Source organism: Trifolium pratense, linkage group LG3, assembly GCF_020283565.1.
Source record: "Trifolium pratense cultivar HEN17-A07 linkage group LG3, ARS_RC_1.1, whole genome shotgun sequence".
NCBI lineage: Eukaryota > Viridiplantae > Streptophyta > Magnoliopsida > Fabales > Fabaceae > Trifolium > Trifolium pratense.
The window spans coordinates 7323879-7381876 of record NC_060061.1 but is presented as its reverse complement, the minus strand read 5'-3'; the positions used below and the strand labels follow the sequence as shown (position 1 = coordinate 7381876).

General features: G+C 32.6%; 6 protein-coding genes and 1 long non-coding RNA gene across 16 annotated transcripts; 1 reads left to right on the top strand and 6 right to left on the bottom strand.

The window, feature by feature from the left end:
- Window positions 1-493: 493 nt before the first annotated feature.
- Window positions 494-3263, bottom strand: LOC123916089. Of its 2 annotated transcripts, none has more exons than XR_006812054.1 (3): window positions 3125-3263; window positions 2174-2270; window positions 494-1898 (listed from the first exon to the last, which is right to left on the bottom strand). It is a non-coding gene; the product is annotated as an uncharacterized LOC123916089 (long non-coding RNA). The 2 variants fall into 2 exon arrangements; XR_006812055.1 differs by having other exon boundaries at window positions 494-1887; window positions 3125-3260.
- A 1692-nt stretch (window positions 3264-4955) lies between these two features.
- On the bottom strand, window positions 4956-5602 carry LOC123916088 (auxin-responsive protein SAUR32-like). The gene has a single exon (XM_045967445.1). It carries the CDS (start codon window positions 5448-5450, stop codon window positions 5121-5123), a length of 330 nt encoding a protein of 109 aa, XP_045823401.1. The 5' UTR covers window positions 5451-5602; the 3' UTR covers window positions 4956-5120.
- A 9487-nt stretch (window positions 5603-15089) lies between these two features.
- On the bottom strand, window positions 15090-22304 carry LOC123916086 (probable LRR receptor-like serine/threonine-protein kinase At5g63710). 8 transcript variants are annotated; one of them, XM_045967443.1, is made up of 12 exons: window positions 21915-22304; window positions 21704-21737; window positions 21348-21498; window positions 20627-20759; window positions 20452-20523; window positions 17391-17534; window positions 17213-17278; window positions 17038-17108; window positions 16771-16914; window positions 16262-16603; window positions 15770-16164; window positions 15090-15678 (listed from the first exon to the last, which is right to left on the bottom strand). In XM_045967443.1, exons 3-12 carry the CDS (start codon window positions 21454-21456, stop codon window positions 15361-15363), a joined length of 1794 nt encoding a protein of 597 aa, XP_045823399.1. In that variant the 5' UTR covers window positions 21457-21498; window positions 21704-21737; window positions 21915-22304; the 3' UTR covers window positions 15090-15360. The 8 variants fall into 8 exon arrangements, with proteins under 8 accessions (XP_045823399.1, XP_045823393.1, XP_045823395.1 ...); XM_045967437.1 differs by having other exon boundaries at window positions 21348-21502; window positions 21704-21734; window positions 21915-22285; XM_045967439.1 differs by having other exon boundaries at window positions 21704-21734; window positions 21915-22123.
- A 2374-nt stretch (window positions 22305-24678) lies between these two features.
- Window positions 24679-29241, bottom strand: LOC123916085 (ammonium transporter 3 member 1-like). The gene is made up of 3 exons (XM_045967435.1): window positions 27755-29241; window positions 26557-26842; window positions 24679-25481 (listed from the first exon to the last, which is right to left on the bottom strand). The coding sequence occupies exons 1-3, from the start codon at window positions 28403-28405 to the stop codon at window positions 24970-24972; spliced, it is 1449 nt and encodes a 482-aa protein (XP_045823391.1). The 5' UTR covers window positions 28406-29241; the 3' UTR covers window positions 24679-24969.
- Window positions 29242-32725: 3484 nt separating this feature from the next.
- Window positions 32726-37231, bottom strand: LOC123916084 (probable magnesium transporter NIPA6). 2 transcript variants are annotated; one of them, XM_045967433.1, is made up of 9 exons: window positions 36647-37231; window positions 36463-36519; window positions 36275-36365; window positions 35951-36111; window positions 35739-35866; window positions 35500-35637; window positions 34888-34980; window positions 34680-34797; window positions 32726-33348 (listed from the first exon to the last, which is right to left on the bottom strand). In XM_045967433.1, the coding sequence occupies exons 1-9, from the start codon at window positions 36765-36767 to the stop codon at window positions 33221-33223; spliced, it is 1035 nt and encodes a 344-aa protein (XP_045823389.1). In that variant the 5' UTR covers window positions 36768-37231; the 3' UTR covers window positions 32726-33220. The 2 variants fall into 2 exon arrangements, with proteins under 2 accessions (XP_045823389.1, XP_045823390.1); XM_045967434.1 differs by lacking the exon at window positions 35500-35637 and having other exon boundaries at window positions 36647-37041.
- A 5789-nt stretch (window positions 37232-43020) lies between these two features.
- Window positions 43021-48805, top strand: LOC123916083 (protein PSK SIMULATOR 1-like). Its single transcript, XM_045967432.1, has 12 exons — window positions 43021-43598; window positions 44272-44597; window positions 44705-44797; window positions 44905-44995; window positions 45175-45268; window positions 45526-45623; window positions 45806-45875; window positions 46000-46103; window positions 46520-46636; window positions 47268-47344; window positions 47573-47617; window positions 47731-48805. The coding sequence occupies exons 1-12, from the start codon at window positions 43299-43301 to the stop codon at window positions 48233-48235; spliced, it is 1920 nt and encodes a 639-aa protein (XP_045823388.1). The 5' UTR covers window positions 43021-43298; the 3' UTR covers window positions 48236-48805.
- Window positions 48806-50543: 1738 nt separating this feature from the next.
- Window positions 50544-56573, bottom strand: LOC123916082 (MACPF domain-containing protein At4g24290-like). Its single transcript, XM_045967431.1, has 7 exons — window positions 56114-56573; window positions 55113-55351; window positions 54372-54561; window positions 53395-53451; window positions 52905-53097; window positions 52038-52204; window positions 50544-51557 (listed from the first exon to the last, which is right to left on the bottom strand). Exons 1-7 carry the CDS (start codon window positions 56363-56365, stop codon window positions 50871-50873), a joined length of 1785 nt encoding a protein of 594 aa, XP_045823387.1. The 5' UTR covers window positions 56366-56573; the 3' UTR covers window positions 50544-50870.
- Window positions 56574-57998: the final 1425 nt, after the last annotated feature.

Sequence of the window (57998 nt, the reverse complement as noted above, 5' to 3'; positions counted from 1 at the left end):
AAGAATGAAATATAGAACAGGTAACCAAGTCCAAGTCCATAGCAATTAAGTATATATAACCTATGGGATACCTAACAGCAAAGCCGAATACCACTTTCTTTTGAAACCATAGCATAAAGCTCTGTGGAACCTAAATCAAAATTCAAAACACTAACTAACTAGGATGAAAAATTTAACAACAATCATCAAATCACCACAAAATTAATTACTTTTCAGGACAAAGAGGTATGTTAGCCACCACATGGAACTTCAGTCTATGAAAGTTTAATAATCAAGGGAAGTTTTGTTGTGTTGATGTTATGAGATGTTAGAAAAAAGGAAGAGAAAATATAATAACTGATCAATATTATTTCTAATAACTTGATACTTGTGATACAAAAGACTAAACCATAACCATATATATAGGGATACAATACAAGACTTTAGTCCTATATATAGAATTAAGAAATAAATTAATATCTAAAAACTAATCCTCCTAAGAGACAATCTAAAATTATAAACAAATCATAGGAAATAAAATATGATATTCTTACACAATATAAAAGATATTACAAACTATTTATAATATTCTAACACTTCCCCTCAAGCTAAAGCTTACTAAGTTTTAAGCTTGTTACAAATATACCCTTGAAAATAGAAAACATAAAAATAGAGGCACCAACCTGAGGTACATGATTCGTAGAAATCTTCAATCTCCGGTCTTCTTCTAGCATACCATGACACTCACTCCAAAAGAATCAAGGTTCAATAACCACAATTTGGGAACAAAACAGAAAACAAGTTTAACCATTAAGTAGAAGAAACTACTCAAAGCTTAAACAATTAACGGAAGCAAAAATGTTTAACCACTACATAAGACAGAAGCTACCAAAGTTTAAGCATCAAAAGCCGAAGGTAAAGGATGAGCCTTAACCACTTAAGACAGAAGAAAAAAATATAAAACATAACAATAAGAAAACCCAAACTGCAACGATATTAGGCTAGTGCCCACTCCAGTAGCTGAAACTACTCAAGCATAACCACTTAAAAGAAGCAAAAGTGTGTAACCATTACAATAGACAGAAGCTACCAAAGTTTAACCATCAAAAGACGAAGGTAAAAGTTGAGCCTTAACCGCGTAAGACAGAAGCAAAAAAATATAAAACCATAACAATAAGAAAACCCAAACTGCAACGGTATTAGGTTAGTGCCCACTCTGGTAGCTGAAGCCTTAATTGAAAGGTGTCTCCATTTCATACAAAACCACAAGAATATTGGACCGGTTCTCACTCCGGCAGCTGAAAACAATATTGAGTCAACACTCTCACTTTGGCGGCTAAAACTCTAATTATAATGGATTATCGAGGCACAGCTTCAATAGAAGCAGTATATGCAGTGATATTTTACCAAAGGCAGCAAAAATATTTGAGGCACACAAACTAGTAGGATGTGCAACTAATTACAGATGCTCACAAAAAAGTCGCAAATGCAGAAACAACCCATAAGCACTAACAACATCGAGCAAAACACCAAAACACAAGACGACGAGCCACAAAACCATATAGGGCAGTAGAAAATTAAGACCCAACAGCCAAAAAACAATACCGTAACAGAAAGAGGAATGGCCGGAGAGAACAATGAAGTCGCTTTTGTAAACGACAACTTGTATGGCAGTGTGTGATCTTCACGCACCGGCAAGAGTTGGTAGATGTAATGGCACATGTGTGTGTGTCATGGCTGTTGCATTAGAAGCATCGGGGTTTTGTATATCAGCAAATTCCAGTCTTGGTGGTGGTGGTTATGCCGAAAAAGGTTGTTGGAAATTTTTTCCAGAGACAACGTCGGTGGGTGGTTGGCAGTAGCAACAATGGCCAGAAGTGACAGCAGAACACTTGTGAGATTAGATGGCTACAAGAAAACTAGAGAAAAATGTTATTTTATTTTTAAGTGGAATCAACAAAGATCTTTCTCGTTAAATTAAATATGCAGGAAAGCAACTCTACCCATCATCTTATTTTATTTTTAAGTGATAAAAAAAAAACTAATTATCTGCATTGATAAATTATATATTTCGCATAGCCTATAGTTCTGGGTCATCTTTCACGATACCATGTGGGTAATATATAAAACAAAGCAGAAAGATAGCAATGAAGCCCAAATATTGGTAAAAGAGAAGAAAGAAATGGAATATAACCTGTTAGTTTTAACTTTTAAAGAATCCTAAAATGCTCAACTCGCAGCCATGACCAGTCTACTTGACCTTCAAATCCTCTCCTGTTGAAGTCTCTCCTCTATCTCGCAAAAATGGAAACAAAAAGCAGATATGTTAAGGATACTCAAAGCGAAATCCAGTGTCATGCATACTGTAAAGAATTTAAAGAGCACCAAACCCCTGATAGGGTTAAACTCATGATCTAAGAAGCTAGGCTTTTGGTTGAAATGACAAAGTAATATAATGAGAGATACAAATTGTCTAGTAATGCATCGTCCTATAAATGATTTAAATTATAAAATTAGATATCTCTAATACAGTGCCCAAAATCAGAGTTTAACATTTACACAAAGCACATGTGACATAATCACTTTGCCTTGCGCTAAAAATTAAATAGAGATAGAAGTAATAAACTATTGGTTACTTAAAAAATGATGAAGAAGAAAATTTGTAGAGATTTTTTCCTTGTTTGCGTGATCCTACCTCTCTGTCTAATTCCAACTTTTTGTCGTTCTATCCGGCTACTAATCATCCATGTAATAGGAATTCGGAATCATTATTCAACGTACATTGGACTTCTCTCATAAAAAAATGATTCCAACTTAGTTTAATGTTCTTCCTCTCAATCTATTTATCAATGTTCCTAACACTCCACCTGATGACATGTCGATAAGCTGTTTTCAACTTATTTTCATAAGCTCTCCATGATATATAGCTTATGAAAACAGCTTATAACTTGTACAAATATAGTTTCACTTGATTTTATCTTTTGTTATAGAAATAGCTTACACATAAGCTGTTTGAAGAAAGTCGAATGCAATTGCACATATAATATTTCAAAGAAAATGAAAGAGTCACTTAACAAATTATTGATCTACTGTTCAAACAAGTAATATAATAGGCAAAGAAAAGGTGAAAAGTTTATGAATGTACCAAGCTGCGTGCGAATTGATGACACCGATAGAACAATTTGCGAACTTCTGAGAAAGAACCCTAAACCCCGGACCAAAGTGGTTCTGAATTTGAAATTCTAAGCCACGTTGCGTTTTGTTACATGGTGGCGCACCACTCTAAACTAAAACAGTTCGGTCGGTTATTATTAATTTGGTTCGGTTCGGTCCGCTGTTTAATGGTTCGGTTCAGTTTAGTCGGTTTTCGTTTTATAATATACGATTTGGTTTGGTTTTTATATATTTTTTCAATTGTACTACTACTAATAATAATATAGTTAAAAAAAATTACTTCAGTTCAGAATAGTAAACTTTAATTTTTTTAAAGTTAGTTATGGTTTGGTTTAAAATCATAAAATTGAATTATTTTAATAATTCAATTTAATTCGGAAGTCAAACAATTTGGTTCAGTTACTATAAATTTTGATAACAATTCGGTTCGGTTTTTCTCCTGAATTGAACCATGCCCACCCCTAATGGATGGTGGCGGTTGCTATTAGTCTGTTAAGCCTGTTACGAAGGGAGTATTATCTTTGAAATGAGGTTAATATTTATAATTAGGAATAGAGGGAGTATTTTTTTTTGTTAAATTGCATTTTTTTTGTCTTCTTAACTTTCACAAACTTGTGAATTTGACCCTTAATTTTCATAATAGCCTTTTTGTCTCGCTAACTTTAACTCTTTTTGCAAAAGATTGATTCTCATTGATTTTAATCAAGTCAACGCACATGTAAACAATGACTCACAAGTAATGTCAGCAAGTCAGCGCACACGTAGACAGTGATTCACATGATAAATTTTTAAAGAGTCGCATCCACTTGTATGCAATCGTTCATAACTAATTTTTTAACTACTATCGATCAACCTGTGACACGCTTCGCCCCGACCAAGTGCTTATATTAGCGGTTATGTCAGTTTTAAGTTGAATCGCGAATTTGTGCTCAATCCTACCCTCCATTCTCTATCACATTCACTCAATTTGATAAACACATTTTAATTTATACTAACTTTGTTATTATTTATAAGATCCTTTTAAAAAAGTAAAAGTAAATAATCTCTAAATATAAAATCATCTATAAATTTTAAGATTTATTTATATCTTTTGGATTAATAGGTCATTAGTTCTTATAAATTGATGACATTTTAAGTGTACTCCTTACTTAATTTCTATTATCCTTTCACCCTTTTTTCTTAAAAATAAATTTGATTTTTCTCTTCATTTTTAGGTCTTTTATTTATTGAAGACGTTGTGCCAAGTGGCTTTGATGATTCCCATGGGAAAAATATCAAAGTCAATGTCGATGGAATCTTCATCAACAATTTTAATAGAAATAATTTCAGTTATATTATACTATTTAATTTTAAAATTATTTTTGAGGTTGAATAGTTTGAAAACAAGATGTAATATCCACCAAACATCATCAAAGTCATAAAATGAGACTAAAATTGATAACACCAAGTAATCATTGCAAGAAAAAATTGGCCCCCATTATTTCTAATTCACACCCATATTCTTGTATTGTTATCATGAATTATTGAAAAAGAAGCATTACACTTCAACACCCCACAAAGAGGTTTCTTCCAACTTTGTGCCATTGTATACAAAGAAGTAATGATATAGCTTAGGTCAGATAAACACACTTGTGGTGCTTCCCAGTCATCCAACATCATTATATATATATATATATATATTCTCGTGTGATGCAAAATTTGGATATATCATTAAGAGACTAGACATAAGTTATAATCCACAAAGAGGTTACTATAATTTGAAGTTTCACCAAAAAAAGTACTATAATTTGAAGATTTGTTTCTAAGCATAGTACTAATATTTCTCTTCTATTTCTATTATTTCAATTAAAATACAAAGTAGAAACATCTCATCTATAAAAATCACACAACGAAAAAAAGACACAGCTAGCAGTACATCAGAACATAGGTTTGTTCCGTGACAGAAAAGTGAGTAATATTATTAACAACTAACAAGAATTGAAAGACAAAGCATGAGGGAGAATATGATGATGGTTGTTGTGATGATGATGATGATGGTGGTGGTGATAAGGTGTAGATTCTTTTTCAATTCGCCATCTGAGGTGAACAAAGTCATCAACAGAACATGGTAGCTTAAGAGGACCATCAGTGTTGTAGCCATAAATCTCATAAGCTTTGTCAAGAAGTCGCTTGAAAAGAGGATGATAAAGATAAGAAATAGGAATCACAAATCTTTGTGAATCATCTACACCACCCTCTTGAGATAGTTCTTCCTCTGAACCAACTTGAACCGCTAGCCAACCCTTCTTCACCTTCATCTTCTTAACTAGTATACTTGTCACTGAATTGCCAAAAAGCAAGATAAGAGTAATATGAATTGACTCAATTGAGCAAAGAAGAGGAGAAGAATAAATGGTATGGTGGAGGAGGCTGGTATAGTTTCCTTTTTAAAAAGAAATCACTAGTAACAAACAACTTTATTAACGGGGTCCATATGATTAAAATAATAAATTCAGTCCGTAGAAACATCACATTATATATGCAGAAAATAAGTGCAAACATAACATATTAATTTTACGAAGTGTGTGCCGCGTGTATAATAGTACTGTATAATGTTTCGTACGTGATATATACGGAATCAATTGCATGGTGGGGTATGCAGGCGGTTAGTGGAGGAGTGACCACTCTTTTCTTTTCTTTTCTGAAAGTGCCGTCCCATTCCGGAATTGAAGGGATTGATTTTTTTAGTCAGATCAGAATCAGATGACTGGAGAAGACAACAACTAGATTTCCAAAATCTAATTCCATTCAATCATTTTACCTTACCTTAATTTTCTCCCAATCTTTACAGTACACCACACAAATCTTTCTTTGGATGCCTCATACATGCAGGACAAGGATATGCTGGCATGTCCGAATGACACTGTTATAAATCTCAATCATTAATTTAAAATCAAACCGTTTAGATTAATAATCTTTGTACAATATATAATTCTCTTATTATTTGTTAATTTAAATTGGACGGGCAAAAGTTGTTTTTTTTTTTTATGTAAAGGCGCTTAAAACATTTCATTAATAATAATGTTATGAATACAAATAGGTGTATCAGTGAAAACACGGAAACTAGCTAGGGATGAGGTTGCCCGTGCTAAAACATGAGCGATCACATTGGCTTGTCTCCTAGTAAACTCGACCTTTGAGTTTTTGAAAAAAGTGTTGTGCAAACGTTGACAATCTTTGATGATTTCCCCGAATTCAGATACATCATCTTTTTTACTATGAAACTTAGTAACAACAGTTTGCGCATCAAGTTCAAAATCAACATCTTCCGGCTGTAAATCTCGAACCCATTTGAAAGCTTACAGAAGCCCTTGAGCTTCACTCATCTCCACGTCACAAACAGGTGAAAACCACTCTGTTTTGGCGACGACAAATCTGTCTTGATGATCATCTCTGATACACATGCCTATGCCAACTCTATTAAGGCCTGAGGAGGGCGAAAGTTGTTACTATGTCACAAAATTACAATAGGAAATCCATTCTTTATATAAGCAGTCAAACACACAAATTAAAAGTAAAATTGTATTTAATTTAAACTTGAACTAAATATATTTTAACTTTTAACTATATTTAAGATAGGTGAAATGAGTTGTCTACTATTATTTCACACACTAGAAAAAGAGTAGTAAATTGGATTCTCTTTTATGTGTGATGTTGATGAGTTTATTTAGCTAAAATATAATGTTTTTTTGTGATTGTGCATTACTTTCACTTTGTTGACTTTTCAAAGAGAGTGTGTACACATCAATGTTATCTTTTCCTATTAGATATTTTCTTTTTAATTCTGGCAGTGGTTTAATGGGCTTAAACACAAATCTTTTTTTTTGAAGAAACTAAAATGATATATATTAACACTTAAACACGAATCTTAATCATTGTAATATGAGGACACCATAGTCCTAATACTATAGGAAACATTTGTCCATTTAGTGTTGTCACTCACCAATCAACATCCTTTCATAATACTCCTTCAAAATAAACTCCTATAAAAAAATATAAATTTTTAATTTATTAAATAATTAATGTATCTAATTTATATAATACATTAATTATTTATATAAGTAGTTTTTTATAATAATTATAATAGAAATTAGATGCAGTATTCTATTTTTATTTTTGAACCCTAACCGTCAGATCAAACAACAATAGTACATAAATTATAGACGGCAATATGTACTATTTAAAAAAATGGTAATATAATTAATGTTTATCTTCATAGTCAAAATATACAAGTACGGATGTCCGGCTATTTCTTCCTCTATCCTAATTGAGCAAACACTACACTAAAAAACAAAACAAAAATCGTATAAAAGATTTGTTTTTATTTTAATAAGGTATCTTGTGCTTACATTACATGGAGGAGTTGTTGAGTGTTTGTCTTCTAAAAATTATTTAAACAATCAGATTAGTTAGGCCAGAAATTTTGACCTATGAAAGAAAAATTAGCCTAATGACCGTTTCAAACCAACCCTTTTTCTTAATTTTTTTATTCGCTACTTTCTTAGTACTGTAATAGGGAAATTAGCTTAATGACCGTTTTAAATTGTGTACCAATTTTGAAAGTGATTCAAAGATTGTGATCGATGCTATTTTATTTAGTGGTATTTCGAGTTTATTGTTTCGCAATTTCAATGTAAAATTTATAAAACGGCAAACGAATATGGTTACTCATACTCTAGTTAGGAAAGCTTATTCTTAGTCTAGTCGCTTTATGTTTAATTTCTCTATGTATTACGAACTATTTGATCAATGAAGTGAGTTGATTTTACTTTTGTGAAAAAGAAAAAAAAATGTACAAATTTATTTGTAACCAATTTTTTCAATGTTGCAACTATAGAGCTTACTGAGAATTCGTATGTATATAAATCAAACCAAAATTTTGATACTACGTTATTGGTGAAATCAAGAGAGTGTCGAAAGCAACAATAACTCAATAATCTAGTACCTCCAAGTTAGAGACCAAAGTTGCCAAATACAACATCCTCGAAGTTGTCTCATATAATTTGAAGATACTATTCTAAATACTTAAAGTTGAACTCTTAATAAATACAAGCGCACAAAATTAAAAAAAGAGTCCTCCTTTATCCAAAAAGAGTCATATTTGTTTCAATAACATCAAAATACAACTTCAATTTTAAAATATTTATTTATGTAGAAACAACCGTCACACAATAATCAATAAAATTTTATATGCAATAATTGCATTAGAAAAATTTAAGGGATTTGTGGTTTGGGCCAAGGTTGTATGAGGCTGGATGCTAACATTTTGTCCTTGGTCATAGTCGAATTTGAACATTCTCATCCAAAGTTACACATCTTCTATATATATATATATATATTTTTTTTTTGTGTTGTAAGTAACTTGTGATCTAAGTTTAGAGTTGATGATCGAATCAAAATTCTCTAACATACTTTTCAAATCCAAATCTAGTGGCTTAATTGTGATTGAAGCTTAATAATAAAGTCTCTTAATGGTTTAATTTTTTTTTAGGGTAAAAAAAGAAATTTTATTCATCTTGAATAGAAGGAATGTTGCCTTTATCTTTTTGAATAACAGGCGAAATACAAACACGGACCAAAAATAGATAAATTGGTAATTGCAGAATACTGTAGCGAATTGAGCGAAAGGCACAAGTGGTGTGTCTCTGTCGGCTAACCGATAGATTACTATGAAGCATGTATCTAATTAGCCATCAGACACGCAAAAGAAGAAGGCACGATAACCACATGTTGTTTTACACTGTGAATTTGTTAAGTGACCCTATCCTATGTATACGATAGAATGGTCCTATGTTTTAGCTACACTTGCCTGAGTGATCATCAATTGTTGGACGGTGCAAGTTCTTGCCCCACTAAATTCCAATCACATACTATTTTTATTTCTTAACTGCAACTTTATAAGTACTTCAAATAATATTAAGACTTGAAGGTTGGTCAATGATATCTAGAGTTGAATTGTATGAACACATATTCTATTTTTTTTTTTTTTTACTAAAACAAACTTAGTGCATTTGATTCATAATAATAATTTCAATACAAGACGAACAATGATCAAAGACCATAAGACTAGTAAAAGAACGAGTTGCCTGGACATGATCATGAACATATCCTATTTACTTTTTGTTCTATGAAAGATTGTTCTAATTGACTATAAATCAATCTTGAATACTCCTCATCGAGAATTTAATTTTAAAGTTGAAAATTTTATTTTTAGTTTAAAAAATTGAAGTATTTCAGATTTTAATTAAAGTAACGATAGCCGAACAAAATAATATTTAAAGTAATGATAAAAAAACACAATTTAATACATCATTAAAGTTCATAAAAAGTTTAGATTAAAAAGAAATACTATTGAATATTAGATAAATCGTCCATTATTTATTTTATTCATTAAATCAATTCTTCATACATATGTTAAGGATTAATTTTTACAATCATTTATCATGAAAAATTCTTCTTTATCATTTTTCATATATTAAATATGATTTTTAAAATCATACATCTGATATGAAAATGAATATTATATATCGTTAAAAGTAAAAAATCATTGTGACTTTTAACGCGTATTAAATTTATGTGTCTGTTATTTATCAAATTAGCAACTTCATCAATTACAACTTTGAACTTATACAAGAAACATCAACATTCATCATTTTCTTAGTCTTTCATTTACCTTCATCTATTTTTAGTTTTTTTTTTGTATATTTTACTTTTTATTTATCTATGTTTTTTTTGCATATATACATAAAAATAAAATTATTATAAGAATATATGAGTACCTTGGTAGAACTAAAATGAAAATTAGTATTTTGTGTTAGGCTTGGCATAGTGCAGTAGGGTGTTGTAATAAGACTTGTAGTCAAAGTATTCCTTGTAATTTGTGTTAGGCTTCTTTGATTAATATAAAAAAAAAAAAAAATATGGGCCTCTCTAAATATTTATACATCTCTTAAAAAAAATTGCGTCACTCTAAATATTTTTATATACTATACATATTATTGAAAAATTAATTTCCCTTACGCATAAAGTATGGGCGGTCATCTCTCCAAACTATATTGAAGGCTACTATTGCATATGTAATAGGATATCTTTGTGTCACATGTCACTACTAAACAAATGTTATTTAGCGACGGAAAGTAGAGAGGGAAACAAATCCCTCCCTAACTGTGACGAAATTAGTGAGGGAAAATTGAAACTTTTAGTCTGTGACGAAATTTGTGATGGATAAATTCGTCACAAATTATTCCTCACAAATTCCGTCACAAGTTTGATGAGATTTAACATAGTGAGGGATGTTGCGACAAAATTTATCCCTCTCTAATTATTTCCTCACAAATTCCATCACAAAAGAGTATGACATTGATTTTGTGAGGAAAAAATTCCCTCTCAAACTATTTTTATAAAAATTATGAATATTAATTTTAATTTTTTAAAATCTTTTTATTTTTATTTATCTTGATTTGATATTTATTTTTTTGATAATATTAATAATCATTCGTAAAAAAAATAAATTAATAATCACTATTTTTATTCAAAATATATATTTAGTTTGTTTTAAAAGAATCAAAATATACTTTTTTTTTTTAATTTAGATTAGACAAAACAAAATATTTGTTGGTATCTATATCTATATTCAAAACTAAATTTTAAGTGAAATATGTATTTATTTAATAATAAAAGTGTGAAACCCTGAAACCCAAAATTGTAAAACCTCTTTACTCACAAACAAGAGGCAAAAGCGCTTTCTCAGCACCTATCACTATTTTCATCGCTTCCAAACACAAAAGCTTTCTCAACGTGAATACTCATCGTGATATTGTAAGCTTCCAAACACAAAACTGCTTTCTCAGCAATCCCTCCTCTCAATCGTAAACTCAGCGATGACCAAAATCACTTCAAATCGGATTTCGTTTCTTCTTATTCTTCGAAGCTAATCACTCTGTCACATTATCACATTTCGTTTATTAGGAGCTAAATCAGATTTCATTTCCTCTTCTTCGAAGCTAAATCGCAATCTCACTATAAGTGAAACATCTCTCTCTCCATTTCGTTTCTTTGAGCTTACATCGATGTGCATTTTGGTGATTTTAGGTCATTGTTGTGTTTGATTAAGTGATTTTTGCAAATGTGATTTCTGATTTTAGGTTATTGTTGGTGAATATTAATTAAGAAATTAGGTTATTGTTGCATTCGGCTCAAGAAAACCACATTTCTTAGGGAGTTATTATTTTGATTTATGAAGAGTTTTTCTCTAGGACTAGTAAATTCTTAGTTATAGTAAATAGTATATTTTTGCTTTGAGAATTTGGTTGTAACCTCTAATTTCAAGAATAATGTTAATACTAATGATGGTTGTTTTGTATTTTGGTGGTGTATATGTTTTTTTTTTGGTGTGATACATGTTAAACTTATGGTTTAAATATAAAAAATGATGTATAAAATTTGTGAGGAAATTGACATAGTTAGTGAGGGAATTTCAAATTTGTCACAAACATTAGTAAGAGAATTTTAAATCTGTCACAAATAATAGTGACGGAATTTCAAATTTCGAATCTGTCATAAATTAGTGATGGAAGTCATATCTGTCACTGATTAGCTACGGAATTCCAAATATAAAAGGTATTTTTGGTTAGTCATCAGCGACGGACTATTATCTTTGTGACACCTAATTTCCGTCGCAATTTGTGATGGATGATAAATTCCCTCACTAATCATTTGCAACGTTGAAAATGCAAACGGAATGTAAGACGTTGCTAAATCCGTCAATAAATGTGTCTGTGACGGAATTTAGCCCTTTAGCGACGGAATTTGTCCATCTCTAATTTTTATTTTTCTAGTAGTGTGTTATAAGATATATGCTTGAGAATTTTAATTATTAAATAATAAAAATAATATGCAAAAATCTAATTTACAAAATTTAGTCGATCAGACAAACAAACAGGCGAGTAATTATAATTCATTAAATTAAATAACTTACCATTAACATACATGTAGGTGAGTCCAGATCCTCTCCATTTATAGGGGAAATGGCAATCTCAATTTTCTTAATATCAAGCTGACACGTGGCAAATAATATATCAATGGTTCAGATTTATTCAACTTAAATAAATTCATTTAAAGTAAAAAAGAATGAATTTTGTTTTAGATCTATGTCCTCTTCCTTCTCATTCATGATGCCCCAGTGCTCACCCAAGTTCCGGCGGAGGCCACTTCTCAAGGTTGTGTCTCGTCCGCCCTCCGTCGGTGCCATAGAAATCAATTGAGCAGTGTTGTTGTTGTTGGCTGGCTTCCCTGTACTACTGTTGATGCTATTGTGTTGCTAATTGCAACTTTGGGAACATAGGCACAGGGGTCGATGAAGTATGAGAAGAAGCTTGTGAAAAATCATGTGTGAAACCCATTTTTTCCTTTGTTATGGTCTCTCTATGTTCTCTCCCTCTCTCAATTTTCTCTATTTTATCTCTTGTGTTCCTCCTTAGAATTGGTTCTAATAATGAAGGGAGGGGTAAAAACGATGAACTCTGTATTTTTTTAGATGGCCTTTTGAATTTGATATGGCTTCCCTTTTCACTAGGTTCTTTTCTTTCATTGATAGAAACCCATTTTTGTAATACAGTATGTCCTTTAAAAATAAATATTAAAATATGAAAACAAAGATTAAGAGAAACCGATGGCAACCGACGAAGGTGCGGCGGTGCTTGCGGCGACGAAAATTTTGGGACAATGATGAGTGAGAATGTGAGATAAGCAAAATTGAAGAATGTGTGCGTCTTTTCATTTCATTTTTTTTGTTGACAATTAAATATTAAATCTGAGCCCTTCATATTCTTTTTGCCCACGTGTCAGTTTGTTATGTAAAGAAATTGAGATTGCCATTTCTTCTGGAAATGGAGAGGATCTGGACTCCATGTAGACTTTTCAACTTTTGGTGGATTTTCTTAAAAAAAAAAAAAATCATGTGAATTTATTTTAACATATGGATGATCGAAGGTGAATCTATCATGCATGTCAACAGTCATTCTTGAAATGATCAACAAGATATGAAATGTCACCAATCATAGAGAACTCAGATCCAGCATCGTGACAATTGTATTGACAAACAATTTTCTCATGTTTAAGCTTAACATAGTAAGGATATATATCATCATAACCTAAGCTCAAAATATAATACAACTTTCGCGGAAAATATTATGAACTTCAATGTTACAAGTTCAACATATTGTTTCATATACATAATTATATAAAATTTTATTGTTTCATATTGGTTTTGAAATCCTTTAGACATCATTTTAATGCTAAAAATACAGAGATATTGGATTTAACGGAAAACAATCTAAATCTAAATATTTTCTTTATAAAGATTTTATCGTGCAAATCACATTTTGTTCCAACTTATATCTTACATCATTTTCGAAGCATGGTGTATTCATACTTCATAGGATTGAATTATTTTATATTAATTTAGATAATTAACTATGTTTTAACTTATTGAAAAATCAATTCAAATTTTCAAATAAATGAAGATGAGTGAAAATTTTAATAAGTACATTTATGAGGTGGATGGATATATCTCAAGACTTGGAAAATCTCACAACTAAAAGAGAGATGGCAAGTAATGTCATACATGATGAGAATCATATATTCCTCTCATGTATATATATATTTGTAATATATTTTAATTCTTTTTTAAACCTCCTGGTATGAATTGTTTGGATTAAGATATGTTTATCTTAAATATTTGTTTTATATTTACTTTAATAACTCAAAAATTAAACTAATTTTGATTCTTGAATTTTTTAAAACCCAAAAAAGAAAGTCATTGCGATTTTTGATAATTTCCAAATAGAAAATCTTTTCGAACGAGGAAAATTTTTAGTCTCAGATATGTAAAATGCAAATATTAAAAACTTGATGTTGGTAATTACAACATCTTAAACATAATGTTTTCCAATTTATAGACCTCCAAAAATATCACCTAAGAATGAGTATTTTCTTAAAGGAGTATTTTCAAGAGAGAATGAGAACCTAAACACTAGGGGGTGGGGGCAAACAAAGTCTAATGGTTAGTAATGACTAATGCCATGGAAAATTTCTCATCCCACCTACTCACTTTCTCACCACACTCCTGGAAATTCCATTTTTGCCCTTGGTCAAAAAATTCGGAACGTGTTTTCCGAATTTTTTTTGCCTTTAAAAACAAATTCGGAATGTGTTTTCCGAAATTTTTCCAAATTTGAACTAAAAAAATTCGGAAAACGCGTTCCGAATTTTTTGACCAAGGGCAAAAATGGAATTTCCAGGGTGTGGTGAGAAAGTGGGTAGTGGGATGAGAAATTTTCAATGCCATTGGGATTTATTCCTATCAAAATAAAATTGGAGACTTAATGGGCCGTTGATGAGAAAACAATTGGGCTGAAATAGATGTCCATTGTCAAAAGGTTTAAAAGTTGCTCTTTAGACCTTTTAATATGCTCATAGACCTCTCACTATTATTGTGGTAGTGTGGTTAGAGACTTAGAGCAATTTAGGAGGACCTGTAAATATAGAGGGACTTAAAGAGTAATTTTAAGGATTTCTTTTACGTCTTCTAAAGTGAATATAGAATCATAGGTATGAAATCATTCCAATGTATAAATACGGAGGGAGGTAGTATAATCCAACAATTAGTTTGTAGGATACTAAAAAAACTGACTAAATTGTTTAATAATATTTGAAAATTATAAATAAAATAAACTTTTAAGTTAAAATCGATTTATTTTTTCTTGTAACATCGAAAAGATTATATATAACATCATATTTAATTTAGGTATGTAAATTGATTTTCACTATTTCGCGGTTTGTCTCTGAAAAAATAAAAAAGTTCAAGAAAGAGAAGAAAAAAAAAAGGACAAACATAATTTTGATACACATATATATGATATATTGCAACCTGAATCTTCACCTCTATTCAAATACAACATATTATCTGTATCAAACCCCCTCTCTTTCCTTTCTTTTACATTCTACACTGTATATGAATACATATAAGATATTCATCACTATATATAACAGACTTTAATTAAGGTACATATGCCCTTTTTCTTTAGAGCATAATGAAAGTACATATATATATTCTATGATAACAAGCACCAACATTTTCAAAATTGACTTCAGTAGTTTATGTTGTACCTATCTTGCTCTTGAAAGTTGTATAGCTTCTTGATCAAGAGTAGATTCATCACTCCAAGGAAATTGGTGAGTCATGAGTGATAATTCTATTTCTTCATTTCTAGTTTCTTCAAGTTGCTTCCAGTCGGCCCATCTATCTGCTAATCCGACTCCTAGCAACATTTTTACCACTTCTGACATTGTCGGACGATCCTCTGGATAGGCTTGTGTGCAAAGTAATGCAACTTGAAGAATGGTTTCAACTTCTTTAGGATCAAAAGTCTCCAAATTGCTGTCCACTATGTCCTCCACTCTATTTTCTCTTAGTAGATTTTTTACCTGTTTCATACAAGATTCTTAATCGAGTAAACAATACTTATGTTATATACTAATCAAGTAATTAGTGGATGAAGAAGATAGAATATGTTACATGATCAATGAGAAGAACATCTTCCTCCTCTTCAAGCCGAGAGAGGTCAATTGCGCGTTGACCGGTGATAAGTTCTAGAAGTGTTATGCCATATCCAAAAACATCTGTCTTCTCTGATGATTTTCCAGTTGACAAATATTCCGGGGCAATGTGACCCATTGTACCTCGCACTTGAGTGGTAACATGACTCATCCTTACATCGACTAGCTTGGCTAGTCCAAAATCACCTAAAACAGGTTCAAACTCGTCATCTAAAAGGATATTTGCAGCCTTTAGATCACGGTGAATTATCTTCGGATTGCATTGCTCGTGTAGATATTCCAAACCATGCGCTGTACCGAAAGCCACACGCTTCCTTGTTGGCCAATCCAAGCCTTTGTCATCGGATTTCAAATCTAAAAACAGCATAGAGAAATCAATAATATTAGGCAATGATTACAAAGATCAGAATGAAATGGATCAAAAAAGGGAAGAAGTTATCAGTTGGTTTACCTCTTAATCGATATGCTACACTTAGATTTTCCATGAAAGGATATACAAGGATTCTTTCAGTTGAGGTTGTACAGAACCCAATTAGTCTTAGGAGGTTTCTATGAACCGCGACACTAATGAGATGAACTTCTCTCTCGAACGCAGCCTCGCCACCAGGATTATGATAATCGGTGAGGCGTTTCACAGCAACTTTTGTGTTATCTGAGAGCAGTCCTCTATACACTTTTCCAAAACCACCTTGGCCAATTACATTGCTTTCACTGAAATTTTTAGTTGCAAGTTGGAGTTCGCGCAAAGAAAACTTTCTTAGTTGGCCAAAAGAAATTTTGGTCTCATCTTCACCTGTAGAAATTTATCATATAATGCTAACTTTTTAAACAAGTTTTAGAAAAAAAATTCTATGTTTATATAAAACAGAAGAAAATTATTTCCTACTAGGCATTATTATGCTACTAGGCATTATTATGTTATGATTAGACAAAGTAATTTGACAAAAAATGAAAAATTACCTAAAACATCAACAAAGACATCACTTTTGTATCTTTGCTTTTGATAGTGTCTATATGTAAAGATGGCCCCAAGAATCAAAAGTGCAAATGCACCATAACTCGCATAACGCACGGCTTTTGCCACTTTCGATTTTTTGGTTGAAACTGCATCAGGGAGAGGTAAAATTTAGGTAGCTGCTATCTAACTGTTTTCTATTAGTTCATAATCTTCAAGGTTAATTATATTTTCCTTCATATGTACCAAAAATAATCATATAATCATCAAACCTGGATGATCAGATTTAGAACTACAAGGCTGCTTGAAGCTAGAGCCGCAACCAAGGTGCGTATCTGAAAAGCTGAAAGTAATAATGCAAAAAACAAAAAATACATAAATTAAGAGAATACAGTATTATTATCTATTACTAAATCAAAATACTCATAGATATATAAGTATTAATACTTAAACATTGGAACTGAAAAGAGTTGTGTTGGGATAGTTCCAGTAAGACCATTAGATGACAGATCCCTGTCAAAATAAAAAGCACAAATCACTTATAGCATTCTTGTGAAACACTCACACACGCGCGCACACACACACCATAGAAGAAGCATCTAAGAAATGGAAAGTGAAGCCTTACACATTCTTGAGACTGGATAGTTGACTCCATATAAGTGGTACAGAACCATTAAAATTATTATTAGCCAGATTTAGATATTGTAGGTATGTCAAGTTGGCAATGTAATCAGGTAAAGGGCCGGAAATATTGTTGTTCTGCAATTCCCTGCATGAAAATTATAAATGATGATAGTTACTTCATTAGCTAGATAAGCTAAAAATCTTCTTAGCTATAAAGTGTCGACACAGACACTCACAACATTGACACTGGTAATAATTTGAGAAAACGGAAGTAACATGTATTGGTGTCGATTGTCATGTTAGTGTCAGACATTGTCACATGTAAAAACATTAGTGTTGTGAATTCGGATTGAATCACACCAATACCTTGATGTGTGTGGAGCAAATGGATTAAAGCAATCAACAAGCGAGAATGACAATAATAACAATAACAAAAGATAAACCGCGAAAACGTAAAGAACACGAGATATTGTTTACCCAGTTCGGTTATAACAACCTAGTCTGGGGGAGAGAGACTCTCCGTTCCACTATCAATGAAAAGCTTGATTACAAAGATTCAATACAAGAGTTGCAAGAATTTAGCCTTGATCCTAAATTCTACCCTTTTCCCGAATCTCTCCCCGTGACCAAGAGATTCAATATGAAAGTGTTTCCCAAGGTGATAGAATGTTTCCCTAACCCTAGAGTCTTCCAAAGATGATCTCTCTTAACCCTAGCCTTTTTGTTGGCTTTAGAAACCCTAAAATCACCTTAAAAAAGTCAGAAAACGCATAACATATATATAGGCCCGCAGACATTACGCCTGGGCGCAGCCTCCCACGCCTGGGCGTGAGCAGGCAGAGTTCAGCCCAGTTTTTGACGCCTGGGCGCCAGCTTCCACGCCTGGGCGTGAGCAGGCAGAATCTACCAAAATATGATTTTCTGATTTTTACATTATTTCAAGGCAATATTCAACAATTCTCCACCTTGCCTTTAAATCAATGGTGATGTCGACTTCTCATCAACCACCGTGCTGCTCTCTCCAAGTTTACACCACTCCTATTCGGCCCCCGGAGTATACCTCTCCGTACTCCCGAAAAATGCTTGCCTCCAATTGCCCTTGGATTTTTTAGGACAACCCACAAGCGACACCGTACCCTCTTCAAACCCCGGATTGTAGCTTTCCGTACTCTTGAAGATATGCTTGCCTCCAACCAACCTTGGAATTTTTAGGTGGTTTCACAAGCTGCAACCTCAAACTCTCCTTGTGTCCAACTACCTCCCGCAGTCTAACAAGTTACCAAGCTTGATCACCGTTGCTTCCACACAAGGTCTCCATAGCCATACCACTTTGGTGTACCTCCACCTCAAACCGAGTTTCCTCCACCAAAGCCTCAAACCGGTATATCCACTATGTCCTCCACCTTGTAACGTAACACTTTTCAACTACTCCGAAACACACATCAAGTCATTGTTAGTCTCCAACACTTCCCGGTTTAGTTCCACCACCTAGTAAACTTCATTTCACTAGTACAACTAAAACCAACCAATGTCCCTAACAACCAACCGAAGTTTCACAACTTATCCACACCATGAGAATCACAACTAGTAACAAAGTTCAAGAACAATACCTCGCATTGTGTGAAAGAAATTCAACCATACCTTGAACCTTATAAGCTTTCCCGTCTCCAAGATGAACAAACTCCACCTTCAACTAGCTCTAGGGCTTCAAAGTACTCCTTCCTCAAAACACATGTGATCGGAGCATCCAAAGTCCATGACTTCAACTCCATTGATTCCCAACTTCACCACACTAGCACATCCGCATTCTCACAATAATAAAGTTGTTGTTTCAAACGTAATCCCGAGTATTATTCCACCGCCTCTCCAGGCTGATGTTGAGTATTATTACCACCGCCTCTCCAGGCTGAGCCTGAGTATTCTTATCACCGCCTCTCCAGGCTGATGTTGAGTATTATTTCACCGCCTCTCCAGGCCGAACAATCATCTATGGTTCCCAGCTTGTGACTATGAGTGCTCCCGCACTCTCATAGCCTTCCTCATAAGCTTCATCGCACTTTTGTTGAGTTAATAAAATTGCCCTAACCTTCACCTTCCACAACCCGAAGTCGTTACTCCCGGTGAACTTCTCAATTTCCCACTTAGAACCCATGATACCTTAATCCTTTGATCCTTGCCCCACGGTGGGCGCCAATTGCTGTGAATTCATCTTAAAATCACACCAATGAATAACTTGATGTGTGGAGCAATAGAACGGCAACCAAATAATTAAGCGGAATAAGCAATAATAATAATAACCGATAAACGAGATAAAGGAGAAGAAAGAACACAATATTTGTTTACCCAGTTCGGTCCAATAATGACCTAGTCTGGGGGAGAGAGCAGCCCCTCCGTTCCACTATATCAAACTTGTAACTTTTACAAAGAGTTCCAATTGAGTTACAAGAATTAATCCTAATTCTACCCAAATCCCGAATCTCTTCCCGTGGCCAAGAGACTCAATTTGATAAGTGTTTCCCAAGGTGTAATCAATCCCCTTTGCCCAACCCTAGAGTTATACCAAGAGACAACCCCTCTTGTTTCTCTCTAAAACCCTAGCCTTGTGTCGGCGACAAATCCTAATTGAAAACCCTACATTGTTGCTCCCTTTCTCTCTCTCTCTCAATTTTTCTATGAATAAAGTGATCCCTATTTATAGAAAAATATATGCCAAAAAACTAGTAACAAATCTATTTTAAAATAAAATAAATCCAAGTAAGAATACCCTCCAAGAAAAGATTTTTCCCAAAAAAACAGCAAAACAACACATGCTGTCAAAACGCACTGCGCCTGGGCGTGAGCTCCCACGCCTGGGCGTGAGAAGGCAGAATTGATCCCAGTTCTGCACGCCTGGGCGCCAGCTCCCACGCCTGGGCGTGAGCAGGAAGAATCTCCCAAAAACATGATTTTCTGATTTCTTGTTACCGAGATTTCAAGGCATATCCAACAATTGGACATGCCTTTAATCTAAAATGTCAGTGCTACGTAGCTTCTTAGTGTTAAGTTATCATAATGAGACTTACAAGTTAACCAAATATTTCAATCTGGTAATTGAGGGTGAAAGTGTTCCAGTAAATCCAATGGAAGCTAGGGTCCTGTAGATTAATTAGCTAAAAATAATTGAGAACATGAAGAAAAAACTAGATTATGAAAATAATAGTAACAAACAATTTGTACTTTATGTGTGGATGAACTTACAGAGATATGACATGTCCATTTTTACAAGTTACATGTGACCAACTGAAACAAGGGCTCACTAAATGACTATCCCAATCATTTATTTGATTATTGGAATCATTGAGGTAATTCAAAAGATCAAGCAGAGCTTCACCTAGATATTAGGCCAAATATAACATTAAATTAGTAATGGTCTAACAATAAACAAGATAGTTTCGTATCATCTTAAAATTTGTTGAAAATTGTTAAAAGGTAGTTGAAGCCGGTTTTGTAAAGATAAAGTTAAGCTCTATATAAAAACCTAATAAACTATCATTGTCTATCAATTCAGGCCGCCCGCCATATTATCAATACACTAAGAACAATAGTGTTGAGTGCAATGGTGTGTATCAGATAAAACCAAGTTTCAAATGGAAAGATATAAGACCTAAAAATAATTTATATAGAGTGATATCGCTCACCTTATAAGTTGGTTTTGTAAGGATTGAGTTAAGTTCAATTTGAATTTTAAGATTGTATCAGATACCATCTTAAACTTTTATATAGGGCCTAAACTCATCTTTACGAAACCAACTTAGAAGTTAGAACTACCTTTAACAATCTTCAACTAATTCTAAGATATCACTATAATATCTATGGTAGCTTAAAATTCATTTCACAGTAACACAGAATTAAAATTGAATTTAAACAATACACATGCACATGCTTCTTTTGAGAAAGAATAACATCAAATTCACCATACCTTCTATGTCAGGATCTTTGATTGCAAAACTGAGTTTCAAGACAACAAGGAATATGAACCACCTCATCAATATTTTCAGAGGAGACCTCCTAGAATTTGGGGGCAACATGGAAACCCCTTTGATCTCCAAGGAAAATACACCTAGTCAAGCCTTTCTTGAAGTAAAATCACAATAGAGAAACATTTCAATAACATTTCAACAAAAACAGAAACAAAATATTGCAAAATAGTCCTTAAATTCTAAATAGTATTACTAATATAATCAAGTAATTGATATCAAGTGGTTAATGAACTCCAGAGGACAAACTGTTCTACAGAACCTAAGTTTGAACAATCTTTAGCCAGACTTTGCTTACCTACGTACGACCAAACTCAGGATTACAGAGTCTTCTTCCGATAACCGGAAAATTAAAAAAAGAAAATAGTTATACTAATATACAAGCTCACAACAGCTACTACATGTATATAGATATTTTCCCATCACATGCATGTATGTTGTTCATATTTGTCTTTGAGCATATATATACACAAGAATGGAAGAGGCAAATGAACAAAAAACATGCTTACTATAGTTTTGCCAACATGAACACTGATAAAAAAAAGAGGGAATTAAAGGAGGGATCACACTTTATTGTTGCCACAAAATGATGAATGTCAAAGATATCAAATGAGGTGAGTGATCATAAGGTAGTGCAAAGGAGGGGCCCACATGGCATTGAGCCACAGGACTTTTTTTTTTTTTTGACTGAATTGAGCAATAGGACTTAAAAGGGTAAACAACACTGTTTTCTTTTTTTCCTTTTCAAAAATACGTGAACCAAGCTAAATAAATGTGAAGAAAAAAAAAAAAAAGGAATATACTAAGACACCAATGAGAAAGAATATAAGAGCTACTTGGTTATGTGTTGGTAGTGTCATGGTGGGAAGAGAATGAGAATCCCACTAAATTATGATTTCACTTTGTTGATACTAATAGGCTTCTTCATCACCCTTTTATCTTTCTCTTGTTGAATACTCTTTTGATTAGGATTTGAGGTTAATCTCTCAATATTTAGATTCATTTAGAAGGTTGACATTTTGCCATAAATGTTGTATCATATGCTTCAACTTAAGATTGAATTTCCAACCATATGCTTATAAATTTGATTATCTATCAAATGTGTCCACATGTTGGTTATGTATCTTTTAAAACAATTTGAATGCTCGAATTTCAAACAAACTATGACACTTCTGATTGAATGCATGTTTAGTATTCGATACATCAGTGTCCAATGCTGACCCGATACAAAAGATTATATTTAACTAATTTATTACAGTATTCTAACCGGTATTGACAAGGTGAGTATAGTGTCTAATATTCGTGTCTGATTTAGTTATTCATACCAAACAAATATCTCACTCTCTCATTTTTGTGATGTGCTATGGGACAAATGAAGCTTCCACTAAAAATGATTTGATTATAGATTCTCCTATTTATTGAAAGTGCCTCTTCAATTTTATTTTCATTTTTTAAAAGCAAAAGAAGAAAGGAACCACTTTAGCTACATTTTAAAAGGTGGCATTAGTAATAATAGAGAATTTTTTTGGACCGTGTGGTAGTGGGGAAAGAAAGAGGGAGACTAAGTAAAGTTTTAATTAGGATAATGAATTGTGGATAATTATTATGGTATCACCCTATGAGGCACACACTTAAACATCAATGGTGGAGTAAGATTGTGACACTTGTAAGAAGATCAAAACATTGGTTGCTTTAATTTGAGGCATGATTAACGTGGTAATAAGAATCCTAATTTGTGTTGTTGATATTGGATTGGTTAGTGGGTTTGGAGAAATATAAGCAAACCTTAGCATTTGTTGTGGATTGTGTTGTTGGATATTTTGGTGACATTGAAGGATGTATGGATTATTGATGTACTTTCCTTAAATAAGAAAATCCAAAGTACCAAAATGCTCACTTGTTATTAGAGTTTTGAAAAAACAAAAAATAATAATCAATGGGTAGGGAAGGGTATACTAAAGGTTTTCCCTTTTCCTTGTGTCCCTTTTTGGGGTGTGGCTATGGGGAAAAGAAGATTGTTTTTTGATAAAATGATATAGCTATGCTGACCAAAAAGAAAGGCTAGAAAAGAGTAATTGTATGGTGGGGGCAACTTCAAAGACTAGAAAAGGGCAATTCTTAAGTAGTGTAACCTTTTTAACAATCAATATGATCAAATCAAACTCTAATTTATAAATCACGTCGAGAATCTATCAACCGACTTTAATTGGTTTTCGTTGAATTCTCATGGGTGGAGACCGTTTGATCCATTGAGATTTGCCGGAGTTGTGGACTCCCAGATTGATCCTATCAGGATTCAATTCCCTTGAATTTGAGTCAAGTACGATGGCGAACATGAATCTTGAGTCAGTTTAGAACAGAGAGTATAGAAATTAAAATTTAGTAAAAACAAAATATTCTAAAACAGCACGAACTATGTGAGTCGGCCACCACTAAAAATATGAACTATTACTAATATACTAATTAGGGTATGGAAGAATAAGTTAGATAAATAATAGAGGGATTATGAAGCATCCATTGACGGCGACGAAGTTCTCATCACATCCAATTCCATGAATCCATATTTTATTAGGGTGGGAATGACAGCCACTTGAAGCATTGAGTGAGTGGGAATTAGATGACAAGATTATGAGCACAAATTCGAGGGCACCAAATAGATTTGATATTTGCTATAAGACAAACTCTGAGTTGTTTGGGTCATTGGATTGGGTGAGGCCCGTTAACATTTGGGTTTACTTGTCCAATTAAGAAAATCTCAACCTATAGAAAATGTTAAATGCCACCAATGTTTCATTCAATTTAAAACCTTGTTAATGACTAAATTATGAAAAATATATATATCCTAATCAATAAATAAAAACCTATTTTTATTTATTTTCAAAGAAAACGCACCAAAGAAACTAATTCAAGACAATGGATATATAATACCAAATTAAAGCTTAGATGACTGCTTCACAAAAAAAAAATGTTTAGGTGACAAAAGTCTTAAATTAGGTGTTCTACTTACTCAATTATTTTAAAGATTTTACAGAACAGACAGAAATACTTATTATAGTCACAAACAACAACATCCTCAAACCATGGAATTCAAAATCAATTCCTTTATGAAATATGAGTTGAACCATTGTCAAATGAACCAATATTCATCAACTAGAAAAAATGGAATAATATGACATACATAATTGCATTTTTTTTTGTTTATAATAGAGCTGAAAATTGAATTCGATACCTCTAATATATTACACAAACTCCTCATCATTCGACCAAAGTAGCTTACATAATTGCATATTTGCATATATAATTAACTTTGTAGATACATTTATAACTGGGCTACAAGTGTACATTAGTTAACATAAAAGTCGTTCATTAGAAATTTAGAATTTGGTGACAAAATGACAACATAATAAAATCAACAAATATACAAGCACAAAACAAATTAGATATTTTTTTTCTTTTCTTAACTATTTGTTTTCCTCCAAGATTATATGTTTCACATTAAAGAATATCAATTCAACCATAACCCTCAATCCATTTCCAACTTGTTGAATTTTCTCATGATATAATCTAGACAATTTGAGTGGCACCACTTGATGCCAAAACTCCATGACTTGTAGTATCATCTTTGTAGAGGCTTAGTTTCTCACCATCACCCCACAAAGCATAAGCTTCTTCCCCATGAATTGCATCATCTCCAATAAGTAACTCTTCCTCAGTCATTCTCAAAGGAACAATTAAACCTACAACTAAACAAATAATTGAAGTGGCAACAATGTTCCATCCAATGATGAATAAAGCACCAACTATTTGTTTAAGGATTTGGACTCCGCCGGAGCCTCCATAGACACCTCCTCTGGAATTGGTGACGGGGAGAAAGAGAGTACTTAGGGTTGGTTCGGCGAATAGGCCGGTTAGTACACCGCCTAGAAGGCCAGCCACGGCGTGAGTGTGGAACACGGCGAGGGTGTCGTCAACCTTTTGAAATATTGCAAACTTTTTTCCAAGTACCATCATTGTGTACCATGGTATACTTCCTGATAGTATGCCCATTATTATGGCAGCCCATCCTTGAACCAGACCTATTCACGAACAATACATTTTTAGATAATAATACATTAAATATTTGAACGATTAATTAATTACATTACTTAATAAACAAGTTTTTTGTTGTTGAAAGATATTACGTACATGATATAAATAAGTTAAGGAATCATTTAATTTGGTCCCTGATATAACACGTTAGCACTTTGGAACGTTGAATGCTTCTAATTGGTTCAATTTTATCTTCCATATCCATAGTCATATGCTTAAACTTAACTCACGCCAATGAAGATATATAAACTAAAGTATTTTAAATAAGTCAATAATGGAATATTTTTTTTTGAATTGTCAATAATGGAATATTCTATTCTTGTGTTGTGTGACCCCCACGAGTCAAAGTGGAATATCCCAACCGATTTCATGCCATACTAAAATATTCTCTTCGGTACTGTATACAAGAAACATTTCACTTTTTAGATTCATTGTAGAATGAATGTATTTAGACTATATTATTTTCTAGATACATCAATTCCATAATGAATCTAAAAAGTCAACTTTTTCTTATATATAGAACCAAAGGGAGTAAAATAAAGTAGGACCGAAGGGAGTAAAATAAAGAGTAGTACTTATTTGTTAATAGATTCGATGCTTTTTTTTGTCAGGTAAGTTTAGTGGCTAATTTTTTTTGAATAAGTCGAGTGTCTGAGATTTGAACCTCGACTTGAACCTCGACTCTGTATATATAATATGATGTCTTTGTCAACTGAATTAAGCTCATAGAAACAGATTCAATGCTTACTATATAGAGAGTTTATGCTTCTATTAATTAACGTAAGATAATTTAATAGTTGTAATACTATGAATATATAGGTGGCTACGTGGAAGTTGCTGCAATTACACACATCTAGCTCAAACGGCTAATTAGTGATAAGAGTTTAGTTTGTAATATTAAAATATAGAGTTCAAGTCTCCTTGAGAATAATTTTAAATAGTCATTAATTAATATCATGTTAATGTTGGTAGGAACATCGTATTTATCGTATTTTATATACATGGATCGGGATTCGAATTTCAGACACCTCACTTATTCATTAATTAAGCAAGAGTACGTACCGGCGCCGGGAGTGATGCAAACAAGGCCGGTGATCATGCCCTGAACAGCTCCAATAACAGATGGTTTCTTAAAGAATATGACATCAAGCCATGTCCATACTAAGAGACTTGTGGCAGCACAAATGTTTGTGTTGAGAACAGCCATGGAGGAATCAGTGTTGGCTGAATAAGGATCTCCACCGTTGAAACCTGCCCATCCTAACCATAGTAACCCTGCCCCTGCCAATGTTAGTAATACATTGTTTGGTGGGAATCTTTCTCTGTCCTTCTTTGATCTAGGCCCAACCTATCATCATCAAAGATTCAAAATATTGTAAAATATTAACCAATCTTGACTTTTGCACTTTGGTTGCTTCCATGTACATAGAGACATAAGTTAATTATGTATTTGTCACTATTATAAGTTGATAGCGATTAATTAGGGATACATTACTGATTACTTACACTACCCAACAATATATTTCTATCAATGACTTAGTAGAAAAATAATAATTCTATCATTGAAAAATTAAATATTACAATTTACATTATGAATGGACAATAATATTTTTTTTTTATTTCAAGCTATTTATTCAGAACATAACTCACTTGTTTATAATTTCTAACTCAACTGACAATGTTGGTATTAGATTGAATGTCTTCATCCGAGTTTAAATCTAAATTAAACTTCACATTGTGTGTGGATTTTAATGGTATTTATCATTGCGACTACAAACTCAAAAAAAGAAAAACACATCTTGCATGATGTATAGAATTCAAAATGCATATATGATGTATATATGTAATGCAATCATGCATATATTATATCATGTATATATAGAAAACAAATGAAAAACTTTAGCTACACTCCCTACATGAATTCCACCAAATAATAATAAAATTAAAGAGTGTGAGTTTTGGAAAAAGATTGTTAAAGCTAGCGTAATTAGTATTCTTCCTCATAGAGAAAAAGGAAATGCTCCCTTGCGGTCAAAGAATCCATGTATTTAGGCATTCGCGTATCGGTGGCTATTTGATCAAAATTTGACAGTAAATCTAAATTCAAGTTTAGTGTTTTGATTTAGAAAACAAAAATAAAAAATCTGCAATCTTGTAAACCATTCAATCAAGATCGGACGGCCAATGTCATAAATGCATGATCCCATGGCGAATAGAGAAAAATGATTAAAAAAAAAAGGTGAAGAAGAGAAGAAATTACCCAATAAGCAGCAGTAAAACCAGCAATACCAGAAGAAAGATGAATAACATAACCACCAGAATAATCCATAACACCCCATTGAAACAAGAATCCACCACCCCACACACTAAAAGCACCAACAGTATAAGAAAAAGTTAACCAAAGTGGCACAAACATCATCCATGCCTTAAAACTCATCCTAGCCAAAACAGAACCAGCCAATATAACTAATGCAATTGCAGCAAAAACACACTGAAACCAAACCATAGTAGCCATTGGATAAAATGGATCAAGCTCAGCAGTTTCCAAATCCCCATTATTATAATAATGGGCCGTGCTAGGTAGCGCGGCCTGTTTAATTAGAAATTTCTGGCCTAACGCTGGCCCGGCTTTACCCCAAAAGGGTAAAAGTTTTTCACCAAATGACATCTTATAAGCCCATGTAACCCAACAAATTATAACCGCTGCGAAAGCATAGAGAGCCATGAAAGCAGAGTTTACAGCCCATTTTTTTTTCACTATGCTGCCGTAGAGGATAACTAGTCCCGGCATGCTTTGGATTCCGACAAGGGTTGCTGCTATCATTTGCCATGCGTTGTCTCCTTTGTTTAACCAATCTGGTACTGCTGCACTTGTTGCATATGCTGCAGGCAAAGTGTTATTAGCGGCCATAATGATTGTTTGCTTGATTTCTAGCTGCACTGTGAATAGATACTATGGCCTTGGTTAATTTTTATATATAGAGAGAGTGCTATGATACTATAGTATATGTATATCATATGAGATGTGAAAATGGGCTACAGCAAACAACCGTTGACCTCTAAAAGTCGTTACATATTTAAGGGATTTTTTAATTTTTTATAGGTTAACGTTCACACAATCGAAGGAAGTTGGATTCTCCCGCGAGTCCATTCTTTCATGTTGTTCGTTCTGCTACATCTCAATTGTCCATCTATGTTTTTTCTCTCCTTAAACTTCTTTTAATTAATTTTTTTTATGCATTTTCAATTGTTAGATGAAAATAGAATAGATGGTTGCACACATGATATAGTAAGTGTGAGCGGTTATGTCTCATATCCACTTTATGTTTTTTTTTATGCTTTTTTTATGTATGAACATAATGTTTAATGTTTTAAGTGGAGATGTGTCGTCTCCCTTTTTTATGATCTGGAGCATTGATTCATTGTTTTCCCGAGTTTTCCTAGACTCTCCCGAGTTAATCCGAAGAAAATGGTAAGGGGAAAAAGGCTGTTATTGGAGGGGTATCAATGTATGAATGCATGTTGAGAATGATTCTTAGGAGGAATCATAGAGATGTCGTGCGTGTTTGTCGTGAGTATGAATGATATCCGTTATTCTAAGTTTTCTGCGGATCAAGTAAAAGACAAATGAGACACTCTAGCTATATAATGTAATTCACAATGAACCAAAGAAAATGCTATACAATTCTGTATTTTAGAAGACAAATTCCACTATAAGAGACAAAATGATACTACTACTAGGTCTTCGTCCTTGTCCGAAATGAGAGACCTATATATATATGATCAAGGCCAAAATTTAAGTTTTGAAAATTATTCATCTTTAGAGGATGCTGCCAGACTTGAGATTGGGGAGGTAGGGTACATGATCGTGACCCAAAAATATCATTAATCACTCTTAATATTAATATGTCGACGCTAAAGTTAACTAACTTTAACTATTATAAAATATTAAGAAGCTCTAAATATGCAAGCTTCACACTTTTTTGATGACCGTCTAGCATAAGAGATCTTGAGTCTTCCGCAAAGAGTTCAAAAAGTCATGTATAACAATGTTGTGACTCTCGAGTCTATGAACTTGTTTTTAAAGATGATTGGTTTTATCAAGAGTAGCGGCGTAACTTGTTGTTCGTTTGTCATTCATTTATTTGTATATAATTAACCTATCTATACTACGATCAGGTTTACTAATGATACCATCAAATCACTATAACAATTTTTTGTGGAATTTTGTTAGACGATTTTACTCTTGATTATCCAATTCTTTTTTAAATTTAAATATACACCTTAATTTAATGAAATTTAAAATTAGCTTTCAATTTTTGTGAAAAATTTTACGGATTTGAATTGCATGCAGTCAAACCTGCATGAAGTCAAGGAAAATTTGGCTATCTAATTAAATGTTCTTCATATTTGAACCGTCCGATCTTAATCAGATGGTCATATCTCCCCTGACTGCATGCAATTCGTATCCTTTACGGATTTGAAAATATATTAATTACTAATTACAAAACTTAAGAGTGATTGATTAATGTGTGTTTATTGGATCACAATCATGTACCCTTCCTCCCCCAATCAAGTCCTTGGCACCATTCTAGATGAATTTTCAAAACTTAAATTTAGCATTGATAGATCTCCCACCTTGGACCATTAATGTGAATTGATGTATATATATAGATTGGTAGAGGCTAAGCGTATTCATAGAAATTTCCTTTAAAAGTATAGAAGGGGTAGTGAGCAGAAACTTCCATGTCCAACAAGTTGAAAAGTAATATGACTAGAGATGGAGGACGTGTACATAGAGGAGCCACCAATATTTTGAGGTTGCTACTATCTGTTAAGAAGTCTCACATCGATTGTGAGATGGCCTGAATAAGTATTTATAAAGTATAGACAATTCTCACCTTACAAACTGATTTTGTAAGGATGAGTTAGACTCGATATACCAATTCTAAGACTAGCCTTCTACACGCATGATATGGGAAACGAGTCAATATAGAGATGGATGGAGACATGTACATAGTCTTAGACGCTCACTCCTAGATTTAATTCAGTCAATGTAAATGATTTGTTTACTGCCAACCAATTATAACTGTCAAATAATTCAAAATATTCATAAATTCATGCATTTGGTTGATTGTCATACAATGACAATGAAAAACTTTTTACACTATTTAATGGGCATGAAAATTGGACTATACTAATCAGAGATTTTGGAGGATGTTAGGAAGCAACAATGGCTCTGGGCATTTAGATTTTAGAGATATCGATCAAAATAATTATTTTTTACCGGTAATTAGTATTATCTAATATTTACTGTATTATTTTTATATTGTTCATGTGTATGTAGAAAATTTGGTTGGGAGAGGAGAACTCATCTTGTGTGTCCCACTTTTTTTTTAGAGAGAGCGTAAGGGGCAATCTATATTGCTTGCCACAGCTCTATTCCCGACTCGGGTTCCCTCACAAGTTCTCGACATAGATTAGTTATCACTAATGGCGGTAGAAACTTCGTACCAATATCACGGTAACTAAAAAAATAAACAAGAAGTAATTCTACTTAATTCAAATCCTAGCCAAACTAATCATTGGCCAAATTAAGTATTTTGCTTGTCTGACAACAGATGTGTTTTGATCTGTAATTGCGTGATTAATTAGCTTTTATAATTAGTATTAATCTTTTGGTTGAATAAATTAGTAGTGCTATTAATCTAGATCAAGAAAGAAAAAAATATAGTACTAATTAGTAATTGATTATATTGATGAACCAATATACTACTATTATACACGCGCAAATGTGCATTGTCAGTTGTGATTAGTATTTTTTTTTTTATAAGCTTGTGATTAGTATTTTAATTAGAGATTCCCGCTAGCAATATTAAGTACTCCAGCTAATCTTAATCTGGATCTTGATCATCACTAATATTTTATTTTTAAAAATTATTTGCAATGTCAAACACACGTACACTATACGTACATCAGATTTTTCGTAAAAGAATATACTCTTTTGTCAAGGAAATTGTAGATTCCGTTCACCAAAATTTTATCAAGCACACAACTTAGTCAAATATTTATTTTGAATTTGAGTGCAAATAAATCAAAAAAGATATTCTAAAACAAACAAAATTTTGTTAAACCAATTTGCTCTAGAAATCAGCCCTATGGCGTCTAATTATTGACACCATTGATAAAGTGTCAAAATTATTTTTGAAAGACAAAATCATCATGTCAATATAACATACAAAAAGAGACGAGACTTTTTAATAAGTTGCTCTTATTTTTTTCTGGTGTCAATTTTCACGGGATAGTCTATATAAAATCTTGCTCTTACGTTAAATGGGACTCTATGAGTGGACGGTGGAATTGGATTCATCGATCTTTAGACTGCATACCAAGTTTTTAAAAGAAAAATAAAACAAGGTGCTCTTGTTTTAAGAACATAATCATCCATGTTTGTAGTTCATGTTTTTTACATGAGTAATTAGTTGGTTGGTTTGTTTAGTTTTTCTTTGAAGTGATGATAATGTGAATCTAACTTTGAATAGAGTCTCTTTGTTTACCCAGCCTATCAAATGAATTTCTTTTGAGAATAATAAATAAAAGGGTGTAAAGGGAAAAAGAGGAAAAAGAGGAAAAATTGTGGCTGCTGGGATTTGGGCCCAGGTCTCCACGGCCACAACGTGGAATTCTTACCACTAAACTACAGCCACATGATGTGTTGAATCTTCGCAAGTTTTGCATCATATACGATAGTTTTCCCGTTTGCGTCTAAATGTTAGAGTACTCCACATGAAGATCCTTCAATCGTGATACAAATTTAAGGATAGTTTAGATAAAATGATACAAATTAGAGTGAAGGCTAATTTTAGTCTCTCATAAATTTCTGACGAGACAATTCAGTTCTTGACAAAAATAAAATTCAAATTAGTCCATGATATTTTCATATTATGGACAAATTAATATTTCTTTTATAATAAATCGAGAATCAATATAAAAATATCACGGACTAATTTGAATTTTATTTTTGTCAATGACTGAAATATTCCGTCAGAATGACAACTTTAATTATTTTTTTAGTAGATACAACTTTAATATTTTTAACTAATAACTAAATCAACTAATTTTCTTGGTGTGTGTGATTTTGTTAAAAACCTCATATATTTTAGAATGGAGGGAGTGTATCTCTGAAAACATAATATAAAATAAAATAAATTTTAAATTTAGAAGAAGAAAAAAGCAAAATGTTGCTTCCTCAAATTAGTAGACCTCAAACCTTGATATGTTTTCTGATCATGGAAAATATCCTACCAATAACTTCTCCAACCACAAAGCAAACCTTATAACTCCTAAAAATCAATATACATGGATTAGCTTCTACATATGCTAAACACCAGAACAAGGAACCACTCATTTTACAGATAAAATAAACAATTAATAAATTAGAAAAACATGTGTGGTGTTGGTCCTGCTGGATGAACCAATATGAAATACAATGAGGGATACAAAAAATGCAAATATGGTGATTAATCAACCCTTTGAAACATTAGCAGTAGCACACAAGTTAAGCCTTCATTTCACATACTACCGTTAACAGACTCCGGAAAATGGAAGCACTGTCTCCTCTCTGCAAGCGTAGTATGATGATCGAGTGCGATGCTATGTTTAGCTGCTCAATGGATGAATACAGCACAATATAATAGATGAGACTTCTTATAGTTCAAGCCACATGTTACTTGAAATGATCTTGTCGTATAATTGCTATTAAGTTAAACGGTGACACATCCTCCTCCTTGTGTTTCCGGGATTCATTGTTGCCAATATACCATGATACACTTGGAGACAATGGTGTGCATAAATCTGTATGTGTGGAGAATAATAATCAGATCATTAGAGATAAGCAAATGATTTCAAGTATTTACTCTCAAGTCAAGTCTCAACACCCTAAGAAATCATTAGTCTGTTGATTACATGACTCTTGCACAAATATTATACTTAATAATTTAATTTTTTTACTACCTGGTCTGTACAGGAAATTTCTCATTTTACCTTACTCTGGTAAACAAAAAAATCTGTAAACACCGGGCTTCTACTATTTACATATCAGGATATTCCCTCACGGTTTAAAGATTTTCCCATTATCGATGAGACTGTAATATTAGGAGTATGTAGTAGTTCATGAAATTCTTTTGTGAATTTATTTGGAGACTGGAGGAATGTCCACATATTTAAGAATGTTTTGTACCCTTACGATTATTGCAGAATGCTTTTGCATTTTTTGGCTTATCTACGGTGTTCAGCTCATAGTAATAATTTCAGGGGAATTTCCCTTACTGATATACAACGAACTTGACTGCTTAAATGCATTTGCATTTTTGAACCACAGTAGTTGGATATACTCTTCCTTTCTTTTTTGGAAACTCGGTATCCAGCTCAAGGACCGACTAATTCAGGGGACCAATCCCACGTCCACTAGTGGGGGACCCAATTGAAGCCAGAGCAAAGCTATATATGGACTAGCCCAACACAGGAATCGTTAGCATCGGGAGGATTCTAACATGAGACCTTGAGAGAAACACACTCTGAGGTCCTAAGCCTACACCACTAGGTCAATCCCTGAATATACTCCAGGGGGTTTTATGTAGGAGGCTTCACATCCTCTACCTAGTTTTTTTCCTTCACTCTTTCTAATGATATACAACTCCGTCCCAAAATATAAGCAAAAGGAGGTCAACAAAAGTGAATGTATCTGGACTAAATTTTAAACCAAATACATCAACTTTCATTGACCATTTTTTGCTTATATTTTGGGACGGAGGGAGTATTCTTTAATTCTTCTTTAACAAGAAAGAGAAATACAATGACTAGTCCAAAGCTTAGTAAAAACTTTGAGGCTACAGAAACACCCCCCATCTAAGTCCAGATAGAATTTGACTAGTCCTAAGCTTAGTAAAACCTTTGAGGCTACAGAAAAACTTTGAGGATTACTTCTTGTTTTTTATAAGTATAATCTAGATTACCTCGGTAAAATATTTAAAACAAGAGGTGTTTGTATTAGTTTCTGAAACCTCATGCGAGGTTTACATAATTTACTGAAGTAATGCAAAATTGTAATCTATAAATGTTGACCTTTTCGAATTCCAGATATGTTGAAAACAATGCATAGTTCTGCAACAATTCTTTCACATTACCTATATTGTCTTGAGGATCTGGCTCTCTTGTACTATGCAATAGAATTGTTCCAGATAAAATAGTTACGAAACCACATAGCTCTGACACAACACTGCCTATACTTTGACCAGAATAGTCCTACAGACAGGAATTAAAAAATCATTAAAAACCATAAAATCTCTCCTATGATGAACAAATTTTCATATTATGATTCTGTAAGAAACCAACCTTAAACATAATTGCACTGGCTAATATTGTAAAAGCTGTGAACAATGCATAATAGATTGGAGAAACAACTGCTGTGTTAAAGTTATCCAATGCCTGCAACCGTGCAACAGTTGGTCATGACAGAAGCTGTGTTGAGGATAAAATAACAAGAAAATTATGACATAGTTGCGCAAAAACGGGATATGCATTTGAAATGGGGGCTCGAGTTATTATATATATCAGGATAAAATAACAAGAAAATTTTGACATAAAAATAAATGGATACATGGAGTAAAAAGAATTGCAAAGAAAACAAAATACAATCATGATAATAGTTAGTAACCAAAAATTATTAAACAAGACGTGAAATATTATCCCCCGCATTATACATAATTGAATGATATACATAATAGCAAACAAACCAGTAAGAATAAAAACAAATCACATCAAATTTTCATGAGCAGTCTGCATACATAAATGTGTATATCTTCTCTTGACGAAAAAAAATAAAATAATATGAAACAATAATGCAGGGTTAGCATAGTTTTCAGCAATAAGTTTCACCATAGCCAGAATGACACTTGTAAAACTTAATTCTAAAATTATGTTAACAATAAAATAAGCGATACTGACCATATTAAGGTAATTAAGTTGGACAATGATACAGGTGATAGCAACCATTGTAAATATCCATGTCTGAAAATAGAAAATCTGGTTTGCACCTTCTAATGTAAGCTTTATGGCAATGCCAATTGCTTTTACACTCATAACCTGAGAAACAAATGGTTGGGTTTGCCATAAAATTTAGTCAGCAATTAGAAGTTAGAGACTTAGAGCATACAAGAATATCGAAACTAAGTAGAGTCACTTACGGTCAAAGACCCAATTATAGAGCAAATTCCGATATAAACCAAAATATTAGTTTGGCCATAGCGAGGAGCGCAATACAAAACCAAGAACAATGTTATGGCAATTGCAGAGGCCGTGTACATGAGAAATGCTGCAGACCAAAAACAAAAACAATAATCAAGAAAACTACACGAATCATATAGTCACAATGCATTATGACAAAATAGAAAAATACCAGGTTGAATGGCCAATTTCCATATCTGTTGTACAGAACTAAGCGACATCTCTTGCGGTGCATGGAGTACAATAATAGTGGATCCTAGAATGCATATAAGACACCCCAACATGCCCATTTTCAGTAGCTTTTCCTTCAAGAGGAAATGTGCCAAAACAGCACTATCCAATTCCACATAAACTGTTAGCTCAACAAGTAACTAAAAAGCTACTAATTTAGTAAAAAGGAAAAAATAAAGTAAACATTACAATGAATCCTTAAATTACACAAACCTTGTATATCAATTAAACTCAAAATGGAATAGAAATAGGAATGAAAGTTTACCTAACAATAATACTCAAAGCACCTAATGGAGTAACAAGCACAGCAGGAGCGTAAATGTATGCTATGAAATTCGCTATCTCTCCAACAATCACTAAAACAAAATGTTCAAATCAATTCAAGTAATAGATGATCAAAAACAAAACAAAAAAAAAACAAAAATGGTGAAAAATTGAAACATAAACACTTACTGGTAACCATTCCGACCCACCAGAGAGGTTGAAGCAAATAACCATACCCACCAACACCTTAAAATCATAATACAAAAACACAAGTACACAACCATGAACATTGTCAAAAATTGAATTTTTAATTTTGGGTCATAATTATTATTTATTAGTAAAATGAATCAAGAAAAAGGGGAATGGTTCTTACTTGCAGAAGGGCCGTTGACTCTTGCAAGTTGAAGACCCTTTTTCTTGATGATGAAGCTGGAACCAATGAAAGCACTGGAAATCACTGCCAACACGAAGCCAGTTAAATTGCTGGAGCTCATTTCAAACAAGGATATTGATGATGGTGAGAGAAGAAGACTGTTGAATTGATGAATGGAAAATTGAAGTCATGTGAAATGGAAACCCTAGATTAGAATTTTGTACGGATGATGAAGTTGGTCGTTGTTCTGTTTCAAACTTCTAACGGAGGCAGAACAGAACACACGGTTTTTTTCTTAACAATAATAATAAGCTTCTATTTTGGTCACAAAAAAGAAACAAAAAAGTTTTTTTTATCTTTAATTTAGTACTACAGTGTACGTAGGAGTACCTTTTTGTTGTTGGTAGTGTTAAAGTTTGGCGCTTTTGGTGATGTGTGTGTCTGTACGTGGTTTTTGTGTCTGCTAATCATTTTACACCGGCAGCCGTTCCTATTTTGGCTCCTATATTGATTGTCCAATAGAAATGAAATGAAATGAAATTATGGATTTAGATGTGCTGCTGGTGTAGTACTATCGCGAGGTTATACACATTAATTAATCTTGATCGTTTATTTAAGATTGAACAGTGGATATGTTTTTATATTACTAAACCAATTTTAGTCATTCGTTCACATCAGACAATTGAGACTTCGCAATTAGAGGAGATCTATTTCGTGAAATTATGTGTCCAAGAGTGAGATATAAAATGCGGTTACTGATCTTATGTGAATTTTTTAATGCTGTATTTCTTATATTGTTTGTTATAAAATAAAATTATTTTATCTATTAATCATAATTACTCCATGACCTAGTTTCAAACCCCGACTCGCTCACTTATGTGTGTGTGGGTTTATGATGGCTCTGTCATTTTATTGTATAAAAAAAATTGAAATATTTCCTCCATTCAAATCCTATTTGGGCCTTGTATGGCATATAGGACTAATTGGTGGGTCACTTATTCTCTCCCCCTTGTAGGTGCCCAAAAACTAACTTAAGAAGATGCCCAAAACTTCATAGTTAGACACACTCAAATAAAGAAGAAAAAAAATAAAAAATGATATTGATTGACGTGATTATATTATTATTTTTTTATAGAATTTTTATAGTAGTATTTTATAGAATTTTTATGGAAATACGTAAAATCAACACATTGAAAATTGTAGTGTTTAACTTTTTGAATAAAAAGTTTCTTTAAATGAAATGCTTAAAGAGTGCCCCGAGGGCACTCGTTAGCAAGATCCGATTAGGCAAATGCTAATTAATTTGTGATTGTGCCCATAGAAGAATGCCTCCCAAAACTAACTTCATCAAACATATCAAAAATAGATTTAAAAGTATCAATGTAAATTTAAAATCTGTTCTAGCTTCATTCAAATGTTCGAAATTACCGTTCAGTGTTGTTCGAAAGTTAAAATCCGAACATGCAAGGTTTCAAAAAAGGTAACTTCCAAAATTTACCAAAATAGGAGATTTTTCTTTTTTAAATTTTTTATGGGTTTTTGAAGTTACGAACCGAATATGAAGGATTTTGTAACATAACTTCTGAAAAGATATTGTTTATGACAGAGTGCAAAACTTATTTAGAAGATAATTTTTGAAGCATACCAATACCTGAATTTTCTAAAAAAATTCAAGCAGTTGATATGAAATGCATTTTATGTACAAGGAAAGAAAAATGAAGTGTATAATAGGTGTATTCTCAATATATTGTGCCTTAACTAGTCTAACTTTGAGTTTAAATGTTAAAAAATGTAATTGAGCACTGTTTTTTGGTCTTGGCCTATATAAGTTTATATCGGAAGATACCATCCGAAACTTAGCGATTTCAAAAGTTATCTACCGGAGTATTTCAAACTCAAAAAATGTAACTACACACATGATTTACTGATTTTGTACTATATTGATATCATTCAGAACATAGAATCCGAAATTAAGGGAGTTTAGAAGTTATCTTCCAAAAAATTATGAGGATAAAATTATATTTTTGAGAAGCTTGGGAGCAATGCGGGCATCACAAAGGCAATTTTCATGTAATTATCCGTCATAGAAGTTGTAATGCTCAATATTTAATTTGGAATACCTTGACAAAAAGTGGTGTGTTTTTCTTATCAAAAAAAAAAAAAGTGGTGTGTTTTTTTATTGTTGGTCAATTTTGTTTTGGTGTTTTTAATGTGTTTGTTCTTCTAACTCTAAGTAGTTATTAGAACGGATTGATTGAGTTCGTTTTTATTTTATTATAATTTATCAAATATACTGTAACTCTCATCATGATTTAAATTCAGAACTTTTAATTATTTTAACCCTTAGCTTAAATCAGTTGAGTTATCTATCTCACCTAAAATTAGTTTGATGTTATTTTCATCTTTCTATAGCCGTCATAAACAAAAAAAAAAAAAAAAAAAGTCTATAACTTATAAATTTGTTAACAGTCATACGGTGGCTAGTTGCTTGCTCCTCCATTCTCAGGACTGAGTAATCATTGCCATAATTGGTTGACCTCACCTAGCATTCAATAGGACAGCCTTCTAGATTTTCAATTTCCCCCCAATTTAAATGCTGCCCCTTCTCTTTGTTACGTAGAATTTGCTAATTGCCACTAAAACTTTTTTCTTTTTTTTTTTTGACAATTTCACGCACTTTAAGAAAAGTGCATAACTAAAAGAGAGAGTTGTACAATTACTAAATCTCCTTACTTTTTTCATTATTAGTAGTAATGATTAAATTGGTTGAGTATGCCACACATAAACAGGGGCCCATATAAAGGGTAAAATTGGAAAAATGGCTTTGAAAGTTGTATATGTCATTTATTTTGGGACAAATTAAAGTAAAAAAAGATCATTTAAAATGGGACGGAGGGAGTAGCACTATTTAATTTGTTGGCACTCAATCTGATTTTAAATATAAGTAAAAAAAAAATTATTGAATAAAATATGTTTGAACTTAAAAAGCTTTAATTTTTTGTTGTTTATATTCAAAACCGGGAATAAGTTGTTCACAAAATACTCCTTTATTATATTAAAAAAAATGAAAGGTTAAATTGCATTTTTAACACTTTAATTTTCACAAATTTGTAATTTTGGCCTCTTAATTTTTAAAATAGCATTTTTAACCCCCTAACTTTTATAAACTTAAGATTTATGAAAGTTAAAGGGTAAAAAATGCTATTATGAAAGTTAAGAGGCAAAAATCACAAGTTTGCGAAAGTTAGAAAGCCAAAAATGCAATTTAGTCAAAATGAAATACTTATTCTATAAAAAAAAAAAATGAATACCTATAGTAGTAGTATTGTATACTATTTATATTTAAAAATAAAATAAAATTGTAACCACTTATTTTAGGAGAAGATACTATAGTAATTCATAATGTGACCGGAAGAAAAATTAAGTCTAATTAAAAATTATTCAACTAAAAAATTATTCAGTTCTTTCAAACGGTTCATCATTTGACGAAGTTCTTTAATTAACTAAATTTCAATCACTTGATCATAACCATCATAGATATCATTTCCTCCGTTCCCAAAGCTCATAACCATCATACTCAACCACATTTTTCACCATTTGAATAAAGAAAATGCTAATCGGTGTCCCGGGATACTGGTTAAGGTAACTAAAAATAGTAATATTATCTTGAAACTTGTGAAGTCAACATCTTAAAAGTTTAAATTTTTATTTTTTCAATGCAATTTTTTTCTTTTCTTTCCCTCTTTAGTTCCTTAACTAGTGCCCCGGGACACTGGTTAGGATGATCCTTCGAATAATTATATTCTACCCGTTCACAGCAATTAACCTAAGAATAGTTGGTTACATTAAAAGTTTGGTGACAATATTTTGGGGCTTAACTACTTTGTGTTATGGAGTTGGATTGGAGGGAGTGTATCTAGAAGGAAAATCCCAATAAGTATGAGCTTTTGGTTACACACGGGAATGGTCAATCGTTCCCACCGCAAAAAATCAAATCCACATTTGTCAAGATTCAGAAAATGGGAACCAATGCTTTTTCTTTTGAGTTACCTAAGCTCATGTTTGAGGGAGCCGCAAGCATGCATAGTGCTTTCCGCCATTTATTTATTTTATAAAAGTGCAAAAACATTACCACTATATGTTTGGATGCAAAGAGATAAGAAAGAAATAAGAGAGATAAAAAAGAAATTGATAGAAATTTTATATGATTTGGATGAATAGAAAAGTGAGAAGAGAGAAATTAATAAAAATGAGAAAATAACAAATTTATCTTTTTTTACAAGAAAATAAACTAGTTGAATGAGGGTATTGTTGTAAAATTGTTTATTTCACTTATGAGGGTATTGTTGTAAAATTGTTTATTTCACTTTTTATCACACAAATCTCTCCTAATATGGAGAGATTTATTTTTTGCACTTACTAACCATTATATTTATCTCTTTCCTTGTTTCTCTTCTCATCCAAACCATAGAAATAACTAATTTCTTTGCTATCTCTCTCTTTCTTATTTCTCTCTTTTGTAAATCTAGCTAAACAAACACACTGTACGGTAAATTATCGGTCAGACAGGCGCGGAAAGATCCATATTTTATATTTTCTCTGTCCCGAATTATAAGGGAAAAATAAAAATCACACTTATTAACAAAAAATAAAATATGATAATTTGATATACTATGTTTTTGTGGGTTTTCCTTGAAATTAGTTGTATGAAAAGATATAAAAGCAATTTTTATTGGTTGTTGTTTATTGAGAAAATGGGAGAAAGAGAAAATTAAATGCAATTTGCATTTAATTTTATGAGATTAGGAAAAAAAACATTCTTGAAAATGGTTTTTTCCGTATAATTTGGGACAAAAAAAATGAGATTTTTTCCCTTATGATTTGCGACGAAGGGAGTATTATGTAAATTTATATTAAAAAAAATATGTCTTGTGTTATTGTGAGTTTGTTAATAAAAAAAAATTTATGCTAAAAAAAATCAATGGTATTATTAATATTATGAAAATTCCACACTATATATATATATATATATATATATATATATATATATATATATATATATATATAGGGATAGATATCTTACATCTCAATTACTCCTCAATACAGGAAAAAAAAACATAATCAAAATATTTTGGTGACACACATCATTCCGAGATTGTCACACTAGATCTGCATGTGTCTCAACTGTTAAATAATAAGGTTATATAAATAGAACTTTTAAACAAAATTATTGACTTCCTATAGTTCATAATCGGTAAAAAATGTTACTTATAATGAATTACTCATTTTACTTATCTAAAAAAAATAAAAAAAAAACTATTGACTTTTAGTCCCTATTTCTGTTTTATGGGGACTATTTTAAAAGACTAAAAGTATCGATCTTTTGTAAAGAAGTTCAAAATAGAAACTATTCTTACAAACTATAATATTATTATAGAAGACTAAAATTATTATTAAATTTTAATAAGACTAAAAATTGAAAAAAAATAAAAATATGATTCTATATATTATTAAAAAAATGATTTTGGAGAGAGCAAAACTTTTTTTTTGTGACATAATTTATTTAGTGACTAGTAATTCAACTTTTAATGTCAATAAGTGGGGTGTCCGAAATTCGAACTTCGACATCTTAGAATTTAGAGTTAGATATAGTTCAACCCTACAAAACCGGCTTTGAGGATTTGATTCTACTTTATAAACACATATATTAGAGTCTCCTTCACGATCCACTGGACCACATGCTATCAGGTTCTGATCGGATCATCCACCGTTTATCCGCGTCCCAAACCGAGTCTAGTAGTGCACGACACGAGGGAATGTTAAGAAGTTATACATCGGTTGCAAGATAATATAAATATATATTTATAAAGTTGAGATAATTCTCACCTTACAGACCGATTTTATAGAGTTGATTTAGGTACAATTTAGAATCTTTGATTGATTGGTGTTTTGTCCATATTAAAATGGACTATTTAAAAGAGGTCAAAATAGTAGTAATGGATAAAAGTACATAGCAGATGTTATACGCAAATAGTTGTTGTTTGGTCAGCCGCGGAGAAGGTTGAACAATGACCACACTTGCCGTGTTGGCAATAATCAGCGTTTGGTTGCTTCTTCTTGCTTACCTTTGACCTACCACAATCGCCGCCTTATGTCTCTTTGATTGTCATAACATAAACATTAAACATTAAAATAAAAAACCATGATTTTCCTTTCCTCTATTCCGTCATTATTATACGGGTCATGCTAAAATGTGCCCTGGGGTAGGGGCACTAGTTAAGCATACTAAAAACGGAAACAAATGATAAAGTTAATGATGAGAGAGAATAACTTTTCACATCATTAAAACATTGAAAATAACTTTAGCATTTTTCTTATTATATTCATAATCATTTTTTGAGTGTGGACTTTTTCTTCCCTAATTTTCAACCTCCCTTCTTTCATAGTATTAACCAAAAATTTCAACCTATTCTTGCTTCTTTAAGTTACCACTTTATTACTATTTTGTTTCATTAAATAAAAGGGTGTTCTTTTTTGATATTGGTCATTGATTTGGAAGAAAGAACTGAGCTACTACTCAAGTTTTCTTTTGTTCTTATTATTCTTTTTTGCTTAAAGATTGATTTTTTAATAAAAAGATTGAATTTTTGATATGGGGGGTCTTTGTTCTAAGTCTACAAAAAGTGACAAGGTGTTTGCTAAAAAGAAAGAACATTATGGTGATAATCATAAATCTGGTGTTGGTGGTGGTAATAAGAATAATCATAAGCATACTAGTGATTTGACAAGTGCAAAGGAGGGAATTGATAAGAAAAAGGAGGAAGAAGCTGTTGCTGCTGCTATTGCTTCTGGAACTAGTCATGATGATTTCTATGATGGAATTCCACGCTATGCTGATTCTTTTTCACATAAGTCTAGGTCAGTAAGATCAAGGCAAGCTGCTGTTGCTAAGGTAGGTTGGTTAATTTATGATTACACACACACACCCTTCTTTTGTTTGTTTTATAGCATTCTGATTATGTGTTCAATCTCTGAATTTAGGGATGTTTAGATTGACTTATTTGAGTTTATCTGCTGGCATAAATAGTTGTGTTTGGAAGATTTTATGGTAACATGTCCATAAATTGTTCAATTTATTTCCACAAGCTCTCAATGCTAGCATATCAAAAGATTCAAAACTGATTATAGTAGTAGCTTATATGAAAACAATTTTACTTTTTTATCTTTTGTTATAAAAACAACTTATACACAAACACTTATATGATAAGCGTTTAGGCAATGAGTGCTTAATTAAATTGTTTATTCAGACAAGGTCTTCAATCAATTAGTAATCTTAGACAAATAAGGTATGTTGATGAATCGTGAAACACGTTGCAATTAGTGATGGATTGGGTTTGGTTAGAAGTTAGATAGAGGGAGTTGTTCTAAAATTGCATCTTTTAAATTTTATTCCACAACCACCTGTTACATTTTTCTGCTCAATCCTCATTTCAAATTGAGAGTGATCTTTGTCCAATGCGGGGAAAGAAACACAGTGTGATCCATGAGGAAGTAATGTTTGAACTAAGTGAAAGGGGATAAGTTGAATAATGAGAAAAATGAAGACTAAGGTCTTTCTATTTCAGGTCTCAGAGGTGAGTTCACGCCTAGGCAGAGCTGGCACTAAAGGATTCGGGAAAGCGGTTGATGTTCTGGACACACTTGGGAGTAGTATGACAAATTTAAATTCTGGTGGCGGCTTTGCATATGGAGCTGTAACAAAGGGGAATGAAGTTGGTATTTTAGCATTTGAGGTTGCAAACACTATTGTCAAGGGTTTTACACTCATGGAATCTCTTTCGACAAAAAATATTAAACATTTGAAAGAAGAAGTGCTTAAGTTAGAAGGTATTCAAGATTTAGTATCAAAGGATATGGACGAACTTCTAAGGATTGTTGCTGCAGACAAGAGGTAATGGAAGGTGCTTCTGTTCCATTAACAAGCTAAATTTCAAATGTTTTAGATTATCATGACTCTATGAAATGCCAACCGGCTATGGTTTTTGGTTATGTTTCCAGGGATGAATTGAAAGTGTTTTCTGATGAGGTGATACGTTTTGGAAATCGTTCAAAGGATCCTCAGTGGCACAACTTGGATCGATACTTTGAGAAGTAATATAAATTGTATTCACTCAATTTGTCTAGACTTTAGCCTTGCATTGCAGGGGAAAATAGCCGACTATTTTTGTTCTGACTAGTATTTTTGTTGAAAATTTTAGAATTAGCAGAGAACTTAATTCTCAAAGACAAACAAAGGAGGAGGCAGAATTATTAATGCAGCATTTGATGAGTTTAGTTCAACATACGGCGGTGAGTGTATTCCTTTGCTAAACAAATATTTACAATTGCTCCAGATATTCAGTTACTTTTGAAGATGAAAAAATGTATTTTAGTTTCTTCTGGACAATCAATATCTTCATAAAATATCTATATCCAGTGATTTTGTTTCCATTTGGATTGTATTCAACTTTATCATTCGATGGCCTCAGGAATTATACCACGAGTTACATGCTTTGGATAGATTTGCTCAAGATTATCAGCATAAGCGTGACGAGGAGGACAATCCAAGTGCAGCTCATAGCGGTAAGTAATCGAATAATAATTCCCTTCACGTAACATGCAACTCTTGTTTCTGGAAGTAATAATTGACAACAATATTAAAATCCAAATTTTGAAAGAGTTCTAATTCAAAAAAGAATATTAATCTGGTATTGTAATTTTTTTATAGAATAAGCATTTAGAGGGTAGAGAGTATGTATTAAACTTATTGATTCCATGGTTTTAGATCCACAAAAACTGCACTGATTTCTGAATTTGTTGGACTCTTCTTCATCATATAGGTGACAGCCTTTCAATCTTGAAGGCAGAACTTAGAAGTCAAAAGAAGCACGTTAAGCATTTGAAGAAGAAGTCGCTATGGTCCAGAAGTTTGGAGGAGGTAATCTATATGTTTTATACTTTCTTCGTATTCTATCCATGTATAATGCTGGAAGTAGTACTGTACTACTGTAGTACATAAACTCTAAAGATGTTTTTATTTGCAGAGGTCGATTCATTTTTAGCATCACATACTTGAGAATTGAGAGATAAGAGTATAACTCATAATCTAATGAATTACAGGTTATGGAGAAGCTTGTAGACATAGTTCACTTTTTGCATTTGGAGATAAATAAAGCCTTTGGCAGTGACGGTATGACCTACTAAAGGCATCGAGATTTTACTTCACTTGTTTTATTACTTTCTTCTAGTCTCGGTCATATGAAAGTTGTATTTTGCTTCATAACTGCAACGATGCTATCCATGGATATCTGCAGATGGACGTAAACCATTTATTCAATCCAAAAGCAATCGCCAAAGATTGGGTCCTGCAGGCCTCTCTTTGCATTATGCAAATATAGTGCTCCAAATGGATACTCTAGTAAGTATTTCTTTTTCATTGTAATTATTTCATAACACGATAAGTGCTAACAGTGTTCTTTATCAGTATCTCTTAATTAAAAAAATTACTTAAATGGAATAGGGAACTAGGTCACTACTTATTTGATTCAAGACTATTGAGCTTTGATCAGGTTGTACATTTATTATTGGTCATTTGATGATTGGCATATGATTTGTTTGTGCCTGAATCACTTTAGAGCTCATGGTATATATCAGACTATCATAAGATTAAGATATTCTAATATAATATCAAAGATATTTTCTTATATTCTAACAGAGACTATCTTGTGCGACTATACTTGTTAATAGGTTTTAAAAAATGTCTGTCAACTGTCATGTGTGGTTTAGCTTATGCGCTAAAAAAATACTGTTCTAAGCTTGTGGTAATTTTATCAGGTAGCTAGATCCGGTTCTATGCCTGCAAATACAAGGGACACATTATATCAGGGCTTACCTCCTAATATAAAATTAACTTTGCGTTCCAAATTACCTACGTTTCATGTTGCAGAAGAGGTATGTTCTCATCTATCGATTCTTACAAATGTTTAAAATGAGAACATAGTGGTTTAGACGGAGACAATATGGAAATTCTTAAGGTCACACATTGTGTCTAGCGGACACTCGATTAGAGGGCAAAAGTTTACAAGTCTATACGTTCCTATCTCAATTCATTACAGGTAGCCAGACAATGTTAACGCAAAATAAGCCACAAAACCATCACAACTTATTTCAACAAAATCATTTTCCAAAACAAGATTATATTTTAATTGAAAATTTGACAATTTCCGTTGTATTTCCAAAATAGCAAACAGAAACTGCATGGTACATGTCTACATGACATATAAATCCAGTATTATTCAACATTTGTCTCCTATAACTGTAGAATGTACCAACTTTCAAAATAGTCAAAAAGGGCTACCAAAGAAAGTAACACTAATCCATAAGATTTACGACCTTCGTAGATTTTAGCACACTGCAACAGCAGCATGTTTAATCTGAATGTCAAGGAAAATGATTTTAGATATTTCTTTTCAGCTGTTCAGTTTTCCACTTTCAACCAATGCAGAAAATGTTGTATATTATTTTATTTTTACTTTTGTTGTGTTTGTGTTTTTTACATGTGTTTGCTGTCTGTTTCCTGCAGCTCACTGTAGCAAATATTAAACAGGAGATGGAGAAAACTTTGCATTGGTTGGTTCCGATTGCTACAAACACAGCCAAGTAAGATGTCCAAATACTATGTAGCACACACACACACACACACACACGCTATGTAGCGCTCACGCACACACAAAAAATACTATGTGGCACTGACACTCCCGATTGAAGACATGTCTGGTGTCCAACACCGACACATGTGATTACATTCGATCATTGGTTTATTTACTTACTATATAAACTAACTGTTTATTCTTTTTCTTTTGTTTGGTTGCGCTAAAATTGATTCAGAGCACATCATGGTTTTGGTTGGGTTGGGGAGTGGGCAAGCACTGGGTAAGTACTAAGTAACAATATGTTGCATCTACTACACTTACTTTTTTCTTTTTTCCACTTATCTTCTTTTTTGTCCCAACTTTCTTTTTAAAATCCTTGTTTGATTCTTGCAGTTCTGATCTAAATAAGAAAACCGCGAAGAATGATGTAATGCGAATTGAAACATTTCACCATGCAGATAAAGAAAAAGTAGAAAACTATATTCTTGAACTTCTCTTGTGGCTTCACCGATTGGCAGTCAAAAGTAAAGCCGGGAGTGATGTTGGAGAATTAAAGTCTGCCATCAAGTCTCCCGTTGGCACTGTCCTGCAAAAAACAAATCAACAATCTACAAATGTCGTATCGCCATTGCTAACAACAGACGAGCAGATCATGCTGAAAGATGTAAGTAACAAAATTCCTGTTAGAGGGATGAATAAAAGTAAAAGCTTGGACTTTGACAGTGTGAAAACGGCGTTGACAGATAACAGCAAACTGATTAAAAGTAACAGTTACTCAACAAGTAGAAACAAGGAATTGTCTTATAACAGAATTTGCTCTAAGGTTCCTGTGATTGATTTTGGTATTGACAAAAAGAGAGCATTGGATGTGATTGACAGAGTAAATGTGGTCAGATAATATGCGCAACTATTCTTAAGAATGTTCTTTCTCTGTGTAAATATACAACCATATTCATACTGCAAGCGTTGGATGTCAGATTTTGGCAGATCTTCTGGCATCTCGGATTCCTTAGCTTCATTAGGAGCTTGGTTTTGGTGAAATGTTGTATCGTATCATAATGTACATATCGTCTTTACCACGGAGGTTGTTGAGGCCATAGGCTTTCTTGCCTGGATCAATGCGACTGCAGTGTCGACTTCTATTGTAGCTGAGTGGATTCAGTTTTTTGATTCTTGGAGTGTATAGACAATGAGGATTTGGTACCTATCATAGTAGTTCTGCATTGCATGTATTATATAATTATTGGTTTGTTTCTCTTTGCCTATACCTATTGACAATTCAAAGTCTTTGTAACTACATTTTTTTTTGTTATCCTGTGATAGGTAGCAAGTAGTTCTTGTCAATGGGATAATACATAGAAATACTGTGGATAAAGAAAATAGATTGATGATGGCTTTGATTTGATGCTATATAGATGTCAATGAGATAATATATAAAAATACTAGCATTCTTTTATGTTTTTATAAATAAATAAATTCTTCCAGTCTTAATAAGCATAATTATTGGATTGAAGATAGATAAAAATTGTTCATATAATATGAGGGTCATTATATTCATACATATATTAACCAATTTAAGATTTAATAATTATGCACCACAGGTAAACTCGGATTATGAGTTTAATAAACATATATTGTCAATTTAAATTAATTTTACACAGACATTCAACACAAAAACAACTATTTTTTTCATGTCAAAAGATAAATTTTAAAACAATCAAAAGTGGAATAATATGGCAAATTAGTGGATTAGTGGATTTTCACTGAATGTAAATGTAAAATTAATTTACATCGACCGATCGTGTATATCTTTTCGGAACCAGACCAGGATTGCCTTGCCTGCAGTTCAATTATCACGTTTCACGCAGTAATAAATCTGCGTTGTTCATTTGAGATGGACGGTTCAGATAACTTATGCAGTAAATTAATCTTAATTGTTCATTCAGATCGAACGGTTCAGAGCTATATCTGCGACAGTTACGGCAGGAAATGTTTTCCTTTAGGAACCATCCGTGATCTACTATTGCATTTGACGTTTGAGTCAATTATATCCTACGCATAATTACTTGTTCAAACCACAAGCAAGACACACTGGTCAATCATTGCGTCTTTGGTTGACCAATATCATAAGATATTTTTATTTTTTACAATGTTTTGAAAACTATTACTGCTATAATCACAATGCTGAAGACAGGCAGGACTTGAAGTAGATATCGAAATAGGTAAATGCAATATTTTAAAAACATTTATATACATTTTAATTAAGGGTTTTGCTATAAGACACCCACCTTCAAATTAGAAGGTGTCTTTTAGCAAGCTACACCTTTGCTAGTTGACAAAAATATCTAACTTTTTTCTTAAACAAGGAGGGGTATTACCGTAATTAACATATAATTATAAAAAACAAAAATCCCAATTTTCTAGTTGAAGGTCATGAGATCTTCTTCTTTGAACCAATTTTTTTTTTTCTTCATTTAAACTAATTTTTTTTTATCAGAGCAAAAATTGATTTTATTTTTCTTCATCATTCAATTTCCATTTTTTTTTTATCAGGCCTCTCCGTAATGAATGACCAATGGGTTGATAAAAAAATGAAGACTTATTGTTTTGATAAAAAAAAAATCACTTTAGCTTCTTTGTTGTTGTTGCCGGAAATAATGTTTCTGAGCTACTTGCAATTTTTTTAGATTTGTTTCATTCCTTAAACTAATTTTTAAATTTAAAATAATTTAGAAAATTTTAACCGCCGCAAAGATTTAATCTTTCAATTCTATTGGCTATTTAAGAGCTTCTAGAATAGGTAAAGAAGAGGATGATTCACCTGACCAAAATTTGTTCAACCAAAAATAGCAATATGCATTGCTGACCAATTGGACAAAGAAGCAAAAATTGGAATTTTAGTTTTTTTTAATAAATATTAATTAATTACAGTCATGCCCCTCCTTTTTTGGTTGTTTAAGAAAAAAGTTAAATATTTTTGTCAACTAGCAAAGGTGTAGCTTGCTAACAGACACCTTCTAATTTGAAGGTGGGTGTCTTATAGCAAAACCCTTTAATTAATATATACACATATTAAAATTGCAAAGGAAGCTTATAGAAAGGGACACAGGTCGTATTAGTTGGATGTTAGTTTTTCAAAAAAAAAAAAATCACTAAAAGGCTTTGAGAAGAATCAACTACAGACACATGCAAGAAGTAGAGTAGAGTAGAGTTGAAATTAAAGCCCTTTTTCATTGTCTGCATGCAAGAAGTCACCAATACAAAAATACATTCATAAACATACAGAACAAAAAACTAAGGAGCATGATTGATCACACAAGCTTTTCTCAAAACTACATCAAGGAATTCTCCCAAAAGATTTGTTGTGTAGGTATACACAAATAATAATGACAACATCAAATAGTAACACCTATAATGAATAGAGCAAATGTACAATAGAAAAGAATCAGACACTATTATTTACACACGCACATCTCATTGAACTACTTAATCTGATGAGAATTCATCTTCCACCTCTTCCACATTCAATAGTTTCAATAACTTGCTGTCTCTTCATCTGGCAAAATCACGGTTAAAAGAGAATATTTTACTTTAAGTGATATTTTACCCCTCTCCACATAAAGCCTTGCCCCAGACACAACCCAGTAGCCAGGCAAATCTTGTGGTCCTCTTGTCATTTCTGTTGTGTCGACAAACCTCAGAAGTTTAGGCGACTGAGCAGGCACAGGAGGCCCACCAGGGTATAAAGCAGAGTTCACATTTACTTCTGATGGCTGTGGTGGCGGTGGTTTTTGTGGACCTGAAAACCGAGCGCTGATATAGGTTGAGATCATTCCAGATTTCTGGGTCAAGCCAGGTGAACCATCCCATTCTGGTGCTCTCACACGGGTTGCATTGGTAACTTTACGGAAATGAAGTCTTAGGAAGAGAACTTTTTTCATACCAGTTTCTCCCACTTCGAAGTGAGCACCAGTCACAACAGTATTGTCGTCGTAGGATTCAACAGGAGCCGTGCAAATATGAGAAAAACTCTTCCACTGGACCTTTTCATAGTATTTACGCTCTGCAGCGGCATCAGCTACATTTCCATTAGCGTTGTTCTCAAGTTGGAATGTCTTGGGGAGGGTGGAAAGGTGCTGTAAATGGATTGCCAAACAATTACTTTTCTTTCCTTCCAAATACAATCGAAGGCCTGTCACAGGCTTCATCCCTACATCAACCTGTAAGAAGTTTGAGGTCAGTCCAAATAAATCGCCACATGTGTAACGCACAGAAGATCTAACAATGCACTGTTTTGAATTTGAATGACTAAATAAAGAAAATAAGACCAAGTGACTTCATTAATACAACTAATGAGTATTGAGTATTACCAACAAAATTTATCTCATAAACACTAAACAGCTCCCGACGAAAAGATTTTCAGTCAAAACTTAGGGTTATTTAGTAGAGATGTATATATGATGCAAGGATGACGTACAGCTCTCAGAAACATAAAATATACTGTAGTCACTAAAATTGAACTGTTTTATATGAAAATAAAGGCTTTGTTCTGAAATTTATTTTAGTACACAAAGATGTGAAAATGATTAATGAGACAAGCACGCTAGCACGGGGTTCTAGTAGTTGGTTTGTGACAGAACCAAAGATAAAAACAAGGCAATTGGATAAAAAAAAGTTCTGCATAAAACAAGCAGCATTACCGGTGTTGTGTTTACATAGAGCTTAGGACCCATAAAACTGAATTGTAAAGATGAAGAACTCTGTGACTTTCTATCAGGACCAACGGCAAGTTCACCAAATACAGGGGCCCATTGCCTTGGAAGCTGGAACTCCAAAAATTGATGCAGCTCTTCAATTGATGGCTTATCTGCAGTTAGAAGTTACAGTGAGCGATTTTTATATCTTGCATGCATTTTTTATAACTAGTGAAAGGACTAAAAATTACAATTATAGCGTATACATTATCATAGACTGCTTTCAATAACATAGAAAACTACAGCTACAACATCATTTGGCCACTGTCAAACTATGTAAAGGAGTGGAGGGGTGAAGCCTAAACTCATTGAGCACTTTCATTTTAACTTATAAATTGCAGAACAATAGCTATTACAAGGACATGTAATTTTTCAGTGGTATGTTGGTAATAATGATGTTACATAACATAACAGTGGAACTGACAATAATTGCATTTTAACTGAACTCGTTTTAATTGAAGTCTCTTTGCATGTTTATACAATGTTACTAAACCAAGAACCTGTGAGTTTATGTTTGGATGCAGGGTTTTGGAGGGGAAGACTTACTTTTCTTTATTAAATTAAGGACACTATAAAATATGTTTAAAAATAAATTAAATGTGATTGAAGTATTATATGATCATTTATAACGTCCTTTGAATCTATTTAAAATATATATTTCAAAATAGAGACTTAGCCCTCCAACCAAAGTCCTCCCCTAAAAAGTCTCCATCCAAACAAGTAGGCTTTAAAAAGTCTATAAAGCCGCAGCATAGGCTTTGAAACCAAATGTAAATAAGTAAATGACTAAAGGAGTCATGCTTAGTAGCTTACATCGTAAATAGAGGTTTATGGCATGAGTTAAATATCCGCTCCCATTTATTCCACCAAGTAGAGATGTAATTGGTATGAATGACATTGATATTACATCAGGTTGAGACAAAACAGTTTGGCACCACTCATTATGACTTAGATTTTTTTTCCCATTTCCACCTTTCCTCTTGTACATAAACTTGATATCCTGAACCTAAAATGTTTGATGAGAAGAAGGAAAATAGTAAGAATATTTGTTGTGTTTTCCCTTTGTAAGTAAAATAATTATAGATTAATGAAGTGTCTTTGATAACGATATTTAAAATTTGTAACAGAAAACCCAGGAACTTTTTAAGAACAATGCACAAACAACTCTAGTAACATTCAGTTGTCTTCCTGCTACACAGCAATTTATATTATAAAAGAACGGACACCCTAGGGAGCCAGAACCAGCAATAATAGCGTAGGTAACAAGAAGGATTCTGTAGCTGGCATAAAAACAATTATTTACCTCTGTTTCATGGTAGGATTGAGCTTGAATGTCAGGGAATCCTAGTCCGGCCATAAACTGCGGGGAAAAGATATGAAAATATAAGTTATGCTGGCTGTCTTGCATAGATTTACCAGAAACAAATGGGATCAACCCATATAACTCAGATGAAAATATTAGAATGTGAACCGAAATATAAGCTATGCTGGCTGTTTTGCATACATTGTTGCTCCCAATTTAAAAAAATTAAATGAAGGATGTGAACCGAAACTCAATAAATTCCTTTCTGTTCTACCATCTACAATAATAAGGGATTAAAATACAAGATTCCTTTAACTTATAACATGATATAGAATACTAAAGAGAAACATGTTCCCAAATTAATATATATATATATATATATATATATATATATATATATATATATATATATATATATATATATATATATATATATATTATTTATTTTATTTTATTTTTGAAAACTTGGTATCCGGCCTTAGGACCGACTAATCCAAGGGGACCAATCCCACCGCCCACTTGCGGGGGCCCCATTTAAAGCCAGAGTTTTTTTTGCTCTGTATGGACTTAGCCCACCGAAATTGGCACCAGTGGGAATCGAACCTGAGACCTTGAGAGGAGCATACTCCAAGGGCTCAAGCCATATATATATATTTACGTTAGTAAAGTTTCAGAGATCCGTTTTATGAAGGCACATATTATCTTGTTATTTTATATTTGACACGCCCTAAAATCTAAAAATACAAACTTGTTTTGATAGATTCCATAGTTCACCTGCCAATATTCAGAAAAATCACAACAATTTTTTTCTTCAGAAAGGGCATTTGAATGTAACATAGTGTAGTCCTAAAGTTATAGGAAATAGTTGATAACCCTAGTATGTATTCTCAACCTAGTTTCAACCAACATACATGATGTAATCTTATACAATTACCAAATTTAAAGAGAACAAAAAAAGAACCAGCAAAGTTTTAAACCTTTTCTTTCCCGTCATTGGTGTTACGTTGTCCAGCTTGCCCTCTGAATAATTCATCTGCCAAGTCCTTCAGTTTTTTCTGTACATCAGAAGGTTGGAGAGGAGACGAGTACTGCTGCTTTGCATAAATTATATCGGTTCCCCCTATTTTCACCCCGACTACAACATGGGTTCCATATTTCTCAATGAACCTGAAAAGGTAAGATGAAAAGATTATCTACAAGATGCAACTCAAACATTGCACGTGGACTCATTCATTGAAATAGTCAAATAACTGGAAAAGAAGTTAAATGTGTATAAGAAATTTGTTTCAATTACAGGAGAAATGTTGAGGAATCTACTGTGATGCAAATAATGAAAAATTCAAGGCTCTTCCTGGTTGAGAGCAGGAATGAGACCTTTCATCAAAGGGTCGGAAAATGGTAGCAGCACTATCTATGATGGACACCAGTAGGGTGTATTAACATAAACCTATTGAACTCTATTCTCGTTGTTATTAGCTTTACATTATATTATTGTACCAAAACTCTATTTTTGTGTGTCCAAAATATTCTTTTGACACAAATACCATATCGTTTTTTTTAAACTGAATAACAAATCATATTTATCGCACAACACAAGGAAATGAAGCGTGAACCTCTGACTCCAGTCCCGAGCGAGCAGAGATTCAAAACAGCTAAACCGAAAGCCAATAGTTATATAGAGAAGGGAAAAGGACAATTTTGCTGAGTTCTCAAAGTACCTTGCCAATGCAGCGGGATCCCAGGACGAAGGAACAGCTTGTTTAACATGATCACTCAGAACTACGTGCGTTTTATCAAGTGCTATGTTGTAAAGTGTGATGGATACACCGTCAAAAGCAAGAGTCTTGGTATTTGCAGCATCTCTTTGCCAAACTCCGGAAAACTGAAACGCAGAATTGAAATAGCCCGTTGGAATCTTACCATTCAGTGACACCTCCTGGTTGAACTGCTCAGACATCTAAAGGATACAAAACAAAAAGACATATATGCCTAATCAGTCACACAAACAATTACTCTTCAATAATACAACAATAATATCAACAATACACATGCTAAATAATTTCATTCACCAAAATAACGGCCTGCTTGGATTGACTTATTTGAGCTTATCTACTGACATAAGCCTTATGATATTGTTTGGAAGAACTTATGAAAACAGCTTATTACATGTACAGAAGCTATTATTTTCAGCTTATTTCCATAAGCTCTCCATGATAGCTTATCTAAACAGCTTATAGATTATACAAAAACAGTTTGATGTTATTTTATCTTGTGTTATAGAAATAGCTTATTCATAAGCGCTTATGCTATAGGCTACAAAATAAGCTGTTTATCCCAACATGCCCTAAGAACACATAAAAATGAGTTATTTTTAGTTCTATAAATTGTAACAAAATTAACAAAATTCTAAAATAATCCTAGAAATTAGAAATCATCTATCATATTAATTAGACTAGGGGAAAGAGGTATGAGTAATCCAGAGTTCGGTCATAAGGTAAGTAAGTCTGGCCCATAATTGTTCCCACGAGGAATCGAACTCGGGTTCTACTGAAGGATTCGTCTTAGGGAGAGCTCATTAACACCATTATGAATAATTTGTTAGTATTAACTCAAAAATTAGTAAAGTTCCCTGAGCTAGACTAGACCCACATAATAAAGTTGAGCTGAAACTAAAAAATGAAGAAACTTTGTTTATAGAAAAAGAATGAAAAGGAGGTACCTGCTGAAAAGAAAGAACATCAGAAGACAATCTCATACGATCGCCTTTATCACAATTGATGGATTTGGGAACATTGGGAATTGAAACACGACCGGGAAGTTGGATAGTACGAAGATTATCATGATCAATAGCAATTAATTTGGAATGATATTTGCATGATTTGAGTCTGAGATCGTGTGTTAGATCGTAACCTAATCCAACGGACTTGATTACATCTTCAACAGATAGCACTTTCTTCTTATTACTTGACATGTTCTTCTTGTTATTGATGATTAACCAGAGAAGAAGAAGTTGTAGTAGTTGTTGTATTTATCAAAAGTAAAAGCGAAAACCAAAACAAAAAGCAAAACAAGAAGAAGAAGAAGAAGAAGGCGTCTACGATGTTTGTTGTTGTGAATAGTCAAAGAAATGGTATTAGTATTATTATTATTGTATTCGCTTTTAATTTATGTGTTTCTTTTCTTCCTAGAACATGCTGTAATGTTTTTTGCAAATACTGACTGGTCAAACTAGTCACGTTTTCTAACTTTTTCTTTTTTCAACCATTTTACTACTTTTATTTTAGAAATTCTATTTTTATGCCAATGTTATTCTCGTATTTATTTTTTGCCGAATAATCTAGTAGCTAAAAATTTTACAGATAAATAGAGTATCAAGTTCGAACTTCGATTTCTGCGTTTATAACACTATTTTCTTACTAAATAACACTAAAATACATCATAGTTGTAACAAAAAAGAATGTCATGTGGGTAAGAGCATTTGGAAAATGTAATAGTATTAACTTTTTTTATGATGAGTTTTATTAAATTTGACGGTTCTATGCGGCTCGATCAATTAATCTTTACAATTACAGCCGAGAATATATTTGATTCAATATTCATACTATACTACACGTTTTAAGTTTAACAAATCAATACTTTAAGGTGTTCATTTTTGTGAATTCTTCCACTATTTTGAATCTTAATCCTATGATCATAATGGAGTAATAACCTATAAATATAGTTTGAATGGAATTTTAAATATATTTTGATATTGAACATGTCGTTGTTGGTAAAATATTCATTGATGATGAAAGGATCTGTTTGTCTCTCCGTGTTACTGTTACTGTGTTGTCTGTCTCTAGACAAAGTCAAACTTCGAGATAGCACGGCGGCTGTTAATACTATGACTATAGCCTTCTGTATCACATGCTACAATTACACACAATTGATTTTAAGGCACAATTGATCATGCAATGATATAAATTAAATTTGAATTAATTCATTTACAAAAATTAATTCTAGTTGAAATAAAATAATTTTTTTATGAGTATAGCTCGTTTGGTAGAAACATCGTACTATATGTGTATGAGCCTGAGTTCGAACTAAGAACATTTCACTTACTCACCTTTAAATATTAAGATTTAAGGTAAAAAAATTAACCAAATACTTATTGACATACACCTAGAGCTGTCAAAAATGGGCCGGTCTATTAGCCCAAGGGCTTGGGCGGATCGGGCCTAAAAAATCCTAGCCCAAATGAAACCGGGCCTTTTTGGCCCAAGCCCATTAGCCCAAACGAAAAATTGGGCCGGGCTAGTCATTGGACTTCAGGTCGACCCATTAACGAAAAATTATGATATTTTTGTAAAAATAATATCAATTAAAACATAAAAATTATCATCTAATTGAAAATTTGTTATAAAAAATATAGTTAAATGTGTAAACATAATAAAAAGGGTCATATTTACCTAAAACTCTTTAAAAACTTAAATTTATAATTTATTAATTTGATTTTATTTATTTTATAAGAATCAAACTTGAGTTTAATTGATATTTAGTGCTGATGAAAAATTATTTACATTTGCATACAATTATATCTCAATAAAATTGATAATTACGAGGAA

Coding starts and splice junctions, on each gene's coding strand:
- LOC123916088 (XM_045967445.1), bottom strand. CDS start 5,450: ATGAAGGTGAAGAAGGGTTGGCTAGCGGTTCAAGTTGGTTCAGAGGAA.
- LOC123916083 (XM_045967432.1), top strand. CDS start 43,299: ATGGGGGGTCTTTGTTCTAAGTCTACAAAAAGTGACAAGGTGTTTGCT. Junction 44,798..44,904: donor TTGGATCGATACTTTGAGAA/GTAATATAAATT, acceptor TGAAAATTTTAG/AATTAGCAGAGAACTTAATT. Junction 46,637..47,267: donor CGTTTCATGTTGCAGAAGAG/GTATGTTCTCAT, acceptor TGTTTCCTGCAG/CTCACTGTAGCAAATATTAA.
- LOC123916085 (XM_045967435.1), bottom strand. CDS start 28,405: ATGGCCGCTAATAACACTTTGCCTGCAGCATATGCAACAAGTGCAGCA. Junction 26,843..27,754: donor GTTTTACTGCTGCTTATTGG/GTAATTTCTTCT, acceptor TGATGATGATAG/GTTGGGCCTAGATCAAAGAA. Junction 25,482..26,556: donor TTGCATCACTCCCGGCGCCG/GTACGTACTCTT, acceptor GTTCGTGAATAG/GTCTGGTTCAAGGATGGGCT.
- LOC123916082 (XM_045967431.1), bottom strand. CDS start 56,365: ATGTCAAGTAATAAGAAGAAAGTGCTATCTGTTGAAGATGTAATCAAG. Junction 53,452..54,371: donor CCAATGACGGGAAAGAAAAG/GTTTAAAACTTT, acceptor TTTTCCCCGCAG/TTTATGGCCGGACTAGGATT. Junction 51,558..52,037: donor TCTATGTAAACACAACACCG/GTAATGCTGCTT, acceptor AACTTCTTACAG/GTTGATGTAGGGATGAAGCC.
- LOC123916086 (XM_045967443.1), bottom strand. CDS start 21,456: ATGTTGCCCCCAAATTCTAGGAGGTCTCCTCTGAAAATATTGATGAGG. Junction 20,760..21,347: donor CAAAGATCCTGACATAGAAG/GTATGGTGAATT, acceptor CCTAATATCTAG/GTGAAGCTCTGCTTGATCTT. Junction 16,915..17,037: donor TTCTAAATCTGATCATCCAG/GTTTGATGATTA, acceptor TCCCTGATGCAG/TTTCAACCAAAAAATCGAAA.
- LOC123916084 (XM_045967433.1), bottom strand. CDS start 36,767: ATGAGCTCCAGCAATTTAACTGGCTTCGTGTTGGCAGTGATTTCCAGT. Junction 35,867..35,950: donor GAAATTGGCCATTCAACCTG/GTATTTTTCTAT, acceptor TTTGGTCTGCAG/CATTTCTCATGTACACGGCC. Junction 34,798..34,887: donor CCAGTGCAATTATGTTTAAG/GTTGGTTTCTTA, acceptor TCCTGTCTGTAG/GACTATTCTGGTCAAAGTAT.